General features: G+C 34.2%; 1 protein-coding gene and 1 long non-coding RNA gene across 2 annotated transcripts; one reads left to right on the top strand and one right to left on the bottom strand.

Moving 5' to 3' along the window:
• The first annotated feature begins 31,329 nt into the window (after positions 1–31,329).
• On the top strand, positions 31,330–33,783 carry LOC139885580 (leucine-rich repeat extensin-like protein 2). The gene is made up of 3 exons (XM_071869335.1): positions 31,330–32,450; positions 33,102–33,340; positions 33,596–33,783. Exons 1-3 carry the CDS (start codon positions 31,336–31,338, stop codon positions 33,688–33,690), a joined length of 1,449 nt encoding a protein of 482 aa, XP_071725436.1. The 5' UTR covers positions 31,330–31,335; the 3' UTR covers positions 33,691–33,783.
• Positions 33,784–34,856: 1,073 nt separating this feature from the next.
• On the bottom strand, positions 34,857–46,028 carry LOC139885579 (uncharacterized). The gene is made up of 3 exons (XR_011772001.1): positions 45,827–46,028; positions 35,191–35,247; positions 34,857–35,088 (listed from the first exon to the last, which is right to left on the bottom strand). It is a non-coding gene; the product is annotated as an uncharacterized lncRNA (long non-coding RNA).
• Between the last annotated feature and the right edge of the window lie 26,061 nt (positions 46,029–72,089).

Genomic DNA, 72,089 nt, shown 5'->3' with positions numbered 1-72,089 from the left:
GAAGACGATAACAAACTTATCTAAGTACGGCTTGCATACACGACTCATGAGATCCATGAACACGGCAGGTGCATTGGTTAATCCGAATGGCATCACGAGAAACTCATAATGACCATAACGGGTTCTAAATGCAGTCTTCATTACATCGCTTTCTTTCACCCTCAACTGGTGATAGCCGGATCGCAAATCGATCTTGGAGTAAACGCTCGATCCTTGTAGTTGGTCAAAAAGATCGTCAATGCGGGGAAGAGGATACCGATTCTTGATCGTCAATTTGTTGAGTTCACGGTAGTCGATACACATACGGAAGGATCCATCCTTCTTTTTCTCAAATAAAACAGGTGCGCCCCAAGGCGAGAAACTTGGTTGGATAAATCCACGGTCTAACAGCTCTTGTAGTTGACTCTGTAATTCTTGCATCTCGGAAGGTGCGAGTCTATAAGGTGCGCGAGCTACAGGTGCAGCTCCTGGCACTAAGTCGATCTGAAACTCTACTGCTTTCGGCGGCGGTAATCCAGGCAATTCTTCAGGGAAGACATCAGAAAATTCGTTCACAATTCGAACGTCGTTCACATTCTTCACCTCGGTTTCTACCGTTTTCACATGCGCTAGGACAGCAAGACGTCCTTTCTTCATAATCTTTTGCGCTTTCACGCAACTAATGAGGTTCAGCTTCAAGGTACATTTCTCTCCGTAAATGACCAGTGGTTCATCGTCTCCTTGTGGTATACGAAGAGCTTTGTCTCCACAGATAATATCGGCCCTTACTTTCGTCAGCCAATCCATACCAACGATCACGTCAAAACTTCCCAGTTTGATAGGTATCAGGTCAATCTTGAAATCTACACCAGCTATGTTGATAATAGCTCCTCGACTAATATGGTCAACTTTCTCAAGTTTTCCATTGGCGACCTCGACAAGCATACTCTCTTTTAACGGGACTAACGACCAATTAATCTTATCGCAAAAATGTCTACATACATAACTTCTATCGGCACCAGTATCAAATAGGACAGAAGCTAAAAGATTGTTGATAGTGAATATACCTGTCACCAAGTCGGGGTTTTCTCGGGCGTCCCTTGCATTAACGTTGAAAACTCTACCACGGGGTGGTCCGCCATCTTTTCGCTTGTTTGGACACGCATTTCTGAAATGACACGTTTGTCCGCATTCGTAGCACTTTTTCGGTCCATTGGCGTCCGGCTTCCCATTCAAAGTGGTGACCTTGCAGTCCTTCCCGATATGCCTAGTCCATTGGCACTTTTCACAAACAACGTTACAATACCCAGTATGGTGCTTGTAGCACCGCTTGCATTGTGGTAAGGTTCCGATGTAGTTCGGGTTGGAGTTGGTGTTGTTGCTGGGGTTGGGGTTTTCACCGTTGTTATTTTGCCTCTTGGCGGGGGTTTGATCGTAGGTTCTCCCCATGTTGTTGTTGTTGTTGTCCCACTTTCTCTTTTCACTACTACCAGCTTCAAACTTAGCCTTCTCCGGCTCATCAATGGTGATTTGATTCATTAAAGTATGCGTCATAAGCATCGCTTCCGGGACATTTGGTGGCTTGGACGAGGTGACGTTTTCCTTGATGGACTTAGGGAGTCCCCAGAAGTATCTCTCCATACGCTTGAATTTCGGGGTGACCATGGTAGGACACTTCAAAGGCTAATTCCAAAAATCTCCTATTGTAACCATCAAGGTCGTTCCCAACGGCCTTTAACTGCATGAACTCCATTTCCATCTTTTGTATCTCGGTTCTCGAACAATACTCCTCAATCATGGCACAGTTAAATTCTTCCCATGGCATAGCATACGCCTCATCAATGCCTTCTGCCTGTGCCATTGTGTTCCACCACGTGAGCGCGCCGTCAGACAGCGTGCAAGAAGCAAATTTGGTTTTGCTGTCCTCCGAATAGTTGCTAACCCGGAATACTGATTCTAGCTTTTCGAACCATCTAGTGAGACCAACCGGTCCCTCAGTGCCGCTGAATTTATGTGGTTTACAGCTCTGGAATTCCTTGTAAGTACACCCATTACGAATGGGTTGAATAACCGGTGGCGGTGGCGGTAGAGCTTGGGGTTGCATTTTCGCAATGGCTGCGGCTACCCTTTCGGCAATCATCTCCTCGATTTGGGCGGTGGTAGGTGTTGATCGTCCGTTGGCCATGGTGTTCTAAACAAAAATTTTGACTCAAGTCAAAATCCAGCATTCAAATAGTAATAATACAGTATATGTAACCAACACGGAATCAACACATCACATGTTATTAAATAACGCATCTAGGTACAAATACCACAGAATCATCGTACAGTAATGTAAATAGAACATCGTGCAAGAATTAAATAACGCAAAGTTCCATTAATAATAATAAGTTGCATACATCTGAATAAGTTCGTACAATACATAAATGAAACTTAAAACTACAACTAGATAATGAAATCTAAATACAAAAACCCTACGGTGAAGGTGGGTGAAGGAAGTCCATAACATGGGCCATCTGGTCCTCTAGCTTAGCAACTCGAGCTCGGAGGATCTCCACCTCCCTTGTCAATTCCTCGACAGTGGGAGATGGTGGGGCAGGCGGTGCTGGCGGTGCTGGTGGTGCGGGTGGTGTCGGTGGTGCAGATGTAGACGGTCCGGCTCCAGAAATAGTCAGTACGTAACGGGGTGCCTTACGCACGAGTGAGTCGGCAGGGTACGGCACAAGCCGTTGATCCCCGGAATAATAGTACCGTCGAAGCGATACCGCTTCTTCAGCGGGGTGGAGGGTGGTTGTACAGGTGCATCAGGGTCCTCCTCGTCGGAGTCATCGTCACTCGAGTCGTCTGTGGATGAGTCATCGGATGAAGAATCATCTGAATCATGCGGTGGTGGCTGCACTGGTGGCTGAACTGGCTCTCCTCGAGCGGCCATCATCTGTCTGTACCTAGCAAGTCCGATCGGAATGAGACGTCCATCAGGGGCGCGTCGGCACCAATGGCGACACCGGTTACTTTTAAAGATGTAAATGAGAATGAAGAGTGCAGGTTTATGTCATTTACTTTTAAAGTTTCAGAGTTATCGATTTTGATTATTGATGTTGGATTTAGATTTTAGGTTGTGGGTCTTGTTCAAGGTTTGATTAATTATGTTGCTTTGTTCCACAAATGTTTGTATAGATGTGAGGGAGAAATGCTAGATATAACGTATTAAGGTGAAAGTGAATTAAAAAGATGAAAATACCCATCATGTGTAACTAACGTGATGGCACTTAACTGCCAATTTGGATGGCCGGTTGACGAAGGGATTTGGAATGCAATATTTTGATAAACAAATGATACTAAAGGCAAAAGAACTCGAGGGACGCTGTTAGCAATATGTGGTATAATACATGGACCAATGGAGGAAAAAGGTCATCTTGATAATGATATTATTATGTGTTTATGTGAATCATCATTTATAATTATAAGTAAGCAACTCAATCCGTTATAAGATAATCAGTAAACACGCACCGCACACGAACTATCACGCATTGTGCGTGTTGCGCTATCCGTGATGAGTTTTGGTTAGTATAATAGCATAAAATCAAGTATGCTCGGTGACACACATCACACACGAAATCACACGCAACATGCGTGGTTCGTGATGCGTGAGCAGAGTACGCAATTTTCAAATTTAATGACATATTCTTAGATTTCTAAAATGGGGCCAGTTTGACCAATTTTTTTTTTGTGTGCCACCTAGAAAGCTTGGGACGTTCGTAACACTAGCCTTAGAGAGGTCCCAACGGTGTGCCCAGGAGCTCCGCCCAGCTCCGCCCAGGCTGGGCGCCGATGGCACGGAGGCCGCCCAGCTCCCGCCCACGATGTCGCCCAGGTGCTCCGTCTCCCATTTCGCCTATATTAAGCATATTTGTGGACGAGCTTTTGGTGTATTTTGATTAGTTTTATTATTTATTATTTTGGTTGGAGATGAAAATGGACCCATTTTCATGGCTGCAGCAAGGTTTTTAGGCATATGTTTATGTAAAGATGAAGATGAAGAAAAGATTTTTTTTTATTTTAATTTAATGGTGGGTCCATAAATATTAAGGTTTGGGTATACCATATATGGAGTGCATATTTATTTTATCTTATTTTTTTAATAATTAATCAAATTAATTTTTAAGTTTAAATTAATAATAATAATTAAAATTTATAATATTATATTAATATTAATAATAATAAAAGTATTTTTAATTTAATTAAAGAAAATAAAAATATGGAAGGAGGAGTGTTTTTGTTGGGAGTGTTTAGTCCTGGGTTTAGTCCTGTGAAGGAAGTGAGATGGAGGTGCTGATGTGGTGCTGAATGGTTGGTTAGTCCTGGAAGATATTCTGTCATGGTTGGGAGCACTCTTATAAGCTAGTGATCTGACGTTTGAACCATGGCTAGTCTTGTGTCATTTGTGTATTTGTGTCTTAAGACTAGAGAAAGAGGGAGTAATATATTTATTATATATACGGAGTAATAAGATGGAATATGAGGTTTTATTATATAATAAAATATATTAATTACATTTATATTTATATTTATATTTATATTATATATTATTATGTTAATAGTTAATTCATTAAGTTATACTCCGTTGTAGTTATATATAGCTACTAGACTACTAGTTTCCTTTCCAAAACATGTGTATCGGTAGGGACATGTTAGCCCTGTGTTGATTATGTCAACCCATCCAGTCGCACCCCGTATACCACTGGAGCCTGGCGAAACATCATCACCATTAAACTCCTACAACATGTCAGGACCCGGAATCGAGCCTGCATGGTTATTCCTTTCCATCTAGATATGCGTGGGGCCAAGGATCATTTGAGCCGGGTACCACTGGACCACAGTTCCGTTAGTTACTAGACTACTAGTAGTTAAGAGTAACAAACTAACTTTAGCTATCTTTTGTACGTTGTGTCTTAGGATATTGCGGTGGTTGTTTCGCCTTTTTAGTGGTCCTAGAGTACGTTAGTGTTACTCGTATAATATTACGGAGTATTATTATATTTTAAAGAATGGTAAACGTTTAAAATTAATATATTTGTAATTTTATATTGAATTACAGTAATTAATATATAATAATATTTTTTCTAACTTTCTTTCTGTAGTTTCGATATTAGAGTTTATTCATGTTAGCTTTAACTTATAAATATGAAATTAAGTTATTATTCATACGTTTAAACATGACTCTAAGATTATGTTTAATATTTTTATTATATTGTATACTGTATTATGTATTATTTAAAAGCTAGACATACCATTCAATAAATAAAATAATAATAATAATAATAATAATAATAATAATAATAATAATAATAATAATAATAATAATAATAATAATAATAATAATAATAATAATAATAATAATAATAATAATAATAATAATAATAATAATATAATGAAATAATGTAAGAATGAAAACATACTATTATTATTATTATTATTATTATTATTATTATTATTATTATTATTATTATTATTATATTTTAAGAAGCTTTTATTATATTAGAAGATTAATTAATAATGTCTATGTCTATTTCTTTTTTGCTTAATATATATAAGACGGGTATATAATATTTGGATGATCATATCTTAGTATCTTACTATACTAATTAGTGAATATTGTATTATATTATGAGATATTTTACTTATTATTATTATTATATATATATATATATATATATATATATATATATATATATATATATATATATATATATATATATATATATATATATATATATATATATATATATATATATATATATATATACACTCTATTAGTTTAGCTTTTTTACTTTTTATTTTGAGCTTTTTGTTTTGACAATTAACAATACATATCACGGCCGATTATACAAGTTTTAAGACTAGTATATACTAGTATAATAAATATGAAAATGTCAAAGGTCAAATGAACTGAGTTAGCTAGCAAGTTTCCATTCCTAAATAATATGTCAAATTGTAAGTTTGAAGTTTCATTTATTAATAATACATGAGTGCAACATAGCTTAGGCTTCAGCTAAACCCCCAAGAAAAGGTTTCCTTTAAATAATGTCTCAATTGCTAGTTCATTGGATACTTATTCAATTCAATCCATCTCATCTCAAATTAGACTTAAACATGATACTATTATACATATAGTAGGTATCGCTGATACACGTATACAAATTACTGTAGTTTTCCTCAGAAATGTTACTTTCTTAAAATTAAAATGTTACGGAGTACTTATTAGTACATATTTACATATCAAATCATGATTCATGTATGCTATGGCCGGGTTTATTAGTACGGTGAAAATAGGGATAGGAGTTAGAGAACAAATTTGATCTTTTCAAAATTAGAAAGGAGTTAACTATTTACTATTTAATTATAAATTTAAGCTGAAAGAGTGAAGATATCATTGTTAAATTTAGCGTTAAGGTTTAAATAATATATATTTTTTATTGATTTAAATGATTTATTGGAATTAAAAAAATATATTTGACTTAAAAAAGCATTGCTAATTAACCTATCGTAACTACGTTGTTTGGCCTCTCCTAATTACTCACTAGGGAGCCATTTCTTAATAAAATATTCTTTGCTATTCAGATTCAGAAGGGGGGAAAAAAAAAACCCAAACTAATACATTAAAATTACCGTCTTATTATATATAGAATCAATCAATAAATTTTCAGCAGAGCAGGTCTAGCCCAAATGAATTTCAGCCCAAACTAATAACCTACGAGCTTCTGTGTCCATCTATCTATTTTATTGTTAATTGTTAATGTCCATCCATCCATCTTTGTTAATGTTAATTGTTATATGAGTTTTGTTTTTATCAGAACAAAGCCCATATAACAATTAACAATTAACAAGGAGTTCTTTCTGTAATCTCGTGGATTAAGGTTTCCTGACTGCTTCAGGTTGAGGAAACTTTAAATGGCTTCATCCTATGTATCTAGTGGATGTATCCTACATGTGTGATTGTATTTTTTTACGGTGTAACTTAATCTCTTGTACTCCCACTTTTTGCGAGTATCGATTATAATCTTTAGAAGTTTTTTAATGGCAACCTTTAGGGGTGTCATTAGACTAATTTTATGCATAAAAAATTGGTACAATTTTATTGTTGGAGCTAGTTATTTTTAAAGATAGGTGGTTAATTTTGATGTACAAATAAATTAAGCATGTCTAAAGTTCTTAAAGACAACCCTTTTATCATTAGAAATATCACCTCTTCAAAAATATCAAAATAACAATAAAAATTTAAAAACCAACAATCCATTTAGTTTTAAATTTCTTTAAATAAGCCCAACATCTACTTAAATAAGCCCAAAATTGAGAATCATGTTGCCTCCTCCCTACCACTAAATCGGAATTTTACTAACCCAACCCAACCTCATGAGTCGTGATCAATTCCTTGCCCAACTTTCATTGCGCTATCGAAGTTCTGAAGATGTACTACTTTTTAATTTGATCTATATTTTGTTTTTTTTACATTTTAGCAAATTACATTGCAAAACTAATATATGTACGAAGAACTTATTGTTGTGGTTTAAAAATTTATCATAATAATCATATTTCGCTCTTTTAGAGTTTATAGATAATCACATAAAAACGATAAAACTAAATAAACAGTTATCTTCGTCATATTCGGCATCATAAAATTCATAATATCAATAATCATGTAATACTGTGTCCTTGATCCATTTTTATAAGGCCAACTTCGTATTCATGGCCCATTTATATAACCAGGTTGACGCCCGGCACTATTTTGTTAACCCACTTCTACCGAGACAACCTCGTATTCCTGGCCCATTTTAAGCAACTTGGATGGCCCAACGTTGTGACCCACATTTTTGCGTTGGCCCAGCTTATTATTTAGCTGTCTAACATATGTATATCATATGTGCTGCCTTTCAGGAAATTTCATATCACAAAATTTGTACACTTAACATTTTAGGTCCATGGTTAACACAAGCAAATTATGAGCATTGACCAACACATGCATATAAGACTTAACCATAACACATGGTTGTTTCTTTATTGTAGTCCAATTGTATTATCAGTTTTATGTCACGGGGTATGGAATTCAATTATAGAATAATCTTAAATCTTAAATATATATGAAATCAACTAACCTATTCACTTATCATCATGAAATTGTTTCCAGAAAGGCAGCAGATATGAAATGCAAATGTTAGACAGCTAAATAATAAAGTGGGCCAACACAATATTGTGGTTCAAAACATTGGGCCAGCCAAGTTGCTTAAAAAGGGCCAGGAATACGAGGTTGTCTCGGTAGAAGTGGGTCAAGAAAATAGTGGCTGATTATCACCAAAATACCCAATTTTTTGAAACTTGTTGACTGACAACCCTAAAAAAAAAAGATTGACAATTTGCCCTCGCAGGTCGCAAGACTCCTTGCATCCTTGCGTCTTTGTGACCTTGCGTTATTTCCAAACGCAACAAACAGCCTTGCGTCCTTGCGTATTGCGTCTTGCGCCTTTGCGTCTTGCGTCTTGCGTCTTATCCCGATAAGATTTCCATGATTTCGTGGATAAGATTTTGTACGATTTCTGTACTATTACGGATAACTTTTTATTTATTTCTTTGTTATTATACCTGGAACTACAAATTACCAGCTCCATTTTCACTTCATTTCCTTCATTTCCACATAAATCATATAATTTCAAGCGTCATTAAAGTAACTTTCTTTGTTTTAAATAATGAGTTTTAGTGATAATGAAACCTTTGTTATTCATATATGTTGTGGTGGTTCTTTTCAATTTATTAATAACTTACCTATGTATTTGCCTCTAGATTGTTTTAGAACACGATTAAAACTCCCAGTTGCTCCCCAAAAACCAATTACTCGAAGAATATAGTTAAAAAATGTTCTTAGAAAAATTAATTTGCCACCTAATGCTCCTGTTTCAATGAGATATGTTGTCGATAATCTTGTTGTTGATATTACTGATGATTATGAAGACTTTCGTGATTTTCTACAACATGCAATATCAAATGCTCCTATTAATATTTACATTGTCGACAAAGTTACAATGCATCGACTCCCAGAAAACTTACAGTCAGTGCAAATCCTACCAATACACAATGTCCATCAAAACCTACCAACACACGATGTCCAACAAAACCTACCAACAAACGAGGAGAGCACAAACCTTCAGACACCCAATTTGGAAGAAGCACAACCTGAAGTACCACCTCCAAACACAGAAGAGTTTGATTTCTTCAACTATGGAGTTGAGAACGTATGTAAAATTAAAAAAACAGATCACCCTTTTGAATCAGTTGTCGCGTCTAGTGCTTCGGAGGAAGAAAATGACAGAGAAGATCAAGATGAAGATGAAGAAGAGGAAGGAAAAAATGATGTATTCTGGAATATGCCACTTTTATTGAGTGAGCATGACCAAGAGACTGAATCTACGAGCCAAATAACAACCAGTTATAGAGTATCCGATTTGATAAAAGTTCGACAAACTATTTTAAACAAGGATGATTTTGTAAACCATCTATACACAAAATGTCTTGAAGAAAACTTCCAAATTAAGCCTGTAAAGTCGGAAAAATCTCGATTCACCGCTAAATGCATATTGCCAAATTGTGAGTGGAAATGTAGTGCATACAAAATACGCCACACTGACAACTTCATCGTAAAGAAATTGCATGACGTACACACATGCTCACGTACCCAAATTATGGGAAATAATAAACATGCAACCAAAAAGGTGCTAGGAAGTATTCTGATGGAATCGTTCAAAGCTGCAAATCGAGACTATAACTCAAAAGATATACGTGATGATGTTGGTAACCGTTTTCGGGTAAGCATTTCTTACAATCAAGCATGGAGAGCCAAGTGTCATGCAATAGAGATGCTCCGTGGCAGTATGGATGACTCATTTCGAATGCTTCCCATTTATCTTCATAACATTAAGATTCAGAACCCAGGAAGCATGACAAATGTGGTGACTGACAATGAAAATAGATTCGTGATGTGTTACATGTCTTTTGGCGCAGTTGTAAGTATCACTCATCCTAAAATTGTTTTATCTTAAACTAATAGCAATCTCATTTGATTTGTTTGCGTGCAGATTCGATCATTTGTCCAAAATGTTCGCCCTATTATCATCGTTGATGGTGCACATTTGAAAGCTGGATACTTGGGTACAAATTTAGTCGCTGTTGCAATGGATGCCAATAACGAAATTTTGCCATTGGCTTATGGAATTGGTGAAGGCGAGACAAACGAGGTTTGGTCATGGTTTTTTGGCAATCTAAGAGATCATTTAGAGAGTTGTGGTATGAGTAATCTTATGTCAGAGATTACCTTTATTTCTGATCGTGCTCCTTCAATAGCACATGGTATTTCAAATGTGTTTCCTGAAGCCTTTCACTCTTTTTGCGCACGTCATCTATTCATGAACATAAAAATGATGTCCAACAAATTCAAATATTTTGAATGGCACTATTGGAAAATGGTTAAGGCTTATCGTTTGTCAGATTTTCAAGATCATGTTAGTGTATTTCAATGAAGATTAAAAGCGTCTCACAAGTATCTAAATGACGTTGGTTTCAACAAATGGTCTAGAAGTCATGCTGATCATGTTAGGTATGCATACCTTACTAGCAACAGTGTAGAGTCTATTAACGCTCTATCCAAACATGCTCGCAAACTACCAGTTTGCATGTTATGGGAATTTTTTCGCGCTTCTATACAGGATTGGTTTTTTAAACATCACAACAAAGCAGTTAGTCTTACTTCAACGGTTACTCCATATGTTGAACGTAAATTAGGTAAGAGGACGAACAAATCAAGAAGATGGCAAGCATTTCCATCGACAAACAATCTAATGAGGTGCGTGATGGAAGGAAAAATGGCCTCGTTAATCTAGAAGATAGAACATGTACATGTGGGCAATGGCAATTATCAGGCATACCTTGCGGACATGTATTGGCAGCAGCACGACTCTTCGGAGTGGAAGATGTTACATGTTATGTATCACATTGGTTCTTGTCTCAAACTTATATAAATACATATTCCGAACACATCCTTCCTTTGCCCCATCGATCCGAATGGTCCGATCCAGGGCCCAAGATCTTGAAAATCGTAAACCCCCCAATTCAAAAGAAAAGATCACCTGGACGCCCAAAAAGTACCGATCGGATTCCATCTCAAGGTGAAGAAACTGAAAAGAGAGTAAGAACATGTACTCGTTGCAAGCAAGCAGGTCATAACAGAACAACATGTAGCACTTCTTATGACCTAACCGGTGAATCTACTTCTCAGAGGGTTAAAAAAACAGCCTCAAAATCAAAGTCAAAGTCGAAAGAGAAAGTCGAACCTTCGCAAGCTTATCAGTCTCAATTTTATCAAACGTACGATTTAGACCAGAATTAGGGAACCAGAATTAGTTAGTTCATGTTTTAGTTTGTTGTTTATCAGTCTCAGTTTGTTGTTTATCAGTCTCAGTTTGTTGTTTATGTTTATCAGTCTCAGTTTGTTGTTTAAATTTGTGTTATGGATGGTATTTGTTCAACATAAGGCGCAAGGACGCAAATCCACCACTTGCGTCGGACAACTTAACCAAACGCAAGACGCAAAGGTAGACCTATATACAGACGCAAGGACGCAAGAAAAACCTTGCGTAGGTCATCAAACATACGCAAGCACGCAAACAATATCTTGCGTATGTCATTTAATGAGACGCAAGGACGCAAACAAGACCTTGCGTATACCATCAAACATACGCAAGCACGCAAACAACACCTTGCGTCTGACAAATAACCAGAAGCAAGGACGCAAAAAAGCCTTGCGTCTGTCCCAGATTATTTACATTCAAAAATTACATGTTTTAACTAAAAACTGTATAATAATTACATCTACCAGTTAACTACTTAACAACCTTTGGGTCCTTTGGGTCCTCTGGTGGTGGTGGTTCATGTGTATCAAAGCGTGCACGGAAGAATGTTCTTGCCATTCGAATTCTATAGTCCTTTGCAGTCTTTTTAGGGTCTCCAATGTTGTCAATCTGATCCCAACCAAAAACTATCCTCTCCATATGAAGGCAGACCCAAACACCACAATCACCATGGCCACCACTCTGCATTGGCACATACTGTGCATCCTCGATCATCAACTCTACATCTTCTCTGTTCTCATAATAGTCAACAATTTGTGAGTCCTGCTTCTTGTTAAAGTAATCAATAGCCTTCAAATATATCGGCAAGTTGTCTGACAAGTTTTTGAAGACAGCCTCGAGTTGACCTTTTTTCAAACAACCCTTTAAACTATCATACACAAATACTTTATGTTCATCTAAGTTCAAAGTGAGTAGTATAAAATGTTCAGGATCTGAAAAATGTACTGGAATCAAAATCTGCAACCAAAGAAACATAAAAGATAAATAAGCAAGGACGCAAGGTTGACCTTGCGACGGGCGCAAGGACGCAAGGCATACCTTGCGTGTGGACGCAGGGACGCAAGTTTGACTTTGCGTCCATTGTGAAGAAGCAAGGTTAATCTTGTTCTGGGCGCAAGGACGCAAGACAGTGTTTGCGAACCGACGCAAGGGCGCAAGAAATGTCTTGCGCCTATTACAGTTTACTCAAAATGGATAGTTGATATAAAAAAAAGCACTAACCTTATCGCATTCAGCCCAGGATGGATAAAGGTCATCACTACCATCCCCAAGACCAATCAAATACATATAATATGGGGGATTGGATTTAATGATCCCCTCTGCTTCAGGATTAGATGTATCCCCCTTCTCCTCCTCCTGAGTGTCATCATCATAAAAGTACTTGAATTTCTCTAGTTGATTGAGGAAACCCAATGGCATAATCGTCCATCGAGAACTACATGTATAGTCTGCAATCGAAAACTGAGGACTCGAGGACATCTGGCTAGCTCGGGGCAGAAACCTCTGCCGAAATCTCAACAGGAAGGTAGCCCATCCATCAATATGCTATAATCAGATCAAGTTGATTATGAATGTTATAAAGCAAAAACAAAACATGCCATAAGTTTATAATTATTAACAAACTTACTATATTTTCCAAATAACCAGAAAATACAATTCCCAGTAAACGTTTCCAAAACTCAGCATCAAGGAAGAGGAAAGTTTCATTTTGAAAAATGAACATGCAACGCGTATCTTGCTTATTGAGGATCAGTGATTTCAAATCTTTTGCTGGCCTCACATGCTTCCTTTGATCTCTCCATGCATTTGGTGGTGGTGGTTGCAAAGTTCCTTGATCGTTTATAAATTTATTAACCATGGACCAAATTTCCTCCTCACCAACCCAATCCTTTTCCTTCCTTTTTCTCTTCCTTTCCTTTTTCTGTGTAAAGTAAAAAAAATTAGTAATAAAGACGCAAAGACGCAAGAATTGTCTTGCGTCCGTGTAATGCAGACGCAAATAAGCAAGGTAGGTCTTGCGTCCATCAGTGAAGTATACGCAACCACGCAAGGAAACTGTGTAATGCAGACGCAAATACGCAAGGTAGGTCTTGCGTCCATCAGTGAAGTATACGCAACCACGCAAGGAAACTATGTAATGCAGACGCAAATACGCAAGGTAGGTCTTGCGTCCAACATTGAAGTATACGCAAAGACGCAAGGAGATCCTTGCGTCATACACTCACCTCATTCTGGTCTGTTTGTTTTTCTGCTTCACTAACCAATGGCAAATCACCAGTTTTCTCAATTTCCTCAGACACCAGAGCTACATTCTCATCTTGTTTATCAACAGCTTTTTCTGTAGGCTTTTCAGTATCCATTGGCAACGCATTCTCAGCTTCTTTAGTCACTTGATGAGAAACTTTCAGCCTTTTTACTCTCGATGCTACTTCGTCAGACAACTGTATAATATCTATAAGTCAGCAAACATACGCAAGGACACAAGAATAGTCTTGCGTCTGTGAAATGCAGACGCAAACACGCAAGATATATCTTGCGTAACCCAAAACGCAAAACGCAAGGTCATTTAAACATGATACGCAATGACACAAATAAAACCTTGCGCCTGGTGAATGTTAAAGACATACCTTCTCCAATGGTTTTCTGTAGCCCGGTGTTGTGAAAGGGGAGTTTAAAACATGAGTGGGTCTTCTTTCTCTTTTCCCACGTCTAACAACCCTCGGAGATGTATCATTGTCAGAGAAAGATCGAGGATCCACACATGCATCCTCGTTATCAACATACTATAATTAACAAAATGCAAAAAATAAGTCGAGAAGCAAGACGCAAGGTCGCAAACAGATCCTTGCGTCTGCGATAGCGTTAGGCGCAAGGACGCAAGGAAAACCTTGCGCCTATATTACAAGCAAGACGCAAGGACGCAAACAACCTTGCGCCTATTTACCTGATGGTGTTCCTGATGTTCCTGTTCCATTAAACGTTTTTCATGATCATCAAGCTTCTTTTTACAATCAGCCAACTCCTTTTCTTGATCATCCACCCGCTTAGTCAACACATTAACCATACGCAATAATTCCTGCAAATTGTTGGCTTTTTGTGTTGGATGAGGGTCCGAGGTCTGCTCTGACTCCTCCTGCAATAATTCCTTCAAACTTCCACCCAACTCCTCATCAACTAGATTATCATCTTGCGTATTTTCCTCGTCTTCAACAACCTCTCCTTGAAAGTAAGAGGAACTCTGGATCCACCATTGACAAGCTCTCTCTATCTCAGATGGCTGCAGAGAACGAAAAGGTCTTTTTTTCTTCGGACAATCATCCTGAAATGAACTTATATTAGTAAATATAAAAGGACGCAAGCACGCAAAAATAATGTTGCGTCAACACGCAAGCACGCAAAGTTTATTTTGCGACCGGACGCAAGAACGCAAGTGTAAACTTGCGACACACGCAAGGACGCAAGAATGATTCTTGCGCCTGAAACAAGTTAAACCTATGGACCACACGCAAGGACGCAAGCACATTCTTGAGTCCGACGCAAGGTGTATCTTGCGTCCTCTTGCGATACACAAAACTGATCAGATCAAACATAAACTGCTGTATATACACTATATAAAAAGCAATTGCATTTATTAACTAACCATTATATGTAAAAGCTTTAGGTAGTCAGACACTGTAAAGGTTTCAGCAGATGAACGCTTACAAAATAAAGCTCTTGGTACTCCATCCTTGTCAGTTTTGGTTGCAAAACTCTTAATGGTACGACGGTATGTGTGACGACCCGGAAATTTCCGACCAAAATTAAACTTGATTTTTATATGTTTCCGACACGATAAGCAAAGTCTATAATGTTGAGTCTCGAAAATTTTGAAACTATGTTTATGAATTCAATTACCTTCGACTATTCCTGACGATTCACGAACAATTGTGTGTAAATAAATAAGTAAATAAATATATATGTAAATATAAATATAAGTGTTTAATTAATATAATACCATTTAATCATTCAAATTAAATATAGTAATATACAAAATAATAAAAATGTTATTAAAATAAATATATGTGATATTAGTATGACTATATATGAATTCTAGTTATTGTAGTATATATAAATAATAAAAAGTTATTATGATTATGAGATATTCTTACTTTCATTATTATTAAAATAAATATCAATATTAATAATATTATAATACAAATATGAAATTAGACAAGTGCAAGTATTATTATTAATGTTATTGATATTATTATCATTAACAATTCTATTATTATTATTATTATTAGTTTCATTAGTATTATTAAAATTAGTATTAAATATTAATGTTTGTATAATTAATATTATTATGTTACTAATATACTGATATATATATATATATATATATCTATATAGTCGATATATGACGATATAAATACTGTTAAATATATAAATACATTATATAATTATATATATATATACGGATATACATTGATATACTATACGTATTTATACATGACATGAAAGGAATCAAAATTAGTTTACCATATCCATTTTACTGTAAGTGAATTGTTTTTGTCACCAAATCTGTACGAACCAAGATTCAGTCATAAACATAAATCCAATTATATCAACTTCAACCTTTATTTATTTTAACCTTATGCTTTTGTTTTTAAATGACTAATTTGCAACCTTCATTAATATAAAAACTCAATCAATGCATGTGTGTGTGAAGTCGTTCAAGTTCTCTCGTTATATTTATCATTACAGTTTTCTTTTTTTTACAGAATCAATTTTTTTTATTTTATTTTTACCGATAAATTGTGTTCTTGACAAATTATACCATAATTTGATTTCGACTATCATTTAAAAATCTAAAGATGCAATTGTGTTAGGAATCGATTATATAAACTTTCTCTAAAATCTCAACTTCCAATTTTTCGAAACAAGATCAAATTTTGAGGTCAAAGAATTGTTCTCAAAAGGTCAACGCTTGTTCTTCAGTCAAATTCGACTTTGTTTTTAAGTTTTACGTAAAATTGATGATGGATAAAGTTTATATGAAGGAATTTAAACTTATTTGATGTTATAATCTTCTTCTAAAACAATCTGGAAATCGAATTGTGGTTTGAGCTTCTCATCGTGTTACAGCGAATGATATACAGATATATTCTTTTATTTTATTTTTTTGTTTTGTGTTTTAAATAATAGAATCGGCTACTAAACGTTTTTTTTTTATAAATTCTAAATCCCATAACTAATTAATAGATTTATTGTTATTTAGTGTTGCTCCTGGACCGATTGAAAAAGGAAGCAGCAGGTTTACAAAGAGGGATAGGTTAAATACAATTATGTTATGAATTAATCAGAAAACAAAAAAATAGCGGAATGGTCTTGTGAGTGTTTGGATTTACGAGAGGTCGTGGGTTCGAGTCCCACTTTGAGCATTTTTTTAAGAGGAGCCTCTAAGGTAGTTTTTATTATTAATTCTATTATTCTTATTATTATTACTAATATGTGTATTCATAAAAGTTACCAATTATTAACATTATTAAGTATTATTGATAGTATCATTATTATTAATATGATTTTAGTTATAAGTAGGAATATTGTTATTGTTATTATTATTATTATTAATAATATTATTATTAACGACTAATATATGTACTATCAATATTATTATGTAAAAATAAATACTATGATTAATACTATTATCATCTTGTTATCAAGTAACATCATTAAATATTATTAGTGTTATTATTATTAGTATTAGTAATATTGATATAAGTATTATTATTAAGTAGTATGATTATTAATATTATCATTATTAATATCAAAATCTACCTTTTAAACAGATAGACATTTTGTATATAAAATATATTCGTACTATAATTATATTGAAATTTCACAAAACCATATATATATCAAACCTACTAATATTATTTATATAAATACTTACAAATAACAATCTATCGATTTTTACATATAACATTTAAACAAGTATGGATATATTAATATAACTACATAAATAATAACCATTTTGAATATAAACACAAATTAAATATATAATATATAAATTAAGACATAATAAATTGTTCGATTACAAGTATACGTTTTAATATATACATACCAATGATATAGGTTCGTGAATCCGAGGCCAACCATGCATTGTTCAATATCGTCATATGTATTTTTACTACAAAATACAATATTGTGAGTTCATTATTCCCTTTTTATATATATTTTTGGGCTGAGAATACATGCGCTGTTTTATAAATGTTTTACGAAATAGGCACAAGTACTAAAGCTAATTCTATGTGGGTTTAAACCAGAAATATACCCTTAGCTTGGTAACATTAAACTACTTGTCCATGTACGGTAGGCGCGAATCCTAAAGATAGATCTATTGGGCCTGACAAACCCCATCCTGACTATGGGATGCTTTAGTACTTCGAGGTTATTTTAAACACACCTGATCTGGTGTACTTCAGAGGGTAAAACATGAACGTTAAGGCTTGTTACCGGGTGCCTACAAATTATAGAATACTTTTATACACTTGCGAGTGTACGTATATTTATAAACGGAAATCTTGTGGTCTGTTAATATATTGAAATGATTATTTATGATAAACCTATGAACTCACCAACCTTTTGGTTGACACTTTTAAGCATGTTTATTCTCAGGTATGAAAGAAACCTTCCGCTGTGCATTAGCTCATTTTAAGGACATTACTTGGAGTCGATCATCGCAATGGGACCAAATGTTGATGACTTCGTCCAGGTGGATAAGGACGGGTCGTTACAGGTGGTATCAGAGCGTTGGTCCTAGCGAACCAGGTCTTGCATTAGTGTGTCTAACTGATAGTCGTTAGGATGCATTAGTGAGTCTGGACTTCGACCTTAGCTGCATATTATACGTATTATTTATCATACCTAGTGGAAAATTACCTGCTTATTATTCCAAAGTCTGGACACGACTTCCTGCACTTATTTGATAGATAGTGTACAGATAAATTCATATTTTAGCGTATCTGCTAATTCATATCTTAGTGTATCTGTTACTGTAGACTTTATCTGACACGTTTCCTTAAATCCTTTCGTAATTTACGGGATCTTCGGTACTATGTAGAGGTATTCTATATAATTAGAATATCATCCGATATTCGAAAATCATTTCATATCGAAAAATCTTTTATTCAATCGTACGCAATGGAACTCACAACTAGTTCAAGTTCCTCGGATTCCGATATGGAGTTTCACCTAAGCTCCGAAAGCAGCGTCACCGGAATGAATCGATCAATCAGCCATCCCCAATTCATCTGATGAGTTCGTAGTCGACTTAACCAATGGAGACAAGAAGAAGGCGATCCTTTCTACCCACCAACCTGCACCCTCGGCGAAGAACCCGAATCACTTACCGGTGAGCCTATCCGAAACACCATTTTAGCCTCATCTCCAGGGTAGCTCGTAACGATTATCTTCTATCAAAAATTCTAAATCTTATTTATCCGCTCATTCCAACCGACACTCATCCCGGAATAATAGATGAAGTCAACGAACTTAGCGCGCGAGTTGTAGCTTTGGAAAATATGGTGCAAAACCTACCAGCTTCAGCAACATCACTGGCACCAGCAGTACCACCAGTATCGGCACCAGTATCACCAATAACACTAGCCTCAACATCACACGCCTCAATATCACCATCCGTACTTCAAATATGATCTCCGTTCTACATATCGTTCTACACCGACTATCTTCGTTCTACATATCGTTCTATATCAATTACCTTTGTTCTACATGACGATTATGTAATCTCTAATGTTTTAGAGATTATATATTCGTGTTCTAACAGTAAATCAAATGAGATTAATATCATATTAACTCATTAAATCCATGACTTCATCTGAAGAAAATATATATGCAAGTATATTTTCATAAAGATTGTAATTAAAAATTCGTTTGTACAAACTGTTAATGGTGAAAATATTTTAACGGGTAGGTAATACCCGAGGAATATTTAGATTTCACATTAATAAGTTGCACTGTACATTCTTCGACTCTGATTCAACAGTCAGTCACTATTCTACTTGTATCCATAGATATACGTATCCGTTCACCACAGAATCCATTTTCGTTCAATTTCATATTTGGATTTTGACCTATCAGAATCCAACAAGTGGCATAATGAAGAAAACATCGGACAAAGTAAAATTTGTTAGAAACAAACGAACTAACTAATTGAAATATTGTTAAGAATCCACGCTAACTGTTCCTAGCTAACTGGTTACATTTTATTTATCGCAATTTAATTATCGCAATTTACATTCTCGCAATTTACATTCTCGCAATTTACATTCTCGCAATTTACATTCTCGCAATTTTATTTATCGTCATTTAATTTCTGTATTTATTTTACGCACTTTAAATAACGGGACACGTATACAATGTTTCGACATATCATATTGACCCATCTATATATTTATCTTGGAACAACCATAGACACTCTATATGCAAATGACGGAGTTAGCTATACAGGGTTGAGGTTGATTCCAAAATATATATATAGTTTGAGTTGTGATCAATACTGAGACCGGTACACGGGTCACGATACGTATTAATTAATTCAAATGTTATATATTAAACTATATATGAACTATTGGACTATTGGATTACTAACTTTGGACAATTAAAATGAATTAAAATATTGATTATAATATATGAAACTAAATAATTCTTCAAGTTTGCCACTTGATTTTCATCTTAAACCTCATTCGTATCTTGACGAATACAATTTGCGTTCAAACCTTTCATGATTCTTGAAAATATCTCAATCGAGAAGATGAACCAACCGCACTTCATCTACGGAAGAAAAGATTGATGCATATGGTTATGCACCTGAAAAAAACCCTCGGAAACTAAGTAAACGTTTAACACATATCTGTGCTAGCTTCTTTGGCGCTATTATTACCCAAAATAATTTTACAATTCCTTTCCAAATTAGCCAATTTTGTCACAACTCCAGCAAGTTGATTTCGACTTCTAATTTAAAACAACCTTATTATAACCTCGGAATATATACGTGCTTATTTATTGTTACCAGAGAACCTTTCATATTCCACCATATTACCATCAGCGTTTAATCATCTAAAAACACAATTCTCCTGAAACCACCTCGAATTGATAACCGATGATTCAGATATCGTAGCATTAAATGCAGAGGAAATAGAAAAATTGTAGATGATCTAAACGGTCAAAAGTTTGATGATAAAGAAGGAAGTGTTAGGAACGCTCGATAGAAAATTTGGTATTGAAAAACGAATTGAGCAAACCATGAAGGAGACCAAGGACAAACACAAGGACCATACCCTATATTCAAAGAATCCAGGTTATTCTGGATCCGATGAAATCTTTAGAGAATATCTTGCTCCGAGGTCATGTTAAAATCTTGCGGAAAATCTTTCTTCATCAACCTTCGAACTTAGAAATTCCAAAATATCATCATAAATATCTTCGGTATTCCTGAGGATATTTTCATAAATATTCATGTCCGAAATTATATACCTCTTCGTGCTTTCTGTATTTCATTATATTGGAAACTTCTGTATAAATTCTGAATGAATTCTGGAGAAGTGTTAAAAATTTGAGCATGAGTTAGTATAATATAATGACACTTGGCCAACGTGATTATATTACAGTAAGTCATGCTGAAGTTCTAATGGAAAGTGATGATGATTCACGGACTATACCATCATCATGTACCATGTTACATAGCTCTTTCATTCTACTTAACCTCTGAACAAATCAAGAAATTATATTCTTGACAGTTCTATCCTCAGTGATTATGATAATTTAACAAATCAAATCGTGCTATTACAATCCATCCTACTTAGAACATTATGATCATTCGAAACTCCATACCTACAAATTCTGGCCCATTACTCGCTTTAATAGAGGTCGAGAAGAGAATAAAAAGGGAAAGAGCTCTGAAGTGTAAGGGAAGATATAAAGCCCAATAACAACACGGAAATCACAAATCGTGTACATTAATACGAATAGCAATATAAATACACGGGAGTATGATAAACACAATAACCTCAAGAGCATAGTAGAAATAAACAGATTCATCGGGTGGTAGTTGAAATAGAAGAATAACAGATATGATAGTTAAGAAAATATCAAGGATTTGAATTGGATTAAGCATTTTCACAATCTTTTGGATATATGAACTGAGGAAGAAAGTATGGGAATGGTGAGAATAATGGAATGGAAGAATTTAATTTATAATGGAAATATCAGACAGAGCAATCAAGGCAGATCACCGCATTCAATTAAAGAAATCCTAATTTCCTTATTCGCTGATAAATCAAATCTTTTAAATTTCGAAGATTTTCTCTAAATCCCTTGAATTCCGGAAGTCCACAGTGACTAAGTCAAAAGTTAAATCTTTATCTCAACCTTTCGTGATAACTTCACTCATACGTTTAGAATAATCGATTTATTTTATCTGTATTACTCAATAATGATAAAACTCTATTTATCGACTCATATGCATCATGAAAACATATTTATTGTCATCCATGACCATCCCACTCAAATTTTGGGACGAAATTTCTTTAACGGGTAGGTACTGTGACGACCCGGAAATTTCCGACCAAAATTAAACTTGATTTTTATATGTTTCCGACACGATAAGCAAAGTCTATAATGTTGAGTCTCGAAAATTTTGAAACTATGTTTATGAATTCAATTACCTTCGACTATTCCTGACGATTCACGAACAATTGTGTGTAAATAAATAAGTAAATAAATATATATGTAAATATAAATATAAGTGTTTAATTAATATAATACCATTTAATCATTCAAATTAAATATAGTAATATACAAAATAATAAAAATGTTATTAAAATAAATATATGTGATATTAGTATGACTATATATGAATTCTAGTTATTGTAGTATATATAAATAATAAAAAGTTATTATGATTATGAGATATTCTTACTTTCATTATTATTAAAATAAATATCAATATTAATAATATTATAATACAAATATGAAATTAGACAAGTGCAAGTATTATTATCAATGTTATTGATATTATTATCATTAACAATTCTATTATTATTATTATTAGTTTCATTAGTATTATTAAAATTAGTATTAAATATTAATGTTTGTATAATTAATATTATTATGTTACTAATATACTGATATATATATATATCTATATAGTCGATATATGACGATATAAATACTGTTAAATATATAAATACATTATATAATTATATATATATACGGATATACATTGATATACTATACGTATTTATACATGACATGAAAGGAATCAAAATTAGTTTACCATATCCATTTTACTGTAAGTGAATTGTTTTTGTCACCAAATCTGTACGAACCAAGATTCAGTCATAAACATAAATCCAATTATATCAACTTCAACCTTTATGTATTTTAACCTTATGCTTTTGTTTTTAAATGACTAATTTGCAACCTTCATTAATATAAAAACTCAATCAATGCATGTGTGTGTGAAGTCGTTCAAGTTCTCTCATTATATTTATCATTACAGTTTTCTTTTTTTTACAGAATCAATTTTTTTTATTTTATTTTTACCGATAAATTGTGTTCTTGACAAATTATACCATAATTTGATTTCGACTATCATTTAAAAATCTAAAGATGCAATTGTGTTAGGAATCGATTATATAAACTTTCTCTAAAATCTCAACTTCCAATTTTTCGAAACAAGATCAAATTTTGAGGTCAAAGAATTGTTCTCAAAAGGTCAACGCTTGTTCTTCAGTCAAATTCGACTTTGTTTTTAAGTTTTACGTAAAATTGATGATGGATAAAGTTTATATGAAGGAATTTAAACTTATTTGATGTTATAATCTTCTTCTAAAACAATCTGGAAATCGAATTGTGGTTTGAGCTTCTCATCGTGTTACAGCGAATGATATATAGATATATTCTTTTATTTTATTTTTTTGTTTTGTGTTTTAAATAATAGAATCGGCTACTAAACGTTTTTTTTTATAAGTTCTAAATCCCATAACTAATTAATAGATTTATTGTTATTTAGTGTTGCTCCTGGACCGATTGAAAAAGGAAGCAGCAGGTTTACAAAGAGGGATAGGTTAAATACAATTATGTTATGAATTAATCAGAAAACAAAAAAATAGCGGAATGGTCTTGTGAGTGTTTGGATTTACGAGAGGTCGTGGGTTCGAGTCCCACTTTGAGCATTTTTTTAAGAGGAGCCTCTAAGGTAGTTTTTATTATTAATTCTATTATTCTTATTATTATTACTAATATGTGTATTCATAAAAGTTACCAATTATTAACATTATTAAGTATTATTGATAGTATCATTATTATTAATATGATTTTAGTTATAAGTAGGAATATTGTTATTGTTATTATTATTATTATTAATAATATTATTATTAACGACTAATATATGTACTATCAATATTATTATGTAAAAATAAATACTATGATTAATACTATTATCATCTTGTTATCAAGTAACATCATTAAATATTATTAGTGTTATTATTATTAGTATTAGTAATATTGATATAAGTATTATTATTAAGTAGTATGATTATTAATATTATCATTATTAATATCAAAATCTACCTTTTAAACAGATAGACATTTTGTATATAAAATATATTCGTACTATAATTATATTGAAATTTCACAAAACCATATATATATCAAACCTACTAATATTATTTATATAAATACTTACAAATAACAATCTATCGATTTTTACATATAACATTTAAACAAGTATGGATATATTAATATAACTACATAAATAATAACCATTTTGAATATAAACACAAATTAAATATATAATATATAAATTAAGACATAATAAATTGTTCGATTACAAGTATACGTTTTAATATATACATACCAATGATATAGGTTCGTGAATCCGAGGCCAACCATGCATTGTTCAATATCGTCATATGTATTTTTACTACAAAATACAATATTGTGAGTTCATTATTCCCTTTTTATATATATTTTTGGGCTGAGAATACATGCGCTGTTTTATAAATGTTTTACGAAATAGGCACAAGTACTAAAGCTAATTCTATGTGGGTTTAAACCAGAAATATACCCTTAGCTTGGTAACATTAAACTACTTGTCCATGTACGGTAGGCGCGAATCCTAAAGATAGATCTATTGGGCCTGACAAACCCCATCCTGACTATGGGATGATTTAGTACTTCGAGGTTATTTTAAACACACCTGATCTGGTGTACTTCAGAGGGTAAAACATGAACGTTAAGGCTTGTTACCGGGTGCCTACAAATTATAGAATACTTTTATACACTTGCGAGTGTACGTATATTTATAAACGGAAATCTTGTGGTCTGTTAATATATTGAAATGATTATTTATGATAAACCTATGAACTCACCAACCTTTTGGTTGACACTTTTAAGCATGTTTATTCTCAGGTATGAAAGAAACCTTCCGCTGTGCATTAGCTCATTTTAAGGACATTACTTGGAGTCGATCATCGCAATGGGACCAAATGTTGATGACTTCGTCCAGGTGGATAAGGACGGGTCGTTACAGTATGCCTCGAGGATCCAAATCTTAAATGCCCACATAAAACCAGCCAAAGTGTACGCCTTTCCACCCCCACTCTCTAATTGGCTTTCTCGAACCTCAAAACCTTCGCTAACCGCTGAGTAAGTAGCATCCCAAATACGAGACCCCCATGAGTACGCGTTCACCTTATTGAAATCTTCAACCAACCATAGAAACTGTTTACTAACAACATGTTGCCCCTGGTTTCCCATAAACGCTCTCTCTACGATCAAAATTATAGCTAGTCGAATGATATCATCGTCACTAACCTTGGGAACCTTTACATCACCTTGTTTTTTTGATAAGGATGTTTTGTATATCACTAACCAAAATGTTGCTGGCTCGGCACGCTCTGGAAAACAACGCCGTCTAATGGGTGCGGTCTTAGATTCATAATTTCGAGGGATGTAATGTGCCATGTCCGTCCGGCTACCAAACAAAAATCCGGTGACTAAACAAAATTCACGCCGACCAAATCTAATCATAAAATTAGGAGAAAAATGAAACCATATATCTTGTTGCTCTTCCGGGTACTTACTAGCATCCAATTTTGATGAACACTCACATTTCCGTTGGAGCATGGCATGTACTATTCCAGGATCATTACCCGTGTATGAAAGATCTAACCAGGGACCAAAGCATGTACTTCTAAATAGTTTTTCTTGTTGTACAGTCAACATTTTCTTGACCTGAGGAATCACGGTCAACATATTCTTCATGGTCAATTTACCTTCCACATAGCCCTATAAAAGTCAGAAGAACATCAGAAGAAAATCACACAGACGCAAGGAATAACTTGCGTATGGGTTTTTGAGACGCAAGGTTTACCTTGCGTAACCTATACACGAGCCGCAAGGACGCAAGGTCTACCTTGCGTGCATATGCAAAGTTAAACTTATACCATACGCAAAGACGCAAATATCACCTTGCGTACAATGTGAGGCATACGTAAAGACGCAAGGATTGTCTTGCGTCTATATATCAACAGAGTTACACAACTTAAATCTAGCAAAAATACCTGGGTATCGTAAGCAATATCAATAATATACAAACAAAAACACAAAATACAAACACATTTCGTTGACACATTTTATCGAACAGTTGGCGTGCTAAAACTTTGTTTTAGCACATAAATCTAAGAACTCTAAAGTAGATCTATGAATAATATAACATAGATCTAAGAAATCTAACCTGTTCTTGAGACATAGTGAGCGATGATGGTGATTCGATGATGTTGGTGGCGTAGAAGCTCGCTTGTACTCGGGAAGATCGAAGATGGAAGGATGAAGATGATCTAGTAAGGATGAAGATGTGAGGAGGATGACGTGAGGATGATGATGATGATTTTGCGAGTGATTTGCGAGTGTTTGGGAGAACGTAAGCAAGCTTGATGACGATCTTGCGAGTGACGAGCGAAAGGGCACCAGAGAGCAGTTTGCGTATGATTGTGGTTGTAAGGGAACAGTGAACGCAAAAGTTTCATTTAACTAGTTCTTTTAAGGAAACACGCAAGGTCGCAAAGACGCAAGGTCGCAAGGACGCAAGGAGTCTTGCGCCTTGCGAAGGCAAATTGTCAACTTTTTTTTTAAGGGCTGTCAGTCAACATGCTTCAAAAAAAGGGCATTTTGGTGATAATCCCTAAATAGGCCATGAATTCGAAGTTGGTGCCAGCCCAAAGAATTACGGGGCCAGGGCGTGATGATTGACGCTATCTCAATGGTGACTCTATATAGAAACAAGAGGTGTTATGTGACACTACTAGTTTGGAGAAAAAATTTATAAAGTATTCGTTAAATTGTATAGAATACTACTTATCTTTAGGATTTATCTTTAGGATTTATGTTTTTTAAGGTAAAAACAACTAAAGTACATTTTAAATATAAATAATTTTGAATAACCAAATGGGGGATGATTCTCACACATACTTTTTTGATCCTCACACACCAATTTAAAGAAATGGAGTATTATTAGAAGAGTAAAAGGTTAAAATAGGTGTGTGAGGATCAAAAAAGAGTGTGTTAGAATCGTCCCCCATAACGGAATTCGAAACCCTTTTGAATTTGGTTATAGATTCACCACTACGTCATTACCACCTTCCTATGACTTATTACAAGCATTGTGGTCAAAATTTAACTAAATAACGGCAATTAAACACCGATTATATGAAACTTATATGTTCAATAATTTTTTGTAAAAGCATATGTTTTATATTAAATCTTAATAAAAAAATTTAAGCCCCCTTTAATCTCACGCGGCTCCTAAATGTTAAACTCATCGTATTTCTTACATAGGTAGTTAACCTCATAAATAAATATAGTATTCATGACGAGGATTTTGAAGAATAAAAAACAGTTGTATTAGAAAAGAAAGACTAAGAAAGTCTTTGCCTTTGGCAAAAAAAAAAAAATATGCTCAAAAAAAAAAAAAATAATAAATAAATAAATAAATAAATGAAAAAATAAAAAAGTAAGCCAACAGGAAATATTCGTATGACGCCGTCAGTCACGGCACAGCATAAACGCGTATAGATATCGCCGTTTTCTTGGGTCCCTCCTAATTAGTGGTTTGCTACTACTCGAATATATGTCTTTTAAGGAAAAGTACACGTATTTATTTTATTTATTTTACTCCATATAAAAACAACACTTCTTTTTCGCCGGAAAAAAAAAAAAAAAACAACACTTCTTTTATTATGACATCTAAACTGTTATGTTGACAGAAACAAGTATTCTAGAGTAATACGAGAATAAAATTTTGATATATCAATGAGTTCTATCCAACAAGAAAATGCAGATTGATTTACAATGTTAATATGATAAATATAAACATGAATTACTCACTTCGTCTCATTTAAATTATCTAAATATATCTTTAAATTTCCAGTTATAAATATCTACTTTCTTACAATGTCCTCTTTAGCATAATTATGAATTTACTAGAAGGTGTTATACCATCAAGGTGACGTCTGGACGATGTTCGAGATTTTTACATGCCATTGGGAGTAGGGATGGCAATGGATCTAAAAAAATTCGAGATCCGAGGGTACCCGCGCCCGTGATGGGCGGATAAAATCAAAAATCTTTACCCGCGGGTGGGAGATGGATTTAATCTTGTACCCGCTAGCGGGTCGCGGGTGGGTGATGGATGTATTACATCCGTAGCGGGTAAAATCCAATCCGCTGATCCGATACACCCGTTTGAAGAATTCGCGAATATACCCGTTAAATATCCATTAAATATCCGCGGATCCTTACATTATTGTAATATTCATTGACTTTAAAAAAATTTCAAACAATAACATACAAATTTGGTGATCGGTCACTATTAAATTCCAGTAGTTTGATGCGTGCAAGTAGTACTAGACTACTAGTATAACGTATTTTGAGTAATTTAACTTATATTGGTTTAGCTTCTAATAGAATCGGGGTTGGCTAAGTCATTAAAATGTGTCAGGCTCGTGTTTTAGTGTCTTTTCTGCATTCTTCATTTTCCAGTATTAGCCTAAATGTAATTTAAGGGCCTGTTTGTATGTAATGCGCATCATACGTTGTAAATATTGTTTATCTTTATAAAATTTATAGTTTTAAAAAAAAAAAAGTTAGATACGAATGTAATACTAATTTATGAAAAAGATCCGCGGGTAAATCCATAGCCCGCGAATATCCGCGGGTACGGGCGATGGATCCAAAATTAAATCCGATAATGAATATCCGCGGGTTGACGGGTTGACAAAAAATCCGAGGGTACGAATGGATCCGCATCCGCGACCCGCGGGTGCCATTCCTAATTGGGAGTCAATTTGTTAATTCATAGGAGGTTTCTGATTAAAAAAAATAAAAAAAAAATTTTATCCAAACAATCACAAAAGACTTCGGTGGACATATATATATTATATATAGTAGTATTTGTTTGACCATGGATTATAGTTACTGAATTTAAAGCTTTGGTTAAATTTACAATTTTGACTACAACGTGTAGATTATAGTTTTATTGCACTTTTATAATATCAAATCGTATACTATAAAATTTTTTTTTTACAAATTTTAAGAGTATAAAAAAACTGAAGTTGAAAAACCAGAAGTGAATTAGCAACATTACAGACCCTCCACTAGACCACTACTCAAGTCACATTCTCAACATTTATTTATTGAAGTACCGAATACTATATGATATAAATTAAATAATTGTCTTTTTATTAATTTCGAAGGTGTATTTTCATCAAATTCTGGCAACGTGCTGGCTTGTCATATTGTCTCTATTATTATTGCACTCATTAAGACTTTTATTTTGCCGGTGCCGCTACAAATTTTTGAAAGCCGAAAAATTGTTATTAGTTTATTATTGATTGATACCTTTTAAAATTTCAATTTAGCGTAGCAATATTGTAAATAGGTCATGTTATCCGTCAAATGTGTTTTGATTATTTCTAAAATTATTGAAGCTAGTAGTGCATAACATCTTACTACAAATGTTACATTATAAAAATGAAACTTAATAAACATATTTCTCATATTTCTATTAGTTACTCCATAGTCTTAACTAATAATCGAAGAACTAGATTGTTAATGTTATATCACTAATTATTTATAAAAATTGAACAATTTTTTAACACTATCATTAAGGGTATATTTGGTTTAAAGCTTTTAACTTCTAGTTTTTATGGAAAAAAAATATATCAAAAAACTTCAGTTTGTTAGAAAGGTTTAAAACTATTAAACAGATAGAAAAAGCTCTAACCTAAAAGCTCATTAGTCTTTATTTTAATAGATTTCAGTTAAACACCTAAATACATATAAAACTTAACAATTATCAATTAGTGTGCAAGTTACAACTACAAATGGATCTGGTGCCCGACGTTTCTCCGGTGGTTAATGATGTGCGGTTTTCGAGGATAGGGAAAGAGGAAGATGTTGAGTCTTCCAACATTGGTGCAGGTTTCAAGGGCAGACGTGAGTTTGAATGTACCGAGGAATCTGTTTCAGCTGCCCCAATGGAAGTTCAAAATCAAATTGGCATTGGGCCTGATCAAAGTCTTAATGGGCCAGCTCTGATTAATGAGGCTACGGTGGGATGTGCTAATTCAAACGGGTTGGACCCTCCTCAAGATGTGTTTGATAATGTTTCGGGTGACCCTAGGTTAAATGTGAGATTTTGTGTCGACTCAAACGAGGTTATCGCGCGTCAATCGTCTACTGCTGTAGCTCGTTTTCGGGGTAAGAGAAAAAATGTTCATCCCCTGATTAAAGGTCATTTCTTTAAACATGTGTGGGGAAGGAGTAATATAAAGCGTAGTAAACGTCGGAAAAATTTTCGATGGCAGGATCGATTTTTCATAGATAATGTGATGAAAAATTCGATAGAGGACGAGGATGAAGATGATTGCTGCTCATGCTGTTCTTCCTGTGCGTCCTCGGAGTCGGATTCTTAGATGATCGTCCTGTCGTGTTGTGCGTCATTTTTGTCCTCGAGATGTGTGTTTTTTATTTTTTTGAGTCCTTAATTGTGTGAGTTTTTTAGTTGGTGTAGTCGTTGGATGTAGTCTCGTAATTTTTGTTTCTAGCTTCTGGCTAGTTTCATCTCGTGTATTTTTTATATTTTAATAATATTATCTTGCCTTTCAAAAAAAAAAAAAAAAAAAGTTACAACTACAACTATCAGATACTTTTGTCAAAATACCCTAAATGAATGAGTTACATTGCATAACACCTAACTTTATTTTGTAATCTTACAATAATTTAACGCATCGTTATACCCCTCTTTAGACCAAAGTTTTTATTATTATTTATTTATTTATTTATTTTTTTTTTTAGAAAACAGAAAATAAATAGAAAGTAATTTCATCAAATGGATGAAATCATCAATGGATGCAACCTAGGCTCATGTTACTCGGTATTGTATAATCAATTAATCATAACTAATTATTTAAGCAATATTTTAAGTAAATGGAATAGAAGTTACAGAGAAGCCAGAAGACTTAACATGGGTTTGGTAGCAAGTAAATGACTTTCTCAAGGCTAAAAAATAATTCAAAATATTCACACAACAATCATTTTAATTATAAGTATAATAATTTCTATTTTATTCTATTTTAATATTATAATATTAACATTAAAAACCATTCTTCTAATCAAATGTCACCTTTAAATTCAGACATTGGAGGAAAATTAACACAAAACACGCATTGGCCAGTTGGGCCATTTCTTATAAACACACACAAAAACAACTCACAACACATACACAAACATAAACATCTCATTCTATTCAATTCAATCTATTGTTACACCGTAATATACAATGCCACCACCACGTTTACAGTTTCTCCTTCTTACCATCATCATCTCCGCCGCGTTCTTCCACCACATCTCCGCTGCAGATGACAACGATGCTGACGATGTAAATGGTCTTGTTTTCGAGAATGATAGTCTCCAAAAAGCCTACATTGCTCTTCAAGCATGGAAAACCGCCATCTTCTCCGACCCATTTAACTTCACAGCAAACTGGACCGGACCCGATGTTTGTGCCTACCCTGGCGTGTTTTGTGCACCATCGTTGTTCAACGCCTCAAAAAGAGTAGTAGCCGGGATCGACCTCAACCATGCAGATATTGCCGGGTATCTCCCGCCCGAGCTCGGTCTTCTATCTGACCTCGCACTTTTTCACATCAACTCGAACCGCTTTTGTGGGACCGTTCCAAAAACATTCAAAAAACTTAAACTTTTACACGAGCTTGATATAAGTAACAACAGGTTTGTTGGAACTTTTCCTACTGTGGTGTTATCTCTCCCAGTTTTAAAGTTTTTAGACCTCCGGTTCAACGAATTTGAAGGGTCTGTCCCGGTTCAACTTTTTGATAAAGACCTTGACGCGGTTTTTATAAATGACAACCGGTTCAAGTTCGGTATTCCACCAAACTTGGGTAACTCACCTGTTTCGGTTCTTGTTTTAGCAAACAATGATCTGGGTGGGTGTCTTCCGCCTAGTATTGGTCAAATGGGGTCAACATTGAATGAAATTATTCTTATGAATGATAATTTAACAAGTTGTCTACCGGTTCAAATCGGGTCGTTGAAAAAGGTGACGGTTTTTGACGTGAGCTTTAACAGTCTTCAAGGAGCGTTACCGGCAGCGATTGCCGGAATGAGAAGTGTAGAACAATTAAACGTGGCACATAATAAGTTAACCGGAATTGTCCCCGATAGTATTTGTAAGATACCAAATTTACAAAACTTCACATATTCTTACAATTATTTTACCGGCGAAGCTCCATCGTGTGTTGCGGCTGGCGGGAAGGTGTTTGATGATGAGAAGAATTGTATTGTTTGGAGAACTGGTCAACGGTCAAAACGGGAATGTGCTTCTGATGATGCACGTGCTGTGGATTGTAGTAAGATGAGTTGTGGTGTTAAGGTTTCACCGGTAGTTACCCCGGTGGTTTCACCACCACAGTCTAGGTCATCGGCAGAGACTAGAAGGAGGGCAAGTCCGCCACCACCTCCAAATGTAGCGAGTGCGCCTAGACCATTAGTTAGAAGTGCTCCTGCACCACCTAAATTTGAGTCTTCACCGATTCAGAGATCACGTTCCCCACCACCACCACAAGCAGTGAATCCACCACAAGTTACATCACCACCACCGCCACCACCGGTTTGGGAAATCTCACCAAGTGAACGACATGCACCGCCACCACCATCACCCCCCATGTTTGAAACTTCACCTGAAACACGTGTTGCCCCGCCACCACCACATTACTCATCACCACCACCTCCACCATCACCATCGCCACCACCTCCACCATCACCATCGCCACCACCACCATCACCGTCACCGCCTCCACCATCACCACCACCAACTTACTCGTCACCACCACCGCCTCCATCACCATCACCGCCACCTCCACCATCACCATCGCCGCCACCACCATCATCTTCACCGCCACCACCATCACCACCACCGCCTCCATCACCATCACCACCACCACCTTCACCGTCGCCACCACCTCCACCATCACCGTCGCCACCACCTCCACCATCACCGTCGCCACCACCACCACCATCACCACCACTTCCACCATCACCACCACTTCCACCATCACCGTCACCACCACCACCTCCATCACCATCACCGCCACCATGTTCACCACCACCTCCACCACCACCAACATATTATTACTCTTCACCACCACCTCCAATTCCATCACCTCCACCACCCCATTACTCATCACCACCACCACCAATTTATTATTACACATCACCACCACCACCTCCCACACAGTCACCACCACCACACTACTCATCCCCACCACCACCTCACCACTCTTCCCCACCACCACCAACACAGTACTCACCCCCACCACCACCTCACCACTCTTCCCCACCACCACCAACACAGTACTCACCCCCACCACCACCACACTACTCATCCCCACCACCACCTGCTGTAGTTGATAACTGCCCTCCAAAATCACCACCGCCACCACCACCATGTGATGAAACCCCCAAAAATCAGTCTCCTCCACCACATCAACAATGGCACCATAAACCACCACAAACACAAACTCCACCATCACCGTCATATGATAACATCCCTTTACCACCTGTAGTCGGAGTCTCATACGCTTCGCCACCACCACCTGTAATCCCCTACTACTAGTCCAACCGAATCATGCAAGCATATTCAAATCAATACATACACATTGCATACAATTGCACTTAACAACAGCATCCACCATGAATTGACCATGATTCTGCTGGGCAACAAGGGATTTTGCTTCATTTGTTTGTGAAATTAATCTATCACAGAAATTATTTATTGTGTTCTTACATTTCATATATACTTTTTTTCATTTATCCTCATGTACTATACAAATTGAGTTTGTAAATTAGAAAAATACTTTTATTCTTTTTTTATAAAAATATATATACGTGAACAAAGATGTATATTATTCATGTGTAATACTTTTTATTGACTTGACGTGTAAACTTCACGTGTGTGTTATAATGTTAACGTTTGTGTAGAAAACACAAGGTCTATTATGATGCATCTTTTCTACAAATTGTTAAGGTAATTAATGAACGTTAAAGAGAAAAAATACAGAACAAATAGTCAAATATGTGTATATTAACTGTTAAGAGGAAGGTTGCAAAATTGGTTATTCGGGCTTTAATCGATCAGGATGTTGGAAGGAGTAATCGGAAATTAATCGGGGATTAATCCAATTGTACTTTATACATTTAAATATTAAATTTCAAAAATTATATTTGTGAAATATAGAAAGAAACCATAAATGTGAACATAAACTTTAACAGAATTGTCTAAAATTGTTCATTTTTTTTCAAAAACTCTAAAGTTCTAATTTAAATTAATGTTAAAATGTTGACCAACTTTGACTTTGACCGACTTTGATTACCAAATTCGATTTTGACCCAGTAATCGACGTTGACCATTTAATTAAACGGATTTTGAAAAATCCGAACAGATTACTCTTAAAAATGAGTAATCGGGGATTAATCAGCGAATAATCGGGATTTTAACAGAGTACTCAAATTCACAGTTAACAGTCAGTTTCAAAAAGAAAAAAGAAATTGTACATTTTATCCAATTTAGCCCCTCAACTTTTTCACTTTTTCCAACTTAAGCACCCCACAAAATTTTAGCCAGCTTTCACTATTTTTGATTTCACAGCTCATTCTATAGACTTGGAGGTTGTTTAGGATCGTTGACTTTTAATATCGGAGAAAAATCTTGATTGAGTTTCATGTACTATAGCTCCTTCCATTAATTCATATGCACCATTTAAGATCATGCATGAATCACACTTTAATAATGATTTAATTAATTAATAATAACTCTTACCTTCCTATTACATATAAGAAATCAACTACAAATCTTATAGCCTTAAGCCTTTAAGGCACAATTAACCCACATGGCAATGTAATTAGCTCATTAACATCATTTGGCCCCAAATGACAATTTTGTAGCCCATATGGCAATACAACGGCCCTAAGGCACATTCTCATTACAATTTGTCCGATTTCGAGAAATCATAGCCTATATGGAAATATGGCAAGTCAAACTTAACAACAACACCACAGTTAATGCAATCATATTAACATTTCTACTATGACATATGAACACAGTAAAAGTACTCACCTGGGCTATAGAAATCAAGTTAACATCCGGATGATAAGCTTGCTTCATCTAACACACCTATCAATAGTTCAATCACTACACATTATTTAGTCAATTAGGTGATTGTAATTCACCTATGTAACATCCCGCATTTTTCCGTTAAATTATTTTAACACCGTCTTTTTTTTTTTAAATAACATCCCTCGTCACCTATACTCGTGCACTTCGTTAACTAGTGTTCATGATAATCCCGTTACTCGATTATAACATCTCTCGTTAACTTGCGTTTTAAAAATATTCGTTTGGTTATTTCCCGCACCCGACAACAAACTTGAGGGACTAATCTCGCTACTCGGGTAAACTTGGCTAACTAGTGACTCCTCACCACCACACACTTCATTTCACCATCTTCTTCCTCTTTTTCTTTCTTCCTTTTCTCTCAAGAACACAAACACAAAATTCATCATCTAATTTTGATCTTGGAAGCTCACAACAAATCCGACTACATATTCTTAATCCTCTCGTCATCCTCTACGATTTGATACTAACTACACCGATTTTGGGTAACATTTCTAAAACTCTAGATTTCTCTAAATTCGTGTTTTTGACTTGAAATGGTGTTAGTTAGTGTCTATGGCTCATTGTGATGTCGTGTATGTAATTTGTATGCTCGATCTCGTTGTTTTAGTATAACTAGCATGAACTTGACTTTTGGTGTGTTGTTCTTGAATTTTGGATGATCATATGTTGTTAGATGTTAAAAGTTCATGTTCTAATTGTGTTCCTAGTATCACTAGCTTCAATTTGATGTGTAGGTTGATTAATAAAACTTCAAAAGCATGATTATTGATTTTGAGATGTTTGACTAGGGTTTGATGGTTCTTGACATGAATTTTTGGATGCTTGAATGCCATGGAATGTTAATTGTTAGTGTTTAGTTGTAATGTATGCCTCATTACCTTCAAAACGGCATATCATATGTGAGAATTGGATTCCCGAAACTCAAAATGCATTTGATGAACTTGAAAATTTGAAAATAGACTTTTATTGATCACTTGACGAGAAATCGGTTGTTGAAAATGATGTTTTTGATTGATGATACATGTTTAGTTGTGTTCCTTGTCAAAAGAGCTTTCCAACGGTATAAGATACGCCTTCTAGTTGTTTACGGTTTGCGTTTTATGGTTGTTTGAAGTTTTGACCAAGACTTGAACATTTGAAACTGACCAGGTACCAGGCCACGCCTAATGTCGCGGCGCGACACCCCTGGCCGCGGCGCGGCATATGCCGTGGTCAGGTTCTGACCTCCATGTCCAAAATACGAAAAATGTTTGGCATACTACGGACCTCCGATTCACATGAAACTTGTTCTAACATGCTCATATATGATTAAAAACCTCAGAAAAATAGTTCGGGACCCGACCCGAACATGTTGACTTTTTCGTTGACTTTGACCCGACCAAGTTGACTTTTAATCAAACTTAACCAAATATTTGTGCAATCTTTCTAACATGCTTTTATACTTGTGTCTTGCATGAAACTTGATGATTTGATTCACATGCTATATTAATTGAGTCGTATTGAGCCATAGGACTAATTGAACATCTTTGATCCTTCGTAACTATCGTTATTGATACAACCTATTTGTTTAGGTCAAGACTAGCATTGTTCTTTGCACACGTTACTTGTCGAAGTACTTTTTGGTTCGTGCATACAAGGTGAGATCATAGTCCCACTTTTACTCTTTTGAACTTACTTTTGGGATGAGAAAACATAAACGTTCTTTTAAACTACGTGAACACAAGTACAGGAAAAACAAACATTCTACATACGAGTTTGAACACAAATCCTCAATTCGATTATCATTAGTTACATCAGATGGTGTAAGCGAGAACTTATGTTATATGGCCATATGGGTTTGACAAACCCTCACTTCGGACGGTTCGCTACCGTCTACGGGTGAAATATATTTTCGAGAAACAGTGTATGTTCTAACACTATTATTACGGGGTTCAACGGACGGAATGTTAAGCTTTGATAATTGAGTGCTCGTGAATATTAACTTTTAGAATGTACTATGACTTTATCGATGTTGCAAATCTTGTGGTTCAACTTACTATTACTCACTTACTTATTTAAACCTATGATTTCACCAACGTTTTCGTTGACAGATTTCTATGTTTTTCTCAGGTCTTTGAACGCTATGTGAAACATGCTTCCGCTCATTATTTGATACTTGCATTGGATGTCGAGTATACATGCATTTCATGGAGCGTCTTTTGACTTTCTTTAAAACTGTGTCGCATAGGTTTCACATGTAACTATAACTTTGTAACGTAACTTTTGGATGAACAATTCTTGTAAACTTTGAAACAATCTTTATTTTTGAAAGGAATGCGACATATCTTTGGTCAAACGTCACGTTAAAGACCTATGACCACGCAACGGGACCTAAGTAGTCGACGCCGTCAATTGACGATTTGTCGGGGTCGCTACAAGTGGTATCAGAGCCTTGGTTGTAGGGATTTAGAGTTCATTGGTGTCAACCCCGAGTCATAGGGTACATTAGTGAATCTAGACTACAACCGGCATATAGACATGAAGTAGGAATTACTTGACTATTTGTGCATTTATACTCGAACGTTTCTACTCATAACTAACTCTCGCTTCATCTAAATCTTTCGTTGTTTAATTTGATTGACGCGCCACCTTGACTTTATAGAATAATGTCGAATGCACATATGAATCAGGGTAATATAATTGCCGGGATTATATTACGGTGACTCATATGAACGTTCCGACATTACGACATAAAGAATTCAAGGCGAATCAAGGAAAATTTTCTCTTCATCATTATTCCATATCACGATTAGTATTGTTAAGAATACTAATCAACGATATTCTTGTGTCATGAAGGAACAATGGCTCACCAAGGTCAACACAATACCCTTCCTGAAACTTTAGAACAAGCCCTTCAACGAATGATAGCCACCGCCGTGGGTGAGGCAGTGGCCGATCACTTCTCCAACCACAACAACAATCATGGAGCCGATAATTCAAACGAGGGGTGCTCCTACAAAAACTTCATGGGGTACAAACCTCCCACTTTCGATGGAACCGGGGGACCGATTGCTCTCACCCGATGGTTCAAACAAACGGAAGCCGTTTTTAACATAAGCGGTTGTCAGGACCAAGATAAGGTCAAGTTTTCCACCCTCACTTTCACCGGTGTTGCTCTCTCATGGTGGAACACGTATGTACAATCAGTGGGTATCGATGAGGCCCTTACACTCTCTTGGACCGAATTAAGAGAAAGAATGATCACCGAATACTTCCCGCGCGACGAGACTCGAAGGCTCGAACAGGGTCTAAGGAATTTAAAAACGGTCGGGAATGACCTCGAAGCTTATAATCAACGGTTTACCGAACTAGTCTTAATGTGTCCAAATCTCATGACTCCCGAATCCCTAAGAGTCAAACTTTACATGGATGGCCTCCCGAAGAGCGTTCAACACGGGTTAATGTCATCCAAACCCGCAAACCTACAAGAGGCTTTAACGATGGCCCGCCAATCTATAAAAACGGTGAATGAAATTGAAGCGCCGACACCTACGGCCGAGGACCAACCGGGTAACAACAAAAGAAAATGGGAAGCCTCTCCATCGAGCAACTACAACAACAACTTCACCAAGAAGTCCTTCACCTCCGACGACAAGAAAGGGTATGCCGGAAACCTGCCCTACTGTAACGAATGTCGCAAACATCATTTGGGTGAATGTGGCAAACCATTTTGCATCAGGTGTCAAAGAAGTGGCCATGTGGCCCATATTTGTAAAAGTACCATTACCGTCGCTCAAAAGACGCCCAATGCGCCAAGGGCGGTTGTTTGTTTCGAATGTGGCCAACCGGGTCATTATAGGAATGCGTGCCCAAAGAAGAAAGCCAACCCCAACGCCCGCCATTGAACTTTCAACATCGACACCTAGGATGCCCAAGACGACGATGGACTAGTCACGGGTACGTTTCTTCACAACAACCCGCATATTTCATACTTATTCGATTCGGTTATAGTTAGACGTTTTATAACCAAGACTTTGACTCGTACTCCTTGCACTCCACCACTCCCCCTAGATATTGCTTAGGCCATTCAAGTGACCCACGAAAAACTATTGTGTGCCACCAAATTTATATCGGAGGATGTACGTTAAACTTATTGGGTGAATAATTTGAATTTTGACTTATCACCTATAGAGTTGAGGAGCTCAAAACCTATTCGTTAAGAAGAAATGTTTCCCTATCGTCTTGTATAGATTATTGTGAACTAAATAATTTCCGGTTAAGAACCGATATTCTTTTTCCCCGTATCAATGACCTCTTGATCAAGTACGAGGATCTCGTGTGTATACCAAATCGATCTCCATCCTTGTTATCATCAATTGAGGGTTGAGGGAGACGATGTCTCCTAAACCATTTTCTGAACTCGCTACGATAGTTGTAAATCTCTCTTAGTACCGTTCAGTTAAACTAAGGCTCCGTCTGTATTCATAAACCTCCGGAGCCGCGTGTGCAAACTTATTTAGACAAATCGTTACCGTACTTATAATTGATGTTCTAAACCTATTCAAGCGAAGAAGAAAACGAACAATGTCTCCGACTTACGCTCGAACACTTGAGAAAAGAGCAACTCTATACCGAATTCTCCAAGTGAGAATTTTGGTTAAACGAAGTTCAATTTTTAGACCATGTTGTTAGTGGTCAAAGTATCTCAATACATCTCGCAATCGGAACCACACGTAATCGGGAAACCCTCACGACTCAGACTTGTATTCGTAAAATCTTTGATCTCGCCGGTTATCACTGAAGATTCATTTCCGACTTTTCTCGTGTTGCACGACCTTTAAACTCGTTAACTCACTGAGGGAAAAATTTAAACCTCTCCGTGTCTGAACTTTGAACATGACCTTTCACACAAACCTTACTAGCTAAATTCGTTTAGCACACTGGAACTCAAATATGGAAATATTTCTACTTGAACGCCCGAAAGACATACTCTCTCGACTCGAAATCAAGGAAACTGAAATTCGTTAATTTGCTCGATAAATTTGAATACTTAATCATGGACCCGATCAACCTTCTCATCAACACGTGCCACGTTACATAGCCCTGTTATTTCACCATTTTCCGCCTGATATTACTGGAACTTAAGATAACACCCAATCCAAGGATGCTTCACTCTTCTTTGACTTATCATACAACTACGTGTACTATCTCGTTATCCCACCAAGCCTCAACATTCGACCACTAAGTGCGCGACATGGTTACCTCAAGGTGTGAACTCATCCTATTCTAAGTTCTCATTTCACTCCTGTCTTATTGCTCGCATTTCCGTGTAAGGAAACTTTTTATAAAACTTCTCAATGGAGAGAGAAACTCTTCACATTATATTAGTATTCGCCACGATGGTGAATAGTCCTAACAACCACTTTCGGGAACCGATGGATCTTCCGCGATGCGGACCTCATGAGAAACGAAACCTGTTCAAACGTGTATTAAAGAAAATTCTAGCTCGGCACGGCGTACCATCTCCATTAAAATTTCAGATCGGGATACTCGTCTCACTTCTAAATTCTGGATGCCTTACAAGGAACTGTAGGGACACGTTTAAACATGAATGCCGTGTATCATCCACAATCAACGGACCAAACAAACGTACGTTTCACATCTTGGAAAGACATGTTACAAACTTGTATCGTTGCCTTTAGTTGTCTCCTCTCACACAGCAGTTACCATTCGTGTATTAACGCCGCACTTCCGAAACCCTATATGACCGCAAGTGTCATACCCCTATTCGTTGGATCAAAGCATGTGGCAAGCAAACCACCGAATCCGAACTCATTCAAGAAATAACAGTTGAGATCGTCCAAGTCTGAGAAGGACTCAAGATGACCCGTAGTCGCCAAAAGGACTATACCGATATTCGACGTAAACCTCTCGAATCCCAAGTCAGTAACCGTGTAATATTGAGACCTCGCACCTTGGAAAGGTGAAATCCGTTTCGGGAATCAGGGAAATTTAAACCGCGAAATATTAATCCTTTTGAAACCTTGGGGCGTATTGGAACCGCTCCTACCGTTTAGAACTTCCGACTCAATTAAGTTTCCGTTTACCCTACGTTCCATGCAACAAACTTAGAGACGTGTCCTACGGAACAGGAACGTGCTACTCTCCTAGATAAACTTACTATTGATGGCAAACTCCCCTTCATGGGAAACTGGTTGAAATTTTGGATCGTAAAACCAAGTCTTAATACAAACTGAAATCTCGACTGTCAAAATTTGTGGGAATGCCCAAGGATGTATCTTCACCTATTCATAGCATTGGCAACGTAAGGTCTCGAGTAAGAAGCAACGACTATTGCTTCCAACTAAATTTCGGGACGAAATTTCTTTTAAGGTGTGGGTAATGTAACATCCCGCATTTTTCCGTTAAATTATTTTAACACCGTCTTTTTTTTTTAAATAACATCCCTCGTCACCTATACTCATGCACTTCGTTAACTAGTGTTCATGATAATCCCGTTACTCGATTATAACATCTCTCGTTAACTTGCGTTTTAAAAATATTCGTTTGGTTATTTCCCGCACCCGACAACAAACTTGAGGGACTAATCTCGTCACTCGGGTAAACTTGGCTAACTAGTGACTCCTCACCACCACACACTTCATTTCACCATCTTCTTCCTCTTTTTCTTTCTTCCTTTTCTCTCAAGAACACAAACACAAAATTCATCATCTAATTTTGATCTTGGAAGCTCACAACAAATCCGACTACATATTCTTAATCCTCTCGTCATCCTCTACGATTTGATACACCAATTTTGGGTAACATTTCTAAAACTCTAGATTTCTCTAAATTCGTGTTTTTGACTTGAAATGGTGTTAGTTAGTGTCTATGGCTCATTGTGATGTCGTGTATGTAATTTGTATGCTCGATCTCGTTGTTTTAGTATAACTAGCATGAACTTGACTTTTGGTGTGTTGTTCTTGAATTTTGGATGATCATATGTTGTTAGATGTTAAAAGTTCATGTTCTAATTGTGTTCCTAGTATCACTAGCTTCAATTTGATGTGTAGGTTGATTAATAAAACTTCAAAAGCATGATTATTGATTTTGAGATGTTTGACTAGGGTTTGATGGTTCTTGACATGAATTTTTGGATGCTTGAATGCCATGGAATGTTAATTTTTAGTGTTTAGTTGTAATGTATGCCTCATTACCTTCAAAACGGCATATCATATGTGAGAATTGGATTCCCGAAACTCAAAATGCATTTGATGAACTTGAAAATTTGAAAATAGACTTTTATTGATCACTTGACGAGAAATCGGTTGTTGAAAATGATGTTTTTGATTGATGATACATGTTTAGTTGTGTTCCTTGTCAAAAGAGCTTTCCAACGGTATAAGATACGCCTTCTAGTTGTTTACGGTTTGCGTTTTATGGTTGTTTGAAGTTTTGACCAAGACTTGAACATTTGAAACTGACCAGGTACCAGGCCACGCCTAATGTCGCGGCGCGACACCCCTGGCCACGGCGCGGCATATGCCGTGGTCAGGTTCTGACCTCCATGTCCAAAATACGAAAAATGTTTGGCATACTACGGACCTCCGATTCACATGAAACTTGTTCTAACATGCTCATATATGATTAAAAACCTCAGAAAAATAGTTCGGGACCCGACCCGAACATGTTGACTTTTTCGTTGACTTTGACCCGACCAAGTTGACTTTTAATCAAACTTAACCAAATATTTGTGCAATCTTTCTAACATGCTTTTATACTTGTGTCTTGCATGAAACTTGATGATTTGATTCACATGCTATATTAATTGAGTCGTATTGAGCCATAGGACTAATTGAACATCTTTGATCCTTCGTGACTATCGTTATTGATACAACCTATTTGTTTAGGTCAAGACTAGCATTGTTCTTTGCACACGTTACTTGTCGAAGTACTTTTTGGTTCGTGCATACAAGGTGAGATCATAGTCCCACTTTTACTCTTTTGAACTTACTTTTGGGATGAGAAAACATAAACGTTCTTTTAAACTACGTGAACACAAGTACAGGGAAAACAAACATTCTACATACGAGTTTAAACACAAATCCTCAATTCGATTATCATTAGTTACATCAGATGGTGTAAGCGAGAACTTATGTTATATGGCCATATGGGTTTGACAAACCCTCACTTCGGACGGTTCGCTACCGTCTACGGGTGAAATATATTTTCGGGAAACAGTGTATGTTCTAACACTATTATTACGGGGTTCAACGGACGGAATGTTAAGCTTTGATAATTGAGTGCTCGTGAATATTAACTTTTAGAATGTACTATGACTTTATCGATGTTGCAAATCTTGTGGTTCAACTTACTATTACTCACTTACTTATTTAAACCTATGATTTCACCAACGTTTTCGTTGACAGATTTCTATATTTTTCTCAGGTCTTTGAACGCTATGTGAAACATGCTTCCGCTCATTATTTGATACTTGCATTGGATGTCGAGTATACATGCATTTCATGGAGCGTATTTTGACTTTCTTTAAAACTGTGTCGCATAGGTTTCACATGTAACTATAACTTTGTAACGTAACTTTTGGATGAACAATTCTTGTAAACTTTGAAACAATCTTTATTTTTGAAAGGAATGCGACATATCTTTGGTCAAACGTCACGTTAAAGACCTATGACCACGCAACGGGACCTAAGTAGTCGACGCCGTCAATTGACGATTTGTCGGGGTCGCTACAACCTATGTCTTCATTGCTACATATTTACTTCATTTTTAGACAGCCTGTACCGCCTTTAGAGTTTTATAGATTTGACTTACCTATTAATGTTCAGAATTAATTTACGAAATAAATTTGATTGGAAATTAGACTCATGTAGCTTTCCAGTGACATATCACACATCCAAAACTGCTTTATTAAATGCTTTTGAAATACATTTTGAACTGCGAATACATAAAATGTTTTTATAAATGTTTGACGAGATAGACGCAAGCAAAACATTCCTCGAATGAATTATGTGGACGTGATAATTGCCACCATTGAATTATGTGGATGTGATAATTGCCACAATTGATATGAATATTTTTTCCCTGATTATTATTGCTTGGTAACCTAAGAATTAGGGAACATCACTAATTTTGAGAATTGGTGCACGCCTAATTGACGCGGATCCTAAAGGTAGCTACCGGGTTTAACACCCCCACCCAGAATGTTCACTAGACGGAAGAGCTAGTGGGCGTGGTGTTTAGTACTTCGAAGTTTATATGATTATTATACAGACGAGATGTTCTGTTTTTGGGATATTATTATGCGCATTATATGTTAAGGTCGGTTACCAAGCCAAGCTATGAAAGCAATGAAAAGTGAATGTTATATATCACCAAGCTATGAAAGCAATGAAAAGTGAATGTTATGTATCGAGAGAATGATTTTTTTTCACAGGTTATGTGTATGTTATTTTTGTGCACGAGATATGTGTACGGTTACTAAGATTTATGAAAGATGATTTCGTACACGAAAAATGTGTACTGTATTTAAAAGATATCGCATGTACATTACAGGTGGGTATAGGATTCGGGCCCATTTGTACCATGCAGCATTTAAATCTTGTGGTCTATCAAAATGATGAATTTTATTGTTTTATGATAAACTTATGAACTCACCAACCTTTTGGTTGACACTTTAAAGCATGTTTATTCTCATGTATGAAAGAAATCTTCCGCTGTGCATTTGCTCATTTTAAAGACATTATTTGGAGTCGATTATCGCAATGGGACCAGATGTTGGTGACTTCGTCCAGATGGATTAGGACGGGGTATGACATGAAAAGGCCAAAAAAAAGGCACGATCAAACTATTCTAGCGAGTCAAGTCGATCGACTCATTCATCAAAAGCGGATGAAGCTTTGAAAGCTATTTCAAAGGCTTAGGCGGAACGAACTAAAGGTGTCAAATACGCAAAAAAACAAGAGGTGCTCCATACAGCTTTTGCAGGTGCTAGTGTTTTGTTCCTCAATGCCGATCATATCAAGGACCCGGGTCACAAAGATTATATCGAAAAGCTTCAAAAATTGTACCTTGATCAGTTCTCGCATTTGGTTGACGCACTGAAGACGATGACAACTAGTAGTCTGATTATGTGTTATATAATTTTTAGTAATTTTAGTTTTTAAGTCTACTATGAAATTTTTTTTAATGTCTATGAACTTTTTATTTTGTTAGATTATCAATGTTGTTTTTATTTATTATTTATTTATTTTTTTAAATAATGTGTTAAATTATATAAAAAAATGTAAAAACTGACAATTTGGCTTAAAAATGTCAGAAACTGACACTGGCCAGTTAGATTGCACTTTTTGGTCAGAAACTGACACTGGCTAGGAATGGTCTTAATAACACCAGTGTAAACTGATTTTAACATAATTTATTCTCGTGTATACACTTTTTCACATGAAAACTCAATAGTTTTTCCCAAAACCCTAACAGTTACAATACAAAGTTAAAATGATGATAATAACTTTATATAATCAACACTTTTCCAATAAGAACAATAATCTCTTTGCAAACTAAAATTATAACATACCTCAATTCTTGAGACTTCGTTAAAATCCCCAAAATCCTACTAACTAGCTATTGAAAATGGAAGATGATGAATGCAATGTATTTGGGAGTTTGATTTAGGATGATTGTTACTTTGTTAGAGCTTCAATTGAAGAAAATAGATGGAATTGGAGGTTAAATAATCTCACCCTTTTTACTCTGATGAGGATCGCCCACACACACATACGTACTCCTCACAAAGCAAAATGGAGTAATAGAAAGTTTCTATAAATTTTAGTGGTTTTTTGTTTCTTAAAATTGGGTGGTGTACAGTTTATACCCTTATTCATTAACTTTTTATCATCTCAAGTCCCATTTCGTTACCAAGTTAGTGCTTCCTTTTAACCTGTTAACTAACTAACATACAACTATTATTTTTAATATAATTGTATGTTTAAATAATTCCTTTTTCTATTTAGGATGTCACATAAACAAAAAGGAAATATAATACATAAAAATTAACTAATCAAACTGTGATGACCCGGAAATTTCTGACCAAATTTAAACTTAATCTTTGTATGATTAACGTTTTCGACACAATAAGCAAAGCCTGTAAAACTGAATCTCAATATTTTTGAACTACTTTCATATGTTCAATTACCCTTTGGTTGTTCTCGACGATTCACGAACACTTATATGTAAATAGATACATATATATACTATAACTTGAAAGCGTAACAAAGTATTAATTGTATGATACTGTGCATTAAACTTATTGGTTTATATATCTATTTGAATATATATGTTAAGTTGGAATATTAATTGTATGAAAATATTGCGACGTGTATTTAAAATGTGTTTATGAATATTGAATATTTATTAACTTGATCATAAAACGTTCTGATTTAAAACAATATTATTAAATATACTTTGATAGATAACGAGACAATGATTTATAGAAGCAAATGACCACAACGCTCAAATGTAAAGATTATACTTTGGGTAATATAGTCTATCGATGATTAAGTTTAATTATTGATAAAGGTACACGTCGCATAACGAAAAGTACTAGTTTTCTAAGTGTACAAAAATGCGTTCGAGAAACCGGAAGCGGGATATGTGACGATCGCTCCAAATCTATATGGACAATACGCCATTCATCGATTTCATAGCGAGGTATTTGACCTCTATTGTGATGACCCGGAAATTTCTGACCAAATTTAAACTTAATCTTTGTATGATTAACGTTTCCGACACGATAAGCAAAGTCTGTAAAACTGAATCTCAAAATTTTTGAACTACTTTTATATATTTAAATACCCTTCGGTTGTTTTCGACGATTCACGAACAATTATATGTAAATAGATACATATATACTATAACTTGAAAAGGTAACAATGTATTAATTATTTGATACTGTACATTAAACTTACTGGTTTAAATATCTATTTGAATATATATGATAAGTTGAAATATTTATTATTAAAATTTATTTATAAATAACTTCCAATGTATATTTAAAAACTGATTTATATATATTAAAAAGATATATACATATATATAATTTCAAGTTATTTAGTAAACGATAGTAACATTTTCAAATTGCTACAGTACCCAAAATGCTACAGTGTTTTTGAAAATCACTATTTGCTACAGTGAATTGCTACAGCCATAACTCTGAACCTGTGACATCATTCTTAGATCTCTAAATCTTTCAAAGCTATACTTTGACTTCAAAACTATGCAAGATCCTTTAGCATTGTTTTTACCGAAAATAACCTTGCAATTCCTTTTCAAAGTATCCATTATTATCAACCATTCAACCAGTCAATGACGACCTTTCAGACTTGTAATTTTGGCATATACATTTTCGTTACTGGGGAACCTTTCATGTTCCACCACATTAGCAGTAAATTTACCAACAACTTCATTGATCTTTGACCTTCCGAAAAATCCTTATACTCATTGAAACCGTATCATGTACTCATCCACATATTGTAACGGCAATTGCCATACCAACTATCGGGAATTAGCAATCAGTATTTTGAAATCTTGTAGCACGTCTACTGATGTTAAAGCTAAGGGGTATATAATACTATTAAATTTGATACAATTTTACACAAGATATTTATTTCTTTATAGAATGGATATACTTAAACCTTGCTACAACACTTATAGGCAGTGTACCTAATCGTACAGTAGTGTAGTTTTTAGTAAGTCCGGTTCGTTCCACAGGGAATCTTTTTCACAAAGCTTAACGCTATATTAGTTTAAATTTATAAAAATTCAAATATATATATAAGTAATATTATTATTATAAAGGGGGTTTTTACCGTTTAATAACCGGTTTGTCGATTTTAAAAACTTTAGTCGCAGTTAAAACCAAATGTAAAATATTAAAAATAAATAAAAGACTTAATTTAAAGCGTAAAGTAAATAACGATAATGAAATTTCGATAAATAAAAGTGCGATAATTAAAAAGTACGATAATTAAAAGTGCAATTAAATACAATAACAATAAATAAAAGTGCGATAATTAAAAGCGCAATTAAATATAAAATAAAGGAAATTAAATATGAAATAAAAGAATTATGCTTATTTAAACTTCCGTAATCATGATGTTTGACGTGTTGATTTTAGTTTTATGCCCATGGGTTAATTGTCCTTTGTCCTGGATTATTTAATATGTCCGTCTGGTTTTTGTCCATAACAGTCCATCAGTCATAAATATAAAGTGCGAGTGTCCTCGTCAAATTATCCTTATACCCGAAGTCAAATATTCCAACTAATTGGGGACTTAAACTGTAACAAGATTTTAATACTTTGTTTAATAATTACACCAGGATGTCGACTGAGTGTAACCCAAGGTTTTAATACTTTGTTATCAATTATGCCAAGTGTCCTTGTACATAATTTCACCCCTGTTTTAATAATTCTAGTGGCTATTAATCCATTCCCGTGTCCGGTTAAATGAACGATTATTCGTACATATAAATATCCCGCCCATCGTGTCCGATTGAGTGTATATGGTTATTTATAGGGACGTCCAATTGTAAATCTTTATATTAAAATTAACAAACTATCATTTAGTTAAACAAATATAAAGCCCATTAATAGCCCATAGTCTAATTTCCACAAGTGTCGTTCTTTTGTCCAAACCCCAATTATGGTACAAAGCCCAATTACCCAATTTTAGTAATTAGCCCAACATCATGATTACTTCGTTTTAAATAAGCATAATAATAACTTAGCTACGAGACATTAAATTAAAAAGGTTGAACATAACTTACAATGATTAAAAATAGCGTAGCGTTACACGGACAGAATTTCGACTTACATCCTTACAATATTCGCTAACATACCCTTATTATTAGAATTAAAATTAAAATTAAAATTAAAATTAAAATATAAATATAAATATTTACGTATAGATATAGAGAGATTGATATTTTTTGGATGGATTTTTCGTCGAACTGCGTTGGCTTTTATAGGAATTTGAGTCCAGGTGAACTCCGTGAGTCGCGGCCTTTTCCCTCTTTGAACTCCGCAAGTCGCGGAGTTCGATTTTACAGCTCACACCATTTTGGAGCCTTTCTTGCCGACGGATTATTATATAAATATATATATATATATATATATATATATATATATATATATATAATTTATATAATTAATTATATATTATATTATATTTATATACATAGTTAACTTGTAATTTTTAGTCCGTTGCGTCGAGCGTTGAGAGTTGACTCTGGTCCCGGTTCCGGATTTTTGAATGTCTTTGCGAATAATTTAATATCTTGTACTTTGCGTTTTGAATCTTGTACTCTTGTAATTTCGAGACGTTTCTTATCAATAATTGGAACCTCTTTGATTGTATTTTGTACTTTTGAGCTTTTTGATCTTTTGCGTCTTCAATTCGTCGAATCTGTCTTTTGTCTTCACCTTTTATTATTTTAAACGAATATTACTTGTAAATAGAACAATTGCAACTAAAAGCTTTTCTTTCTTGAGGAATAATGCTATGAAATATATGTTCGTTTTTAGCATTATCAAATATTCCCACACTTGAGCGTTGCTTGTCCTCAAGCTATATACTCTTGAAATACTAGAATCACTTCTTTATTTTTCACACTTTGTACATCAGTGATTTCTATACGGCGGTATAAACAATGGTAGTAACGATATGGTTTACAGTCCCACATGACTATAAAATTTAGATCCTTTAAGGAATTTGGATCTTTATGAAAACATTTGATCTTTTGAAAATTTTAATCTAGCTTTTACCCTAGATAAGTTTTCCGGAATAACCCTTCACCGGTGTTTGCAAAATATTTTTGTGGGTTTGGTGGGTTTCAGATTTGAAAATTTTAGCTCAAAACTTGCAGTTTTGTGTCACCCACTTGCTAACCTTGTATTAGGAAAGCAACACGTCCAGTATACTTGCTCCGTATATTACCTTTCGGTAAACTACCGTCCGGTTGTAAAGGAAAGCGATGAACAAGAAACTGTTAAGGCAATGTCTAATGACATGCATTTGATTATGGTCCAAAAATGTGTCGGATGCTATTGCTATCCTTGGTAGGAGCAATAGTAAAGATCATCCTAAAAATTTTCCGGTCTGGCACAAGGTCCTGTCTTCGACCATGCTATGCAACCACCGTTCTTACGGTTGACACCTGATTTGGTTCAGGTGACCTAATGAATTCCAGGTGAATTCCTAGGATTTTACGTTCAATGGTAATGAACGCATTGAAAATGGGTTTTCAGAAAACAAATCAGTTTTAATTTTGATCAAAATATTTTCTCGTTCAAGCTCGAGTTTAGATATCATTGAATTCCATGAGTTTGTAATTCTCAATATTTAAGGTCAATCTCAAGGATTGAGTAATATCAGTCTTAAAAGCTGATTTTTGATCTTTAAGGAGATTATCCTTTCTGGGGATCTGATTCATTAGTCTTATTAAGCTAATTTGCACGGTGCCCCCCCCATTGTACGAGATAAATCCTTCTCATGGCTAGGATAAATCTGACCACCTGGCGATCCTATTTGATGCTGAGGTCCGTGGATTTCCTGCTGATTTTAGAGATGACTTTTCTAGATTTTTCGTCAACCTACAGCTGGTCTGGATGACAACTTCCTGACCTAAATCAAGAAGCGCGTTTCTTTTTCGGAAGACTTTACTTCCTTTTAATGATGGAATTGATTCATCGTGTAGATCCATCTCTTCTTTTCTTTCATTGGGTAAAACAGTTTAGTTTAGTACAAAGCAAAAGTATTTTCAGTTATTTGTTACAGAAATATGTGACATATGTTTAAAATATCTTGGTAAATTTTCCCACACTTGGCTTTTATTTTCCTTTTTATTGTCCTCTATTCCATTTTAAATGAATTTTAACATTTTGGTTTGTTTCTCAATTTATGTCCTTTCCAAGGTAACAATAATTTCGGTGTTAAAACCTAATTTTATCATTCATAAATATGTATAAACATGATTTTGAGTTCATTTAATTGAAAATTTTGAAAAATTTTACTAGAATTGGGTAGTCAGTATATAAGACTAGGGCTGTTCTTTATTATCAGAGAGCACTAGATTCTAATACAACTACTGCTTTACTAGTATTTTTAATGGTAACCAAGTGTTTAAGATAAAAATTTTAAAAATCCGAAAGAATTTAACCCCTTCCCACACTTAAGATCTTGCAATGCCCTCATTTGCAAGAAATCAGTAACAATTTAAATTATTGAGGGTGATTAGCGTAGAAAAATGATTAAATTTTACCAAAGTTTCCAAACATATTGGCGTTTGTTTTCTGAATGATAAATGGTGCATATCATTTGTTCATTCCGTCTTGTTGTTATTTCACATATATTTTGCATCTTGTCGTCAAAATTAGTTGCTTTTGCTGAACTTAATGCCAGTCTTTGAAAATGCGTTGTTTTTCCCTGTTGTGTACATAAGATAAACTGCAAACATATATACATATTTTTGAAGTTTGGTATATTACCCCACATTCAAAAATTATTAAAATCTAATAATAAAAGTTAGAAAATTATAAAAACTATTACAATATTAACATAAGAATTAAATGTATCAACATTACAAATAATAAAATAAATAAAACTAAGTAGACTAGGGATGATACTGATACCAGTAGGGGTTCCATGCATAACCGTATGTGTTATAGAATGCTTCGGCTGGGTTATACGTAGGATACGGTGGTTGGATCCCTATAGACCAGGGAGGAAATACGGGCGATGGAGTAGGAATATAGTTTCTACCTATTTGTTGGCAATAAGCTATGATTTGGTTTTGATGAACTTGCCAATCTTCAAATGCTCGATGTCTATCATTTTCGTACTCTTGTGAAGCTATAAACCTTTGCATTTCTGTCATTTCATTTCCCCCTCACACATTACCTGGCTGTTGGTTTCTCTCAACCTATGGATGTCTACCATTATATCGTACTGCGGCGTTATTTCGCCTCTTCAAAACTTTAGCACCATGGTATACATTTAAACCAATTGTATCGTGGGGTTCTAGTTCTTCGATTAGTAATCCCCCCGACTTATATCCACACCGAGATATTCAGCAATCAAAGTAATAAATATACCACCTCCTATTATGCTATGCGGTCTCATCCCCCTAACCATAGCTGATAAATAATAACCCACACAATAAGGTATACTTACAGCGCTTTGTGGGTCTCGAATACACATATGGTAAAACAAATCCTGTTCATTTACCTTTTCCTTATTCTTTCCTCTTTGTGTAATCGAATTAGCTAAAAACCTATGAATTACTCTTAACTCTGCTCTATCTATTATCAAATAAGAGTAATTTCCCCCTTTAAATCGGTGATGGCTAGTCATTTGACTCCATACACCATGCGTATCAAAATTTTCATCAATTTTCCTACCATTTAATATCAACCCTCTACAATCGGCAGATGCTAACTCCTCATGCGTATATATACGTAAGGCCTGAGCCATGTCTAGTAAAGACATGTGGCGCATCGAACCTCCTAACAAAAATCTAATAAAAGATCGATCGGTTAAACTAGCTACCCGATCATTTATTTCTATACTACACAATAATTCTTCACACCATACTTTATATACAGGTCTACGCATGTTGAATAAACGTACCCAATCGTTAAAAGTAGAATTACCATACCTCTGTGTAAGTAATTCCCTAATTGGCCCGGCTAATTCTACAGCTTTTAACGGTGCCCATTCTATTACCCTAGGTACTTCAGAATGAAGAGTATGCAAACCCCTTTGGTATTTTGGATAATCTATCCAACGTCTGTCAAATCTCAAGTTCGGGTGCAACTCTTCCAAGTGCATATCTGAAAATGTCATGACTGGATGAGGTATATCTTGTTTATAGTAGTTATCCACCTCCTGTTGTTCTGCATTCTCAGCAGGAGCATTGCGAGCTTGGGATGAAGATTTACCCCTTTCAGTCTGCAAAACACATCAAACACAATTTTTTGTGCATCCAAATATGCATTAGTGTCAACAAAATCATCAATCAAAATAATTACAATGACATGTTCAATTTATATCAAACATAAGCTCATTTTCATATTTTTATCAAATCTACACTTTTTCAAATAAGCATATACGAAAATATTCACCAAGTTCATAAGCATTCAACTCAAATAACATGTCAAAATAATCATTACTAGCAATTAAACAAGTTTCAAATGGCATTATCTCTCAAAAATCAAGTTCATGAATTTTAGACTTGAAAAAGTCCACTTTAATTCTCAAAATCATGCTTAGGCTCAAAGTTTGGATCATTTAACTACCTAAACATGTTACACTACTTAATTTAGCAATAATTCATGACAAAAATCGGCCATAACCTGTTTATATCAAAAAGCCCCAAATTTGCTCAAGAATACAAACCCTAGATTACTCAAAATTTGAAGTTTAAGGCTTCTAATCATGTTAAATAGCATCAATCTAGGTTATACAAGCATAATACACAAGCAATTTAAGCATAATTACACTAAAAAGTATTAAAATCGAATTGGGTAAAAAATTGCTCAAGAACACTAATTTTCGGATTAAATGATGTTTAGGTGTAGAAATTTACCATTTTCCTTGAGTAATTCCTTGATAGCATCCTTCTCAACATGATTTTAGTAAAAGATTTGATGATAAACGGTCAAAAATTGCGAATTTGGTGTGTGTTTTTCGGGTGTTTGCGCAGTTTGGAGTGGGTGGGTGTGTGCAACTGAGCTGTTCAGCTCGTTTTATTTTTTTCTGGGTTTTGGTCTCTCCGCGAGTCACGGCATTTGACTCTTTCAAACTCCGCGAGTCGCGGTGTTTGGGTTTTTTTATTTTTTTATTTTATATATAAGCCTTAACTTATAAAACAAATATAAAATAAATTTAAAATTTTGTTTTCCTTTGTTTTAGGACGAGGTCGTTTCGGATCGATGTCCTAGTCCGTCCTTCGACAAAATTTTAAAATTTGTCTTTTTGTAGCGATTGTTTTAAAAGCTAAGATTTTTGAGTTTTTTTTAATGTTTTTGGCATACTTTAAGTCAATAAGTTTAAAAATAATGATAATAAAAGTTCTCGTCCCTCCCTCGGGTAAAGCAATTTCAGTTCAAAGACCTAGTCTTCAACTTACGACGAATTTTAAAAATCATATTTTTAACTTAGCGAAATAAAGTAAATTTTTGTTTTTTAAATTCACACCACTTAAATTTAAAATGCATAAAATTAAAAATTCATATTTTAAAAATTAAAAATTCACACCAAACTTAATTTAAAAATTAATATTATAAATTCACACCAAACTTAAATTATATTTTTGTTTTTATACATGCAAACTTATATTAAAAATATTAATTTTTCAAATATTTACAATTTTAAGTATATTGATTTTAAAAAGTTTACAATATTATTTTAATATTAATTTTAAAAACAAAGTAAAAATAAAATTAAAAATCTTTTTGGCTTTTATCCCACTTTAATCAATCAAATATTATCAAAAATATGCGCCCCTCTTTTCGGTAAAGTAATTTCGGTTCCATGACCTAATTTAACTCATGACGAATTTTTGAAATATTTTGGGTTGATTGATTAAAGATATTTATACCTTAAGAATAAACGTTAAATTTCGCAGTGATGTAATAAATTTTTGTATGATATCAATAATTTCGGTCGCCAAACCTAATTTTATTCAATACCAATTTAATACTTTATAGCGAACAAATTAGCGTTTATTATCAAAAGGTTAAAAATAAAAATAAAAAATAAAAACTGTACAGACTTACCTGTGAGATAGTATTCTTAGTTATATGATCTATCCCACTCATAAGATAGTCGGTTTAATTGGTTTTCCATAGCTACAAAGGCGTAACCTCGAGCATTCAGTGTTTTTTCTTCTAAACATATGAACGGTCCGTCTCTGCATAAAGTAATAAATTCGGTGTTTGAATAGGTTTGATTATTTGAACATTTACCTCCATGTGACCATTTTCCGCATTTGTGACATCTTTCAAGGTGTCGTGCTCTTCTTTTCGCTGCGGATTTTGATTTTCCTTTACCAAATTATAACTTATTATCTTCGCATCTGGATTCTTTTCTTACTCCGTCCAATCTTTCTCTGATTACTGATACTATTTCACTCGGAAGTGTGTCATTATTACGTTTAGTGATCAAAGCGTGTAGCATTAGACCATGGTTTAGTTCACAGGAAGTCTTCATTTCCTAAATAAAAATAAAAATTCAGAATGGGGGGAGAAGACTAGTTCTTTAGGGTCTACTAGGGAAAGACCATTCGGGTTCCATTTTCGAGAACTACACGAAAACAGAAAATCTAACTCTAACAGAAATACATATTATCCTTTAAAAGACTTGAATCTCCCCACACTTAGTTAGCTGTGGTATCGAAATTGTGATTAACTTCATTGTCAACTTCCATTGGACTATCTATGTAATGTTTAACTCTGTGACCATTAACCTTAAATTCAATCCCATTTGAATTTATTAATTCTATCGTTCCGTATGGGAAAACTCTTTTGACTATGAATGGTCCAGACCATCTTGATTTCAATTTTCTGGGAAATAGCTTGAATCGTGAATTGAAAAGAAGAACTCTGTCTCCTTCTTTAAATTCTTTTAAACTTTTGATTCTTTTATCATACCATTTCTTCGTTCTTTCCTTATAGATTAACGAATTTTCGTATGCTTCATGTCTTAATTCTTCTAATTCATTTAGTTGACTTAACCGTAGACGTCCAGCTTCATGTAAATCAAGATTACATGTCTTCAAAGCCCAAAATGCTTTGTGTTCAATTTCTACTGGAAGATGACATGCTTTTCCATAAACAAGTCTAAAAGGTGTGGTTCCAATTGGAGTTTTGTAGGCTGTTCTAAAAGCCCAGAGTGCATCCTCCAATTTAATGGACCATTCCTTCGGATTTGATCCTACGGTTTTTTCTAGAATACGTTTTAAAGATCGGTTGGTATTTTCAACTTGTCCACTTGTTTGTGGATGATAAGCAGTGGAGATTTTATGAGTTACTCCATATCTTTTGAGAACTTTCTTAAGTTGATTATTACAGAAATGAGTACCCCGATCACTTATTAAAGCTTTCGGTGTTCCAAACCTTGCAAAAAGACGTTTTAAAAAGTTGACTACAACTCGTGCATCGTTAGTTGGGAGAGCTTGTGCTTCCGCCCATTTAGATACATAATCAATGGCTACGAGAATATAGAGATTATTATGAGATTTTGGAAATGGACCCATAAAGTCAATACCCCAAATGTCAAATACTTCACATACTTGAATGACATTTTGTAGCATTTCATCACGTTGACTTATTTTTCCGGCCCTTTGACAAGCATCACAGGATTTGCAAAGAAGGTGAGCGTCTTTGTAAATTGTAGGCCAATAGAATCCATCATCATAAACTTTTCTTGCTGTTAGTTGAGGCCCATAGTGCCCTCCTGTTGGTCCTGTGTGACAATGGTTTAAAATTTTACTAGCTTCATCTCCGAATACACATCGGCGTATTATTCCATCTGGACAACTTTTAAACAGATGTGGATCTTTCCAGAAATAGTGTTTTATATCACTGAAGAATTTCTTTCGTTTTTGGTACGATAATCCTTTTTCAAGGAATCCACATACTAAATAGTTTGCATAGTCTGCAAATCATGGAATTTCATTATATTCAATCTTCAATAGATATTCATCAGGAAAGTTGTCTTGTATGGCCGATTCATTTAGAACTTCTAATTCGGGATTTTCAAGACGAGAAAGATGATCAGCGGCGAGATTTTCTGCTCCTTTTTTATCTCGGATTTCAATATCAAACTCTTGTAAGAGTAAGATCCAACGGATTAATCTTGGTTTGGCATCTTGTTTCGAAAATAGGTATCTAAGAGCAGAATGGACAGTATAGACCACCGTTTTTGCTAGAACGAGATATGAACGAAATTTGTCAAAAGCAAAGACAATAGCAAGGAGTTCTTTTTCAGTAGTTGTATAATTCGTTTGTGCTTCTTGTAACGTCTTACTAGCATAATATATAGGTTGAAATCGTTTTTCAATCCTTTGTCCTAAAACGGCTCCCATTGCAAAATCACTTGCATCGCACATTAGTTCAAACGGTAGATTTCAATTTGGTGTTATCATGATCGGCGCATTAGTGAGTTTCTCTTTAAGAATATTAAAAGATTTGATACATTCATCTGAAAAGATGAATGGAACATCTTTTTCTAGGAGTTTATTCATAGGAGTGGCAATTTTAGAAAAATCTTTTATGAAACGTCGGTAAAAACTGGCATGCCCTAGAAAACTCCTAACTCCTCTAACATTGGTGGGATGTGAAAGTTTAGCAATTACATCTACTTTAGCTCTATCCACTTCAATTCCTTCTTTTGAAATTTTATGTCCAAGAACGATGCCTTCTTTAACCATGAAATGGCATTTCTCCCAATTAAGAACTAGATTTGATTGTTCGCATCTAATCAGCATTCGTTCAAGATTAGCTAGACATGTTTCAAAAGTATCACCGAAGACTGAAAAGTCATCCATGAAAACTTCCATGCATTCTTTTATCATGTCGTGAAAAATCGCCATCATACACCTTTGAAAGGTTGCAGGGGCGTTGCAAAGTCCAAATGGCATGTGTTTGTAAGCAAAAGTACCATAAGGGTACGTGAACGTGGTTTTCTCTTGATCTTCGGGTGCTATTGGAATTTGAAAATATCCGGAAAATCCATCAAGAAAACAATAATAACTATTTCCGGCTAATCTTTCCAACATTTGATCAATAAAAGGTAAGGGAAAGTGATCTTTTCTGGTGGCGTCATTTAATTTTCTATAATCAATACATACACGCCATCCTGTTACAGTCCTAGTAGGAATAAGCTCATTTTTTTCATTTGTAATGACAGTCATGCCACCCTTCTTAGGCACGCATTGAACTGGGCTTACCCATGGACTATCAGAAATTGGATAAATTAAATCTGCATCTAGCTGTTTAATTATTTCTTTTTTAACAACATCTTGCATATTCGGATTTAGTCTTCGTTGGCGTTGCACATACGTTTTATGACCTTCTTCCATAAGGATTTTATGTGTGCAATACGAAGGACTTATTCCTTTAATATCATGAATCTTCCATGCAATGGCTGGTTTATGAGCTTTCAACACAGAAATGAGTTGTGATTTCTCATTTTCAGTAAGAGAAGACGATATTATTACAGGTAATTCAGATTCACCATGCAAATAAGCGTATTCCAAATGGTTTGGAAGTGGCTTTAATTCTAATGTCGGTGGTTCTTCTATCGATGATTTATATCGATATTTGTCTTCTTCTTTTAGCATTTGAATTTCTTCTGTTGTTGGTTCATATCCATTAGCTATAAGTGTAGCTAACATTTCAGCTTCATCAATTGGTTCATTACCTTCTCCTAAAGAACATTCTCCTGTTCCTTGTAATTCTGGAAATTCTTCCAACAATTCTGCATGTGAATCTATAGTTTGAATATAATAACATGTATCATCTGCAGATTGCGGTTGTTGCATTGCTCTATCAACTGAAAAGGTAACACTCTCATCCTCTATACTTAGGGTCAGTTTCTTACCAAACACGTCTATCATTGCTTTAGCCGTGTTTAAGAATGGTCTTCCTAATATGAGAGGAACTTGAGAATCTTCTTCCATGTCCAGAACAACAAAATCTACTGGAAATACTAAAGTACCAACTTTAACTAGCATGTTCTCCATTATCCCTCTAGGATATTTTATTGATCGATCGGCTAGTTGTATGCTTATTCTTGTTGGTTTCAATTCTCCAAGGTCTAGTTTAGCGTATAGTGAATACGGCATTAAATTTATACTAGCACCTAAGTCTGCCAATGCTTCTATTGAACTAAGACTACCCAGAAAACATGGAATTGTGAAACTTCCTGGATCAGATAATTTTTCTGGTATCTTATTCAACAGCACTGCTGAACAATTAGCATTCATAGTAACGGCCGAGAGTTCTTCCATTTTCTTTCTATTTGTGATTAGATCTTTCAAGAATTTAGCATATCTAGGCATTCCTGAAATCACATCAATGAAAGGAAGATTTACATTTATCTGTTTAAACATATCCAAGAATTTGGATTGCTCGGCTTCAAGTTTCTCTTTCTTCATTTTACTCGGGTAAGGAAGTGGTGGTTGGTATGGTTTAACATAAGGTTTATCCTTAGTTGTGTTATCTTCATTAACCTTTTCAACTACCGGTTCTTTTTCCTTATCTTGATCAGGTTGTGGTTCTTGTGGAGTAGGAATAGCTTCATCAGAAGTTACAGGTATTTCAGGTGGTTTAAGTGTTGTACCACTTCTTGTGGTAATGGCTTTAGCTGTTTCATTCCGGGGGTTAGCATTTGTATCACTAGGTAAACTTCCCGGTTTTCTTTTACCTATTGACCTTGCTAGGTTACTTACTTCTTGTTCCAAGTTTTGAATAGAAGCTTGTTGATTTCTAAATGCTTGAGCATTTTGTTCATTAGTTTGTTTTTGAGATGTGAAAAACTGCGTTTGAGTTTCAACTAGCTTCGTCATCATATCTTCTAAATTCGGCTTTTTATCATCGGGTTGTGGTGGTTTGTTTTGAAAATTAGGTCTTTGCTGGTTGTAAGTATTGTTAGATACTTGTTGATTGCTAGGACCTTGTTGGTTGTTGTATGGAACATTTCTGTTATAATTCTGGTTTTGATTGTAAATCGGTCTTGGCGGTTGATAATTATTCTGATAATTATTTCCAGGCCTTTGGTTTAGATATGAAACATTCTCTCTTTGTTCCATTGTTAATTCAATACTGAGACAATCTTTTGTCAAATGTGGTCCTCCACACTGCTCACAACTAATTCGTATTGAGTGAATATCCTTAGTCATCTTTTCCATTCGTCTCTCGACAGTATCTATCTTTGCGGAAATGGAATCTAAGTCATGGTTAGAATCGGCTCTAGCTGCTTTAGATGATCTAACGATATCTTTTTCTTGGTGCCACTCATGTGAGTGGGAAGCAGTGTTATCAATAATTTTGTAAGCATTAGTTTCGGTTTTCTTCATAATGGAACCACCAGCTGCAATATCTATGTCTTTCCTTGTAGTGGTGTCGCATCCTTGGTAGAATATTTGTACTATTTGACAAGTGTCTAAACCATGTTGCAGACATCCTCTTAATAACTTTCCAAATCTTGTCCACGCCTCATATAGAGTTTCATTCGGTTTCTGTGTGATCGTAACAATTTCTCCTTGAAGTCTTACGGCTTTAGATGCCGAAAAGAATTGTTTAAGAAATTTTTCAACTAAAACGTCCCATGTATTGATCGCCCCTTCAGGTAATGATTCCAACCAATCTTTGGCTTCTCCCTTTAAAGTCCAGGGAAATAACATGAGATATATCTGTTCATCCTCAACTTCTCTTATTTTAAATAGTGTGCAGATCTTATTAAAGGTACGAAGATGTTCATTTGGATCTTCCTTCGGCGCACCACTAAATTGGCATTGATTAGTCACCATATGTAGAATTTGTCCTTTGATTTCATAATCTGGCGCATTAATGTCAGGATGAGTAATTGCGTGACCTTGGCCAGTGCGTTTAGCTCTCATTCGGTCTTCCATACTTAAAGGTTCCAGATTCTCCATAATTGAATTTGTTGAATCCGAATCACTAGAGGATTCTGATTTAATGGTTCGTTCCTCAAAAATATCTGTTTGAATGATTGGTGGTTCCGGAGGAAAATTTAATGGTTCAAGATCTATGAATTGTCCCTGAATATTATCCGGATTCTCAATTGTGAGGTCGGGTTCAAAAAATGGATTATCGGAAATTTGAATTGGAGTACTTGGTCGACTGGATGACGATTCTAAAGGAAAATCAACGGCGGTAGTATTTGCTAGATGTCTTGATCTAGTTACAGGTGGTGAACGTACAAAAGGTGGTGAACGTCTTGCTCGGTGCATTCACTGAATATCCTATTAGTTTTTAAAAGGAAAGAAAAAATTATATAAGTTATCCAATTAATAGACTTTTCTGATTTTGCCCACGTTTCGAATAGCCAAAAGATGCAGCAGAGGGGCAGGATTCGTTTGGTCTCAATATAATTGAGGATTGTTTGGCTCCAATAACCCGGTCCACGTACAAATCCAACTATTACTACGAACCAGAAAATTTTGATGTCTATCAATTTAACCACTTAAAATAAATTTTCGTAATTTTAAGAAATTTAGATAAGAAGTAGAATAAAAATCTATGTCCTAAAACTAGAATTGCGAGAAATAAGAAAGAAAAAAAGAGCGTCGAAAAAGAAAAAGAAAAGGGTTGAAAAATAAAAGGCGTCGAATAAAAAGAAATGACTTATAGAACTTAAAAACACTCGACTAACCCAACCTTATTACTATCACTAATTTAAAATTATAATTGCAAATTGAGATTACTAATTGGAATGATAATTGATACATAGGTAAAAGGCGTCTAAAAATATTAAAGCTTACAAGTAAAACTATATCCCAAATGGAAATAACTTAAAAAGAAACTAAAACTTAAAAAGGCGTCGCAAAATTCTAAAGCACTTAAATCTTAGTCTAAAGAAAAGGCACTTAAGGGATTTTACGGCAAAACCTAAAAATCTAGAAGTAAAAATAACTATGGCAAAAACTATGTTTAAAACTAAAAACTAGCGAAAAACACAAATATTACGTTAAAACAATTAAAAAGGGACAAAATATAAAAATATACTAAAAGTTGTAAAAAGTACAATTTTTATAAAAATATTATTTTTATATTATTTATTTATTAAGAGTGTTAATTTTATAATTTATTTAAATTAATTAAACTAAATATACAAATTAAATAAATAAACTAAACTTAATTAATTAAAAATTAAAACCTAATTAGGGTTTTTAATTAATAATAATAATAATAATTACGTAATTAATGCGAAATTAGGGTTCTGTGTAACCCGTGTCAGACGGCTCCGCGAGTTGCGGTATTCCAGGCAACAAACTCCGCGAGTCGCGGGGATCGAAATTTCAGATGACAGGCTGTTTCGTTTCAGTTTTCGACGTAATTATTTTTGTTTTTGTTTTTAATTTAATTAATATATTTATATAATTTAAATAAAACTTATCTTAAAAAACTAAAATAGAAATAAAATACTTTATAATTTTATAAATAAAAATCTTAAAACTAGATTTATATATATATTTTTTTTCTGGTTTTTTTATGTTTTAATAAAAACAAAATATTTAAATAAAACTTATAATTTATAAAATAAAAATAAAGAAACTTTATAAAACTTAAATATTTAACAAACTCTTAAAAATATTTATATTTTTGTTTTTCTTTTTATATTTTTGAATGGTTAAAACGTATTTTTACAAAAGCATATTTTTATTTTTATTAGCAAACTAAAAATAATTTTTTTTCTTCTTTTTATTAGCGTTGCGCTTTCGGCGTTTAAGTTCCCCGGCATCGGCGCCAAAAATACTTGATGTTAAAGCTAAGGGGTATATAATACTATTAAATTTGATACAATTTTACACAAGATATTTATTTATTTATAGAATGGATATACTTAAACCTTGCTACAACACTTATAGGCAGTGTACCTAATCGTACAGTAGTGTAGTTTTTAGTAAGTCCGGTTCGTTTCACAGGGAATCTTTTTCACAAATCTTAACGCTATATTAGTTTAAATTTATAAAAATACAAATATATATATATAAGTAATATTATTATTATATAGGGGGTTTTTACCGTTTAATGACCGGTTTGTCGATTTTAAAAACTTTAGTCGCAGTTAAAACCAAATGTAAAATATTAAAAATAAATAAAAGATTTAATTTAAAGCTTAAAGTAAATAACGATAATGAAATTTCGATAAATAAAAGTGCGATAATTAAAAAGTACGATAATTAAAAGTGCAATTAAATACAATAACAATAAATAAAAGTGCGATAATTAGAAGTGCGATTAAATATAAAATAAAGGAAATTAAATATGAAATAAAAGAATTATGCTTATTTAAACTTCCGTAATCATGATGTTTGACGTGTTGATTTTAGTTTTATGCCCATGGGTTAATTGTCCTTTGTCCTGGATTATTTAATATGTCCGTCTGGTTTTTGTCCATAACAGTCCATCAGTCATAAATATAAAGTGCGAGTGTCCTCGTCAAATTATCCTTATACCCGAAGTCAAATATTCCAACTAATTGGGGACTTAAACTGTAACAAGATTTTAATACTTTGTTTAATAATTACACCAGGATGTCGACTGAGTGTAACCCAAGGTTTTAATACTTTGTTATCAATTATGCCAAGTGTCCTTGTACATAATTTCACCCCTGTTTTAATAATTCTAGTAGCTATTAATCCATTCCCGTATCCGGTTAAATGAACGATTATTCGTACATATAAATATCCCGCCCATCATGTCTGATTGAGTGTATATGGTTATTTATAGGGACGTCCAATTGTAAATCTTTATATTAAAATTAACAAACTATCATTTAGTTAAACAAATATAAAGCCCATTAATAGCCCATAGTCTAATTTCCACAAATGTCGTTCTTTTGTCCAAACCCCAATTATGGTACAAAGCCCAATTACCCAATTTTAGTAATTAGCCCAACATCATGATTACTTCGTTTTAAATAATCATAATAATAACTTAGCTACGAGACATTAAATTAAAAAGGTTGAACATAACTTACAATGATTAAAAATAGCGTAGCGTTACACGGACAAAATTTCGACTTACACCCTTACAATATTCGCTAACATACCCTTATTATTAGAATTAAAATTAAAATTAAAATTAAAATTAAAATATAAATATAAATATTTACGTATAGATATAGAGAGATTGATATTTTTTGGATGGATTTTTCGTCGAACTGCGTTGGCTTTTATAGGAATTTGAGTCCAGGTGAACTCCGCGAGTCGCGGCCTTTTCCCTCTTTGAACTCCGCAAGTCGCGGAGTTCGATTTTACAGCTCACACCAATTTGGAGCCTTTCTTGCCGACAGATTATTATATAAATATAATATATATATAATTTATATAATTAATTATATATTATATTATATTTATATACATAGTTAGCTTGTAATTTTTAGTCCGTTGCGTCAAGCGTTGAGAGTTGACTCTGGTCCCGGTTCCGGATTTTCGAACGTCTTTGCGAATAATTTAATATCTTGTACTTTGCGTTTTGAATCTTGTATTCTTGTAATTTCGAGACGTTTCTTATCAATAATTGGAACCTCTTTGATTGTATTTTATACTTTTGAGCTTTTTAGTCTTTTGCGTCTTCAATTCGTCGAATCTGTCTTTTGTCTTCACCTTTTATTATTTTAAACGAATATTACTTGTAAATAGAACAATTGCAACTAAAAGCTTGTCTTTCTTGAGGAATAATGCTATGAAATATATGTTCGTTTTTAGCATTATCATCTATGCCAACAGTTATATGTGTACATATAACGTCTACCTCCTGGACTTACATACTTCGAATGTGAAGTTTTCAAAAAAAAACACCCCAAACTACGAAACTAGTTCTCCGAATTTTGGAAAAATGTTGATGAAGCAGCAAAAACTGTAAACGACCTTAACAGTCAAAAGTTTGATGATAAAGAATAGTATGGTGGTAAAGCTGAGAAAAAGAGAAAGTTTGGAACTGGAAAACAGATTGAGCAAAGTATGAAAGAGGTTGTGGATAAATCACAAGGACGAAACTTGTCTTCAAAGAATCCAAATGATTCAGTATCTGCTGAAGCCATTAACGAATACCTTGCTTCTGAATCTAAACCCTTGCGGACAATATTCTTCATCATCCTCTGATATTAGAAATTCTAAGATATCATCGTATCTTTCATTATAAATATCCTCCATATTTCTGGAGATAATTTCATAATCATTCTTATCGAAAATCAATTTTCTCTTTACGATATCTGTGTTACACCATAAAAGAAACTATTTTAGTTTCTAAATTCTAAAATTTTCAAGTTTAAAATATAAATGTTTTGAAGTAATGTTGGGAATTGAAAGCATGAGTTAATATAATATAATGACACTTGATCTACGTGATTATATTACAGTAAGTCATGCTGAGTTTCTAATGGAACGTGATAAAGGTTCACATATCATACCCTCATCATGAACCATGTTACATAACTCTTTCATTCTATATAATCTCTAAAAATATCAAGAAAATATTTTCTTAATGATTCGGTCTTTTTTGAGGTATTCTGGTAATTTGACAAGTCAGATTGTGCTATTACCATTTCTTTCTTAGAACATTAGTTATGTTCATCTGAAACTTCATACCTACGAATTCTGGACCATTATCTGCTTGACTTAAGGTCGGGAAGAGAAAACGAAAGCATGAAGCACCGAAATATAATGGAGAATATAAAGCCCGATAACAACCCCGAAATTACAAACCGTGTATATCAATGCGTATAGCAATATAAAGACACGGAAGAATGAAAAACACTATAACCCCAAGGTAATAGTAGAAAAAAATAACTTCCTCTGGTGGCAGATGAAAAAGAAGAATGAAGGATACGATAGCCAGGAAAATATCAAGAATCAGAACTGGATTAAGCATTTTCACAATCTATTGGGATGTATGAAATAATAAAGAAGATTATAGGAGTGTTGAAAATAAATGAAACGGAAGAGGTCAATTTATAGCAAAATATCGGACGCAGCAATAGAGGCAGGTTACGCATTTAATCAAAGAAAATCCTAATTTCCGCAAATTCCGAAAAATCAAATCTTATTTAAATTATGAAGATTTTCTATTCCTTAAAATCCGGAAATCAATCGTTACTACATCAAGAGATAAGACGCATCTCTATTCTCCATTTCACTTGATTACGATAACTTCTCTCATACGCTTCGAGTAATTGGATTATTTTATCCATATTATTCAAACATAGATACAACTCTATTATCAACTCATATTCGTCATTAAAACATTTTTATTGTTAGCCATAACGACCTCACTCAAATTTCGGGACGAAATTTCTTTAACGGGTAGGTACTGTGATGACCCGGAAATTTCTGACCAAATTTAAACTTAATCTTTGTATGATTAACATTTTCGACATGATAAGCAAAGTCTGTAAAACTGAATCTCAAAATTTTTGAACTACTTTTATATATTTAAATACCATTCGGTTGTTTTCGACGATTCGCGAACAATTATATGTAAATAGCTACATATATACTATAACTTGAAAAGGTAACAATGTATTAATTATTTGATACTGTACATTAAACTTATTGGTTTAAATATCTATTTGAATATATATGATAAGTTGAAATATTTATTATTAAAATTTATTTATAAATAACTTCCAATGTGTATTTAAAAACTGATTTATATATATTAAAAAGATATATACATATATATAATTTCAAGTTATTTAGTAAACGATAGTAACATTTTCAAATTGCTACAGTACCCAAAATGCTACAGTGTTTTTGAAAATCACTATTTGCTACAGTGAAATTGACTTTGCTACAGTGAATTGCTACAGCCATAACTCTGAACCGGTGATATCATTCTTAGATCTCTACATCTTTCAAAGCTATACTTTGACTTCAAAACTATGCAAGATCCTTTAGCATTGTTTTTACCGAAAATAACCTTGCAATTCCTTTTCAAAGTATCCAGTATTATCAACCATTCAACCAGTCAAAGACGACCTTTCAGACTTGTAATTTTGGCATATACGTTTTCGTTACTGGGGAACCTTTCATGTTCCACCACATTAGCAGTAAATTTACCAACAACTTCATTGATCTTTGACCTTCCGAAAAATTCTTATACTCATTGAAACCGTATCATGTACTCATCCACATATTGTAACGGCAATTGTCATACCAACTATCGGGAATTAGCAATCAGTATTTTGAAATCTTGTAGCACGTCTACTGATGTTAAAGATAAGGGGTATATAATACTATTATATTTGATACAATTTTACACAAGATATTTATTTATTTATAGAATGGATATACTTAAACCTTGTTACAACACTTATAGGCAGTGTACCTAATCGTACAGTAGTGTAGTTTTTAGTAAGTCTGGTTCGTTCTACGGGGAATCTTTTTCACAAAGCTTAACGCTATATTAGTTTAAATTTATAAAAATACAAATATATATATAAGTAATATTATTATTATAAAGGGGAGTTTTTACCGTTTAATGACCGGTTTATAGATTTTAAAAACTTTAGTCGCAGTTATGGATGATTTAAGACTATATTTTGACAAAGGTATGATTCACGAAACGTAAAGTACAAGTTTTCTCAGTATACGATAGGACGTTCGAAAAACCGGAACCGGGACATAAGTCGAGTGACGACGTACGACTTATCGGAACGAAAATTACAAGTCAACTATGCATGTGAATTTAATATAATATATAATTAATTATATAAATTAAATATATTATATTAATAATTAAAAAATATGTCGACAAACTAGAAGTTAAAAGATCATGAGCTGGAAATCTATCCCATGCGATAGCATGGGAAATGGTCTTGGAGACCATGCGATTGCATGGCAGTCCTGGACAGGCCACACCTATAAAGCTCGAGATATCTGCCTCTGTTTTAATTTAAAAATTACTCCGTATTATGTTTATTAATTATATTATTATTATTATTATTATTATTATTAAGATTAATATTATTATTAATCTTATTATTATTAGTAGTATTTGTATTATTATTAGTATTATACATAAAATACTACGACGAGGTCATGAGCGTGTCACTTTCAAAATAGTTTTATGAGCGGGATAAAGCTAAGGAAATTATGGGTTATTGCCAAGGAGGTTATGGGTAATATTCATGGGTATTATTTGCAAGTCAAACCTAGTGTTATCATCTCCGTTACGTCTACGTACTTTTCTACAATATTGAATCTCAATATTGATATGTAAGTACTTATATTTTATCTTTTATATAATAATTGTGTATCCATGTCTAGTGCTCGAGTATATATATTTATACATGCTTGTATGCTAAATTTCCTTGTTAAACAGTTTATGATGTACCACGAATTAAATACATATATTACTGGTAAAAGGTATATGATATACATGTTTTTGGAAAGCTGGCGAAAAATCAATAACTTTTCATTTAGATATCGAATAATTTCGATGAACGGATTAAAAGATATGAGCAACTGAATTATGATTGAAGTTAATTGAAATTGCTTTTGAATCTACAATTAAGATTTAAACAACTTGTTTACGAGATTGATAAATTAGATTTTTGAATATTACCAACCGAGTAAATGAATCCTTATATAAGGTACGTCTCGTTTTGTTAAACTATTGTCAAAATTGACTTTTTGAAACAACATTGGATAACTTTTGTATGTCAATATCGAGCATTAGGATTGTGATACACTATGACCTGACCTAGCTTGATATACATTTATTGACCAACATATGTTCTCTAGGTTGAGATCTACGGTTATTTGGTAATCCGTGTTTCGATCACATTTTGGTGAACGACTTTATATGCTGCTAAGGTGAGTTTCATTGATCCCTTTTTAATTGCTTTTGCAATATATATTTTTGGGCTGAGAATACATGCACTTTATTTTAAACGCAATGGATACAAGTACATACTAAATTCTACACTGAGTTTGAACCGAAAATCCCTTAGCTTTGGTAACTGTTAACTGCCAGTTATAAGAACTGGTGGGCGCGAGTAGTAGTATATGGATCCATAGGGCTTGATATCCCCGTCCGAGCTAGAGCACTAGCCTTTTAACGGACGTATGCTATTTGAGAAACGTACACGTTAGTTTGCGTGTATTATTAAGATGATTATACAAATTGTAAAAATTATATATACGTTAAGTTTAGTTATCAGGGTGCTCAATTTCGTAGAATATTTTGATAAACGTTTCTGGATTGAACAACTGAAATCTTGTGATCCACCTTTATATACAGATTATGCGCAATATTAAAACTATGAACTCACCAACCTTTGTGTTAACACTTGTTAGCATGTTTATTCTCAGGTTTCCTAGAAGTCTTCCGCTATTTGCTTAGATGTTAAACAAGCTATGTGCATGGAGTCTTACATGACATATTTTTCAAGGAGACGTTGCATTCACCAAATCATCACCATGTATCTTATTTTGACTGCATTGTCAACGGAAATACTGTTGTAAACTATTATTTATGGTGATTGTCTATATGTAGAAATCATCAGATGTCGAAAACCTTTGATTTAAATATTCATTTATGGTGTGCCTTTTCAAAAGAATGCAATGTTTACAAAATGTATCATATAGAGGTCAAACACCTCGCAATGAAATCAATGAATGACGTGTTTGTCCATATGGATTTGGAGCGATCGTCACATCTATATGATACGTTTTATAAACATTGCATTCTTTTGAAATGGTGTGCCATAAATGAATATTTAAATCCAAAGTTTTTGACATCTGATGATTTCTACATATAGACAATCACCGTAAATAATAGTTTACAATAATACTTCCGTTGACAAAACAGTCAAAATAGATACATGGTGATGATTTTGTGAATGCAACGCTTTCTCGAATAAAACATGTATGACTCCATGCACATAGCTTGTCTAACATATAAGCAAATAGCGGAAGACTTCTAGGAACCTGAGAATAAACATGCTAACAAGTGTCAACACAAAGGTTGGTGAGTTCATAGTTTTAGTGTTTCGCATAATCTGTATATAAAGGTGGATCACAAGATTTCTGTTGTTTCATCCAGAAACGTTTATCAAAATATTCTACAAGATTGAGCACCCTGGTAACTAAACTTTAACGTTATAATAAGTACCCCTGTTTTAACATACATGCAACCAACATGTACAATACACGCAAACCAACGTGTACTAAACTCAAATAGCATACGTCTGTTTAATAGTTCAGGCTAGGGTTTTGTAACTGTAATGACCCGCACTTTTTCGATCGTTCTATACTTATAAGAATAATATTTACATAAATTAAACCTTACCAACATGATAAGCAATCCAAATTGATGAGATTTATGTTTTTGAAAAGAGTTTACACAACGTTTGACCGTCTACTTTGACCGATGATATCACGAACTATACAATATATGATAATTATACGTTTGTGTATATATATGTATACATACATATTTAACATGATCTAAGAATGTTATAATATCTTATTTTGTATTAATAACAATAAGTTATAAGTATATTTTGAAACTACTAACTTAAGTTTTCAAAACGATAACCATACGTAACGTTAATTGACATAAATACTTATGACCTATAATGTTTATACATATATCGTATAAGTAATGTATTTAATCACTTTTTAAGGACTTGAATACATAAAACAATATAAGTGTATTCACAAAAGATAGCTATATTTGAATCCTCATTCCATTTTTCACAAAATTTCTATACGTATATCTAGAGTATATGTACTCGTATCATACCTAGCTCCTATACGTATTTACTATTGGTATATACACATCAAATCACCACCAACCAGCCCTTGTTCAATGACTTATGTATAAGGTAATTACTTTGTATGATTGCTTGACTAAATACATAAGATTACAAGCTTGAAATTTGTCCATGTCCCCCCCTTGATCACGTTTTTAAGGAGTAAGAAGTACTCCATTTTTGATTCACTTTTACTTCAAATCTTTAGCTAAAAACACACACACTCTCAAGAGCCTTAAACTCCATAACCATTCAGCAAGAAACCATGAAGATCTAGCCATAGAAACAAGCCTTAAACACCATAAGAAAACCTTTACAAAAACACTTCAAGAATCCTTTCCAAGAACACAAACTTACTTCCAATCTTTCATCCAATTCCATCACCCTTTTGGTTCTAGGTTCTTACTCCTCTTTTACAGCAATCTTGTCCAAGTAACTGGAGGTAGTAACTTTGTTCATAACCTTATTCGATTCATATATATATAGCTATCTTATTTTGTGGTATAAAATTTTAACAACAAGAACATAGTTTGAATGTTTTCAAACTTGTTTGCAAACTAAATAGATCCTTCTAACTTAACTTTTAAAATACTTCAAGACCTGTAATATAACATAAATATATGCTAATTTAACAAGGTATAACTTGGTTTTTCAAAGAACACCTTAAAAACTGAATTTACGACGTCGGAGTGTAACCGGGGGCTGTTTTGGGTTGGATAATTAAAAACCATCTTGAACTTTGAATTGGAGGTTTATATTCTGGAAAAATGATATTTCTTATGAATATGTTAACACATAAAAATTTCATGATTTAATTCAAAGTATAAGTATTTTTAGAAAAATGGTCATTAAATGATATTTTTGTAACAAAAATGATTAACTTCATAAGTTTCACTAAAGTTTGACCTATAACCTGTGATTTCGAATACAAACTAAGGTATTTACAGTTCATATTCTTAAAGAGGGACTCGATCCAAGGAAGTGGCAAGTTGAACCAACGAAAACGGAGTTGTAACGAAGAAACTATGACCAAAACGAGATCGGATATCTAAGACTAGTTTAGCTACGAAAATAATTGGAGAAAATTAAATAAATCACATATTTTTAAAATAACATGATATTTCATATATATGTACTCATAATTTAATTTTATATGGTTCAGGATCACCCGTAAACAATACGAGAAGATTAATCATAAGATTCCCATGATTGTACGCAACACGTCATTTGACAACACCGGTACTTTATGTACGCAACACGTCATTTGAC

The sequence above is a fragment of the Rutidosis leptorrhynchoides genome, chromosome 1 (genome assembly GCF_046630445.1).
Source record: "Rutidosis leptorrhynchoides isolate AG116_Rl617_1_P2 chromosome 1, CSIRO_AGI_Rlap_v1, whole genome shotgun sequence".
Taxonomy (NCBI): Eukaryota; Viridiplantae; Streptophyta; class Magnoliopsida; order Asterales; family Asteraceae; genus Rutidosis; species Rutidosis leptorrhynchoides.
The sequence above is the reverse complement of the archived record's forward strand: the minus strand, read 5'-3'. Positions and strand labels throughout refer to the sequence as shown.

Excerpts from the sequence above, each read along its gene's own strand:
- LOC139885580 (XM_071869335.1), top strand. The coding sequence starts at position 31,336 with ATGCCACCACCACGTTTACAGTTTCTCCTTCTTACCATCATCATCTCC. Across the intron at positions 32,451-33,101 it reads ATGAGTTGTGGTGTTAAGGT|ACTTCCACCATCACCACCAC; the intron begins TTCACCGGTAGT and ends ACCATCACCACC. Across the intron at positions 33,341-33,595 it reads ACCACACTACTCATCCCCAC|CTCCACCATCACCGTCATAT; the intron begins CACCACCTCACC and ends CACAAACACAAA.